At 45.3% G+C, this 72,089-nt stretch overlaps 1 protein-coding gene across 1 annotated transcript; it reads right to left on the minus strand.

The window, feature by feature from the left end:
* Nucleotides 1-7,637: 7,637 nt before the first annotated feature.
* LOC135884761 (transient receptor potential cation channel subfamily V member 6-like) lies at nucleotides 7,638-46,158 on the minus strand. Its single transcript, XM_065412306.1, has 15 exons — nucleotides 46,031-46,158; nucleotides 30,266-30,363; nucleotides 29,301-29,423; nucleotides 26,612-26,752; nucleotides 25,991-26,089; nucleotides 25,571-25,746; nucleotides 23,424-23,570; nucleotides 16,479-16,691; nucleotides 16,110-16,196; nucleotides 15,546-15,622; nucleotides 15,050-15,215; nucleotides 14,641-14,707; nucleotides 12,389-12,657; nucleotides 11,091-11,197; nucleotides 7,638-7,914 (listed from the first exon to the last, which is right to left on the minus strand). Exons 1-15 carry the CDS (start codon nucleotides 46,156-46,158, stop codon nucleotides 7,638-7,640), a joined length of 2,175 nt encoding a protein of 724 aa, XP_065268378.1.
* Between the last annotated feature and the right edge of the window lie 25,931 nt (nucleotides 46,159-72,089).

The following is a 72,089-nucleotide window of genomic DNA, read 5'->3' on the forward strand; positions in this document are numbered from 1 at the left end:
TGGGGCCATAGAAAAAGAAGGTGGCATCTCAAACAGCAGCGAGTGATGCATGGATTACTCTTACTGGTGAGCTGCTCTTTAACACGTGTTTTATATGCGTATCCCCATTTTGAAGTAAGTACATTTCAGATTTGTGAAGATTTTTCGCTTGCCACTCTTGTACTTTGGAATCTGAGATTTACCAGCAGGACTGGTGTGATGCAAGCAATGCCCAGGCAAGCTGCTTCCACCTATATTGCCTGCTGTTAGTGGCCCCAATCAACTCAGTTACACCAGGGACAAGCTTAGCCCAGTGCACCTCAGCCCTGCCCTGGAGACATCAGGCTACAGTTGCCCACAGCTGGAAAGTCATCCCAGGCCAACTCCAGTGAGCCAGAGGGGCAGGCAGATACCAGCTCCCAACTCAGGGGTTGCACATGCTGGTGAGTTTTAGGTTATTTTCTTAAATGAGTGAGTTGAAAAGACAGAGAAAATTGCTTACAATTCACCAGAATACAACAGACGGAGAATAGCACCCCTTGGCAGGCCCCTCACACCATTTGCTGATATTTCCTTAGAGGCAGGCCCAGTGTATTCAGTGCCCATGGAATTTGTCATGAAGTTCACCACTTGCTGCCGAACCGTATTGCACAATCTTCATTTTATTTAAAAAATTATGTATTCTCCTTTGTGGTTGCAGCATGAACCTTGGAAATGTGAGGAGAGAGTAACTGATACAGCGATGGTCTCCTGAGTTTGCAGGGGGCCTGAAACAATAGCATCAAGAAGTGTAAACTGCATGATTCATCTTAGTCAGGGCTCCATGGACTCTGCAATTAAACAGCCAGGGAATTTGCCATCTTTTTCATGATACCATGGAAATTCAGCATCCCTACCATTTTTTTTCATCCAGGCCCTGACACTTTGTTTTCTGTCTCTTCCTACAACTGCCTCTTGTTCTCCAGTTTTCCCCACGAGGGGACATTAATTGGGTTTGAGTGCATGCTCTCTGCACTGTTCTTTGGAGCCAGGCATTTAGGGGTCAGGGAGATGGTTTTGGAGCCCATCTTGCAGCCAAGAAGCGGGACAGCCAGACATGGAGGATGGCGAGCTGGGATTCCGACCTGGAGACCAGAGCAGCCATGATCTGGGAGTTGAATGAGCCACTGAAGCTGCTTACAAACTCCCTCTGTCCTTGGTATGCATAAGGGTGGAAGATGCTTCTAAGCCAAGGCTTACAGACAAATTCTCAGGAACCAGGCCTCAGGCATAGTGAAAAAACCCATCATTAGAAATAATCCCTGTCAAATTTTACGTCAATGAGTATTTTTAACTGAGCTATAGCTGTGTGTGTTTGTGTAGGGTGGGTGGATGGATGGAAATGACAGGTGTTTCTTGGCAATCTAAATTGAAATTAACCAGGTCAGGTTTGCAAAAGCTGGGAGAGCAAGCAGCTATGGAGACATCATCTCTAGAGATGAGAGGAACTTTCATCCTCCAGCAGCCATTTTGTCCTTGGCCTCTGTGCTGAGGAAGATAGCCAGGTGGTTTTTGTGCTGGGATGTTGGTTTCCCTAGGAACTAGGTTTAGACTGTGTGTAAATATTTTATTTCTTACTATTTTAAATAGAAACTCCCCAGCTCAACTGAGCACAGCTCTGAAGAGTTTATAAAATCATTAGCCCTGGTGCTGCAGAACATTGCACAATCACCTCACCCTGCTCTGCTCTCCTAGCAGGCATTCATCTCTTTCACAGCAGAGAAAGTACCAGCCAACAATAGGATTCAATACACAAAGAGGGAGGTGACTCTGCAGGCAGATTTAAATTAGTTCTTCAGCCAGGGAGACAGAATGATGCAGTCACTAAAACAACTAATGGTGGAACACACCCTCCTTGATCAACAAGTCATAAAGTAGAAGCAAGGTCAGATAACTAGTGATTGTCCTACCTCTCCCATATTGTGCCTTTTGTCTACAGTTCTTGCTTGTATCTTGTCTGAACTTGGATTGTAAGCTCTTTGAGACAGGGAATTTGTCTTTGGTATCGAGAAGTATCTTGTGGCCATATGGGTGCTCACTTATAAAATGCCACCCTTCAAAAACAAACAAACAAAAATGCAGCAATGGCCCCAAACACTGCACTAACATTATTGAAGGGTGGAGTGTTCGGGGGCATTACTGGAGTGTTTGGGGCTACTTAAACTCGATTAATGTTTGGAAAACAAGGTTCCAAAAATCAGAAGTTATAAATACATCTTTTTATTGCTTCATGGAATATGGATGAAGTGCTGTTGCTAGCTCTCTCAGCTGTATTGTCTGCATTCTGGCAGATTTTCTCAAAGTGCCTACAGTATCATACTGGTACTTTGTTATTGTTGTACATAAACCTAAATAAATAGTGGAAACAAAAGAACAAGCAAGTATCAGTACAAGGACCCAATTCTGCTTCCATTTAAATCAATAGGAATTTTATTAATAACTTCAGTGAGAGCAAGATCTGGCTCATTTAGGGCTGAGGCCTGCTGAATGTCCTTCAATAGGAAGGGGGGCTGAGCTCCACAAAGATTTGCATGATTAGGATCTAACTTTGCAAGTATTCCCCCAGGATCAATGATTACTCTTCTGAGTAACAGCTGAACAGGAGGGAAGGTACTGTGAAAATTAGCAATTGACAATCAAATCCATAGGTTCATCTTTTTTTTTTTTTTTTTTTTTTTAAAGTCCAATACTGGGAAAGAAAAACACTGTTGTCTGTATCCAGTTTTGCAGATCCACGACCCTTTCTACAAAGCTCAATACCTAAATTTGTGAGAATGCCCCCAAACTCCAATCAGGATAATGATGTCCCTAACCAGTTTGCCAGAAGCTGGGAATGGGGCAACAGGGAATGGATCACTTGATGATTACCTGTTCTGTTCATTGCCTCTGGGGCACCTGGCACTGGCCACTGTCAGAAGACAGGATAGTGGGTTAGATGGACCTTTGGTCTGACCCAGTATGGCCGTTCTTGTGTCCCATTGCGCCACATGCTGCACATGCATGAGCACACACATACATATACACACAGAGACAGAGAGGAAAATATGGTCCAGTCCCCATTCAGTTATTCCAAAATCAAGCAAATAAGGGATCTTGATGTTATCTTCTGGTGACGATTATTTGAATCCTTTACAGTTACAGTTTGAAGCAAGAATTTTCTAAAATGCATTGTAATCAGTTTTTTGATGGGGGAAGAGGGTGGGTTAGGATTGTAAAAACAACCAGAAACATATAAAAGACTCAAGTAAAGTCTAGTACTCCCAGTGGCTGATGAGTGGCTAATGTGGGGACAATCACAAGAACTGTTATAAGTTATTACTCTTATTCAAACAAACAAAAACACACACAAAGCCTACACATGCTTAATCTTCAAATTTTTATTTTGAACAAAATTTTCTTAATCCACAATATCAGATCAAATCAGTTCGTCCATTTCACCTCAGAGACATTTTCTGACCTACTAATTTTCCAGATACAAGAAAAGATCTTAAAACCTTGAAGTTGCTTCAGTAGCAATTAAAGATTGTTTGAGGTCACCAGTTGGCAGAGGTGGGGAAAGAGGAAGGTCTGTTCTGAAATGATAAAAACACTGGAGGAAAACAAACTGAGTATTATAGCAATAATGATCATCTGCTCTAATCAGTACCACATTTCAGAGTCTTGGGGCCGAATTACATCAGTGTAAGTTTTAATCTATGTTTACAGAGGTAGAAGAGAATACAGTACAAATGTGCAGTTTGGGTCCAAAATGTTTTAGTATAAACGAGGCTCCTTCTTACCCAATGTATTTGGCCCTTGATCTGTGTCATATCTGCTGGCTTTCCTGACCCAAACAAGTTTTTACTTCTGCAGAACCAATAAAGCTATGGAAGAGGGAGAGCCTGCCTCACTCATCATCAACAGAGCACTTAGAATTATGATTGTGGAAGCTTTATGAATGATGAATAGGAAAGACATAGAAAAAGCACAGCTGAATTTTCAAAACCCATGTATAGTTTGTAGAGTTGCCAGTTAGAAGAACTTTTTGACTGGAAACTGAATCAGCAACACAGACCATGAAACACAGAATATATCATTGTTACAGAGTCACCATAAAAATCACACGTTAAATGAAAACAAAAGGTAGTTCAGAAAAACAGATCATGGGAACGTTTTTTTTTTTTTTTTTAAATACAGGTATATAAAACCCTTTTTAAGACTCAAATTGGTTAAATAATAATGAGAGGACTTAAAATTGCATTTGAAAAAAAATCATCCTTACTAGATTAGAAACCTGTTTTAGGGCCGATCCAAAGCCAATTAAAATTAATGGGTGTCTTTCCCGTGTAAGATTCTGAGCCTGCCCAGAGACTTGATGTCATTGCAAGAATGTCAGCTTCATTCAACTGAGCACTGAAGTGAACAGAAGTTCAAGGCACTCACCAACCCCTATGAGGAGCTCAGCTTATGGCTGGTCTGGGCCCCTAAAGCAGAGCATTTATACACTCCCGGCCCGGCTATTGGGGCCCAACCTTATTCCTATTGCCATTAATAGCCAAAGTTCCATCAACTTCCATGTAAGTTCTGGTTATCAGGCATTTCTCCTAATACCAAATGCTGAGCCCACAGCTGGACAGGGACTGAGGATATTATTTTACAGTTCTTTTTAAAATTACAAGTATCTTTCATTTTAAATTCTACACATACCTGATGATTGACTGGGATCTTATACTTGCTTACTTAGATATATTGTAAAGATATTTAGGTTCAAAATGTAGGGCTTGTTATTTTAAGAAGTTTCACTAACTCTCAAAATCTAATTTGAGCCAAACCATTTGCATGAAGTGAAAATAATTAGGGGCTTTGGTTTTTTAAATGTGAATGTTCACTTGCTCTGTTGGAAGCCCAAACGCAATAGCATTGCCCAAGTTACAGGAGACAGAATGAAGCTGGCAGGTCTAGCCTTCCCGTTCAATCTGTGTGAACTGCAAATTAAAGTCAATAAAAACAGCAGGAATGGTTAGTTAGATTTTGAAATTCTTAAAAGATTTGTAAGTTGTTATGATTAGTAACATACATAAGGACATTTAAAAAAAAAGATTCTTTGCTCCTTCATAGTATCCTTTGTGTATTTCACAAAAGGTTCTCAGACCTCCATATTATATTTCCCCCTGTCTTGCTTTGCAAGTTTCTGATGCAAGAAAGGAGGAAGGAGATTATGAATTGGAGGATATGATGAGGCAAAGTAGCTCCAGTTCATGTCATAGTGAAAAACAGCAGAGCCAATCACATTGGTCTACATTTCAACCCCATTTTATGTACAGAATTTAAAAGTAACAGGAACAACAATTCATACAGGTTTTACACCTACTGATTTCACTTGTCTTGTCCCTGGGGCACCTGTTTTGGCTAGTGAGTCTGTACGAACACACAGGGCCAACTGGAGTCTACTCTCATTTACACCTGCACAATCCCAATGGCTTTAATGAAATTGTGCAGGCCTAACTGAGGAGAGAGACTGGCACTAAAAGTTTAAAGTGTGATTATGGTGACACCAAAGACAGAAAATGCACAGCTGGATTTTCAGACCCAGTGTGTGTTTTGCTGACACTTAGAACAATCATATTTTGATTTGTAAATAGAGCCAATCACATTAGGGAATTGCTAGGTAAAAATGACCTCATGGTGTTCCATCTTAATTGTGTCTCAGTCAGATTTCCAACTGGTTGAAGAGCACAGGCAGATTTGGAAAGATGAAGGAAAACTCCACCAACACCCTTCCCTTCTCTCCTCCATTGATTAAGGAAATTAAATTACAATCACAGCAGCAATTCACAGTTTTGGTAAATGTGCAAAATCACAGATTTCCCATTTCCATAAACATTTAGTGCAAATTCCTGTGGTTAAACAGGAGGGGCTGGGAGTATAGAGATGAAAAAAAGACCAATTCACACGACTTCAATTAATCACAGTGTATCTAATATAAGTATTCATCTTAACCCAAGGAGAAAAATCCCTTCCTTAGGGCTCAAGCACACATTCAAGTAGGAGAAAAATAGTACATTTAATAAAATGCACATAACCTCAAAGGCCATGCATCTGGATATGGCACTAAAGTCTGCAGCAGTCCCATGCAGGGGATAGTTGCTTTGAAGGGTGGGAATAACACCATTAATAAGAAAGCCACTAGTTTCTGTTCCTTCACTCCTTGGTTCTGGATGCCAAGGAGCAGTAAAGGATGGCCTGTTACAATGGTAGGGTCTAATACAAGCAAGCTACCTTTGGGTCCCCCTTAGACACAGAGATTGTCTCACAGGGCCTGCTAAAGAGGAAATGTCAGGCTACAAGTTGCACTCAAATTAATTCTGCTATTGGGATTACACTGTGAGTTGGTGAAGGCATGAGGCCCTCCAAAAGGGCACCTCATTTCTTCCCTGTAGTCATTTTCGTGAAGGGAGGTCCTGGCAGAGAACTAAAGGAAGAGGTAAAAACGCACTGAATCTGGAGTGGGGGACTGTGTGGATGAATCAGAGTCATTGTGGACCAGGCATCATTGTATGTTGTTAAAAGAGACAAGACTTGTTTCCGAGTTGCCTCGCAATACCTCCCACTGTGTCTCACCCAGCACTTGCTTCCCCTGTTGATTGACAGTGGCCATATAGCTCCCCCTTCCCCTCGTGACATAGGGTGAGTTGCAGCAGATGTGCCTCACCACAGCAGGCCCACCCCTGTCCATGAAGACAGGGACCAAACAGCCTGCAGTCTCAACACAGCAAAGATAACAGATGGCAGGCAGATATCAGACCTGAGCCAGAGACTTCTACTTTTCCATAGGAAACACGGCTCAGGATCAATTCACCTGGAATCTCCTTAGGGAGTCATCTCACCAGCCCCTGCACCCTCTTTAAACAGGATAAAAGTCCCAGCACAGAATGTGTGACATATCCTTAGGAAACCAAGAATCACATTTCTGTAGCAAATACGATTAAAGTGCATTCATATGGCAGAAAAACACTCAGTCCCTCCTAGAGTAGTAGTGTGGAAAATGCCAGTAATAGAGGTTTGTCTTTCTTGAGGGAGGAACATCTGGCAGCCTCTTGAATGCCAGCTGTATGGGGACAGTCCCTTTAATCACTGCAGTGTCAGCAGCTACTAGTTTCCTGAGTTTAAATATTGTTTTCAGTTCTGTACCAAAAAAATCTCCCAAGTCAGCTCGCCTCAATTCAGAAAGCACTGTGGTCTTTGTGGGACCAAGGGAAGGAAGATACCGTGTATCACAGGGCGAGAGAGGAGTTACTGATCAGTTCATAGTTGCACTGTGGTCAGGATCTCCTGTAAATGGATGAAACCCCAGTGCTGGCACATTTTTCTGTCTGTTTCTGTAGAGAGTTACAGAGCTGGACAAACACCAAACTTCTCAACTCAGCTCCTAGCCAACACAGCAACAAGGACACATGGAAGAGGGGAAGAGGAGACTTGGACAGCGTGTCCATCCTGCAGCACGGTGCATTCCTGTTGCATCTGGAGAGCTCTTAATAGCTATGGAGTGTGGTGTCCATACTGGAGTTTCCACTAGCACCTGGAGAAAGTAATTGCTTCAACACAGGGCATCCACATTGTGGAGTCAGGAGAGATGTGTCTCAGACATGGTAGACCTCCTCCTCTTCCATGGCATGGTTGACTTCCCCTTGAAGTTGTCTGAAGGTGGTACGCCTCAGGATCTCCCAGCCACGGTGGGAACTGCTCTGGGATGTGCTCCGGGACACTGAAGGAGCAACTGGTGCTAGGTCCTTCTTGTAGGGGAACTCCCCATCCAGCTTCTCTGAGCGTTTGTCAAAGTCCTCCTTATCCTGGGTCTTAAACGCTTCTGTGTAACGATGCATCTTTTGCTTGTTGGGATCGACCCTGTCTTCTACCCTGTAGAAAGGTGAGAAGAAGTTGAATACACCAGAAACATCCCAGCTTCTCAACAATCACTAGCAACTCCACCAAGCAGCGCTCTCCCAGCACCACATCCAGCACAAGGCTTAGCACATCCATGGGGGAACTAGTCACAAGTAGAGCTCCTTTAGCTTCCTCCTGTTTATACACACACACTATTGAAGGAGACCCACCACCTCCACTGTCTTCTATCCATTCTCCCCACTGTCCCAAAACCTTCACTGGCATTGTTTCCTTCCCGCTCTCCAGTTCTCTATCCCCTTCACTGATTTCCTAACCACACCTTCCCCTTCCCCTTTGACCAACTGCAAATTCTTGGTGGACTTGCTCCACTTGACCCCACATCTACTTCCTCTTCCCAATTGCTAGTTCGTCTCTTCTGATCTTAATAATCTGCCCTTCCCTGTGATTCTCCAAGTTGAGTCCCTGGGAAAGACACTCTTCCCATTGTGCTGCACTTTGCACCTGAAGCTCACCCCTTCTGATCCACTTCCCCTCTTTTGTTCCACCCAGGAACCTTCCTTCTCTGCTTAGCTCGCTGCTGTCTCTCTGAGGGTAGTGCTCTGCCATGCTGTGTGTTGGTAACAGGTACACGGTAGGACTGCACACATGATTGGAGTGTGTCAGCACCATTCTCCCCTTGAGGGGACCACCTGGGAGGTGTGGTGTACACGTGTGTGCATGTGCAGGGGAAGGGATGGGGGGGTGGGCTACACAGCACTCTCAGCTGTAAGCTGTTGCCCATCAGTGACACTGTATAGCTAAGCTGCTCATTGTCTCCAGCAGGCTTGACATCCACAAGCATCCATCTGCTGAAACCTGCTGAGAGCCCCATTGTATAGTGCAATGGCTCCCCCTTGGGGCCTGATCCACAAAACACAGACGTGTGAAAGGATAAATCCAGACATTGGTCTTATTCTCCTCTCACAGTGGTAAGAATCAGGAATAAAACCAGAGAAGTGAGAGGAGAATCAGGCCTGATGTTATCCAAATCAGAAGAAACAAGTTATATTGAAACCCTAGTACAGGACTTAAACCAAAATTCTGGATCAAAACAACTTCAAACTTTGAGGGTGGTTGTTGGAAATTGGTCCAAATTTTGTGTCTTGGGTCCACTCCCTGCTGAATACATTCTACTTTGGAAACACACGACATAGAATCATAGAATATTAGGGCTGGAAGAGACCTCAGAAGATCATCTAGTCCAATCCCCTGCTCAAAGCAGGACCAATTCCCAACTAAATCATCCCAGCCACGGCTTTGTCAAGCCAGACCTTAAAAACCTCTAAGGATGGAGATTTAACAACCTCCCTAGGTAACCCATTCCAGTGCTTCACCACCCTTCTACTGAAATAGTGTTTCCTAATATCCAACTTAGACCTCCCCCACTTCAACTTGAGACCATTGCTTCTTGTTCTGTCATCTGTCACCACTCAGAACAGCCTAGCTCCATCCTCTTCAGAACCCCCCTTCAAGTAGTTGAAGGCTGCTATCAGATCCCCCCTCACTCTTCTCTTCTTCAGACTAAATAACCCCAGTTCCCTCATCCTCTCCTCGTAAGCTAACTCATATCCAGCTTCTCGTCCACTGTAATCCCCAGGTCTTTTTCTGCAGAACTGCTGCTTAGCCAGTCCAATATAGTAACTTGACACTGTGGGGATCATGTTAGACCCCAGGGTCCTGTCCAAATGCCCCTTTCTATTATTCTTGTCTTGTTTTGGAAATATTTGAGTGCATTTCAGTGCTGGTGAAAGCTACTAGGCTGACAGGCCCAGAGACTGAAGCCTTCTGCTTATCTAATGCAGGGGTTCTCAACCTTTTTCTTTTTGAGGCCTCCCCAAACATGCTATAAAAACTCCACATCCCACCTGTGCCACAATAACTGGTTTTCCGCATATAAAATCCAGGGCCAGCATTAAGGGGTAGCAAGCAGGGCAATTGCCCTGGTCCCCACGCCGCAGGGGGCATTCTGAAGCTAAGTTGCTCAGGCTTCTGCTTCAGCCCCAGATGGCGGGGCTCAGTGCCCCAGGCTTCAGCCCCATGCAGTGGGACTTCGGCTTTTTTTGCCCTGGGCCCCAGCAAGTCTAACACTGGTCTTGCTTGGTGGACCCCCTGAAACCTGCTCGCGGCCCCCCAGAAGCCCCGGACCTCTGATTGAGAACCACTGATCTAATGCACAGGGAAAAGCTTCCCCAGCCACACAACAACCCAACAAATGCTCTGCATACTTGGTGGTATGTGAGAGAAAAAGAAGAATTAAGACTCTGTAGCCCACTCAGGGCCTTGTTGAGACTGCCAGGTAGGAAGTGGCTTCTGGGATATGAGCATCTATCTATGAAGAGCTGGACTGAACATATCAACTCATTTCACATTGAGTGGCACTTGAAGTACCTCTAATGGGATCAATGCTTAGCCAGCTGTGTCCTAAGCCAGGTTGGAATCTGTATGGCGGAATGGCTTCATGGACCATTCCCTGAGCCACTGGAGCCAGCTAGTCCCAGTCTCATTCCTTGCATTGTTACGCTGTCCCCTTCTCTTTCTCTGTGCCGCACACTTACATGCAATTCTCTCACAGGTGGGTGTATCCTAGAATCATAGAAGATTAGGGTTGGAAGAGACCTCAGGAGGTCATCTAGTCCAATCCCCTGCTACAGCTGGTCAGAACATTTTAGTCAAACCACCTTTTCACCGAAAAATGCTGTTTTGATTAAAATGATTTTTTTTTTTGCAAAGTCCTATTGATTTCAACAACACATCATTTTTGGGGGAAAAAATGGAAATCTGTTTTTGTGAACATGTCCAAGTGTACCATTTTGAGATTCCAGGGATGAAAACTTTCAATTTTTCATGTTAAAATTACTTTTTGTTTTTAAATTTACTGTATTTTATATCAAAAATAATAAAGGGGTCAACATTTAAGCAAAACACTTCAAATTTATCAAAACAAATTGTTTCAATTGATCTAAAATGAATGTTTTTTGAAATTTCATTTAGTGAAAAATGTCAAAATTTTGGGGTTTGGTTCTGATTCAGTTTGAACATTTTTTTGAAATCTTGAAACTTTTCAGAGGATGGAAGATCCATTTTCTGACCATCTCTAGTGTGTACACACATCCACATCCACAAAGAACATATCGTAGAGGGAGACTCACCTAAGGTACCACCGGTCCCCCAGTCCATACTCCCGTCCACAGATCCCAGAGCGAGGCCAGAGGCATCGTGGAAGTTTCCGTTCCAGCATGACAGTAGTGGCAACAACCTTCCCAAATAAAAATGAGAGAGAGGAAAGTAAAAAAAAACAAACCCAAAGCACTATTTGAAAAACCTCACTTTGAAAATCATTAACAACACCTCCATGAGCAGAGTTTAGAGGTACTGAAGGAAAGAGAGGCAGCACCTCTATCCTGTCTACTGAAGGGTTGCTCACTATTTTTGCTTTAATTTCACCAAGGGTTGAGCAAACCATGGACCATCTTCAAACAACAGAAAACAGAATGTTCTTCCTCCTTAAACATGGTGGCAGGGAATAAGCCAGTCAGTGAACAGTCTATAGGAGATGCCACTGTGGTTATGCAAATATTACAGCCATGAGCAGGGTGAGTGTCCAGTTACCATCAGGAACCCAATACCCTGCAACATCAGGAAAGTCAACCATTAAACTTCCTGGTCTGTCTTGGAAAGTCAGGAGGTAGCAGAGAAAGGTATAACATGATCCAATGGCTGGAAATTTAAGTGAAACAAATTCAGACTGGAAATAAGATGTACATTTTTAATAGGGAGAGTAATTAACCATTGTAACAATTTATCAAGGGTCGTGGTGAATTCTCCATCACTCACAATTTTTAAATCAAGATTGGATTTTTTTTCCCCTAAAGGATCTGCTCTAGGAATTATTTAGGGGAAGTTCTATGGCCTGTGTTCTACAGGAGGTCAGACTAGAGGATCACAATGTCCCTTCTAGCCTTGGAATCTGTGAACCTATGAGGAGTGTCAGTGAGTGAGGAATATAAAGGGGTTGGGATGGACAAGAGAGGACAAACAGGTTTCTGAATGGTGGTTTGAAATGATATGGAGGTGTGGATAGAGCACAAAGAGACAGAAAGGCTGGTCCAGATGTCAAGAGCTGCAGAGGAGAAGGCTCTCACACCGAGAGTACCCATACTATGTGAAGGGAATGGAAAAGATGGTGCTTGATACGCAGAGGGAATGAGACAGGAGACAGATAGGCTGGAGCAGACCTATCAAGGTGGAGGTGAGTTAAACTGGATCTTGAAATAAATGAGAGGCCAAGCCCATGGAGCTGTGTAAGGATGAGGGTGATGTGGCCATGCTTCTTTGCACTGCAGGAGCGATTAGCTGCACCTATCAGCACTTCTACCAGGGACAACTCTCTTCATTCTGTACTGGAAAGATTTCTCCATTGCCTGGCCTAACACGACAGAGCCCTCACCTGTGCTCTCCAAAGTTCATCCCGCTCGTGGGCCACGCGCCAGTGGGTGTCGCCCATCATGGCGATGAGCAGGTTGAGCATGAGGAGGGTGGCGATGACGGCAAAGGCAAAGTACACTACACTGTACATGAAGGGCAGGTCCACGCTGTAGTTGGCAGGCCCATCAATGATGGTGAGGAAGAGCTCAAAGGTGGTGAACAGAGACATGGGATAGCTGTAGAACTGGCCCAGCTCTGTGGGGTTCTCTGTCTGGAAGATTATGTAAAAGGCTGGAGGGGCACAAGGAAAGGAAGAGAGAGAATGTTACAATAGGAATAATGCCCTGTGGTCAGCAACAGAGAATCTGAGGGGTGGGATCAGAATGGGGATTATTGGAGTGTAAGATCTTCTGGACAGGGACTATGTCTATCTGTGTGTGCAACTCCCCTCATGATGGGAGCTAATTCCTGACTGGGGCCTTTGGGCTTTACAATAATATAAGCAATTAATAATAAACAAGCTGTGACATAGCAGAAGGCCATGCTGGGGAAAGTTCTAGCATCATTTCCACAGAAATATACTCCTGAGGAAATCCTGCACCAAAAAAAATTAAAAATTCTGTGCCAAAAAAATAAAAACTCTGTGCACAATATTTTAAAAGTCTGCAAATTGTATTTGTCCACAAATAAATGTGGAGGCTCCAGCATGGCAGTGGGGAGGACAGACCACTGGCTGCACAGAGGTGGGAGATCACCCTGCAACTCCCACCACCCCCAGGACATGGACTTGGTGCTGAGGCTGCACCGGACCCTGATACAGCGCAAGGGACGGACCTGCCCTAGAAACACCACGGGGCCCTGCCCCTCCACACCAGGCGCATCAGATGGGGGCAGGCAGGCTCAGCCCACCACGATCCAAGTGTGGAGGGGCTTAGTGTGGAGGAATTCAGGTGCAGGGTGGGAGGGTTCTGTGTGGGGCAACCTGGATGTAGGGGGATCTGGATGCACAGGAGCTCGTGCAGGGGAGCGGGGGGGGGGATGTTCTGGGTGCAGGGGGGGATCCAGGTAAAGTTGGTTGGAGCTTGAGAGGGGGATTGGGTGCTGGGGGAGTGCGGCTTGGTGGGGTGGGGGTCTGGGTGCAGCTTGGAGCTCAGTGGGATGGGGGTCCAGGTGTGTGTAGGGGGGCTCATCGGGGTGGTCCAAGTGCATGGGGGGTGAGGCTCATTGGGGAGGGGGTTTAAGTGCGGGGGGACTCAGCAGGGGGTGGTCTGGGTGCACGGGTGGGAGTCTGGATGCAGGGGGGTGGGGCTCAGCAGGGAGGGTCCAGATGCAGGCAGGTGGGGCTTGGCAGGGGGGATCCAGGTGTGGGGCTTGGTGAGGCGTGGTTTTGGTGTGGGGGTGGGGGTCCGTTTGCAAGGAGGAGGTGTCCAGATGCAGGGGGAGCTAGGTTCCGGGGGTGAGGCTCAGCAAGGGGGTCTGAGTTTGGGGGCCCCCAAATGCACAGGTGTTGGGCAGACGGGGAGCAGCTCTCCGTAGTGACCCCTCCCCTGTTGGTTGAGGAGTGATGGAGGCAGGAAGCGGGGGGTGGGGGAGGCAGAGCTGTGGGAGGTTTCTTGGGGTGGGTCTTACCCCGCTCTGGCCCCGGTTGCTCCATGGAGGGGAAATACGCTCCTCCCCCACCCTCAGCCCAGCTGGGACTAGCAGCTGATCCTAGTGCAGGATAGGAATCCCTGGTTGGGGTGTCCCTAGAGCTAGGTGTGGGAGGGTGGGGCATGATGGGAATGGGGGGGTCCAGGTGCTGGGGGGCTTCAGATGCACAAGGTGAGGCTCAGCAGAGGGTCTGGATATAGGGAGTCTCACTATAGAAGCACGGGGGTTGGGCGGATGGGGGGTGGGTCTGACCTGGCACCAGCTGGGGTGTCCCTAGCCCCGACCCCCCACAGTGATTTACCTCTCTGCTGGTTGCTCCAGGCACATGAAACAATGTGCCTGTGCTGCTAGGGAGGGGCGCACGGCCACGCTTGCATTTTCTCTTTGCTTCCCCATCAGAAAGTCATTTTTCTGCCGGAAAGCAAAGAAATCTATGGCAGATATTAATTCTGCATGCGAGCAGTGGTGCAGAATTCCCCCAGGAGTAGAAATAGAAGCCATGTGTTGTCACAGCCCTAGCTGGCTCTCTCACAGACAGCAAGGTGATGCTAGGCTGAATTACCCAGATAAGACATGGCGAGACAGCAGAGGGAACACAGCCTGGTTTACAAATTATGGTCTCACCTGATGAAAAGCCAAGTATCACCACCGCCATGAGCCAACAGAAGCGCATGAGGTCTCCAAATATCATCTGCAGAGCAAGGAGACAGGTATAGTTGCCATGAGACCCGACTCTCCCACCAAGCCAAGGACCTTTCCCCCTTCTCACTGTGTGATACTAAATATATCTGATGTTACAGGTATGTTGAAGAAAGGATCATCAGAAAGCCCTTATGGCTAACACCTGTGTCCAGTGGAAAAGGCATGCATCTTTCCCCTATGGGCAAGACCTGAGTTCTTCCTGTCACAGAAAAGACCCCATTCCCATGTTCTAATATAAATCCTGTTGGAGGAAGTCTGCTCTTCTGGTTTCCCCTGTCTGGATTTGTGTACTGGGATCAGTCTCTGTGTAACAAGGCTGTGTTGTCCTTACCTTCTGAATCATGATGGTGAAGGGTCCCAGCATCTGAAATCCTCGTGCGAAGTACATGACGTTGCACCAGCCCAGCACCAGGGCGAAGGACATGGGGACCACCTCTCCAGTGGTGCTGGTGAGACGCATCACCATGGTCACCAGGATCATACAGGCATAGGTGATGCTGAAGAGGAAGAGGGAGAGCCAGGAGGATCAGCATGGGAATCACATCATCCTTCTTTCTTTTGTGTTCACACACAGGTACACTCTATCCCACATGTAGATGAAAACGGGCTAAAACTTACACTCATCTGTGCTTGCTCACTTGCCTGCTCACAGGCATCTCTCTCTCTCTGTCTCTCTGATGCACATAAACTGATACAGAAGGAGAAAGATGCAAAGAAAAGCAACACCCAGAAGAGGAGAGAGAGCAGGTCTAATGACAAGGTAAAGGACAGCTGGATAGCAAATGAGAGACAAGCTACTTATGAGATTTGGAGATGTGGAACCTCACATGATGACGTGGAATGGTCCTCCCAGGATGGTTTGTCCGAAGTACTTGGTGGCTCCAACTCTAAGGATATCTGGAATCTAAGAGGAACACTCTGTTAAGTTTGGAGATCAGATGGGTTATGCCCAAGGAGATGATCAGAACGATAATTCCCAAACTACATAGAGTTCTGTTCATCCATTGATCTTACAGCTAGTTGTCCTGGATATTCAGGAAATGCAGTCACATATGGGGAGGAACATGGAAGCCGTTTAAGAGCACAGAGCATTACACAAACATCCTAGATCCAGATGGAGCTACATTTTGCCAAAACAGTGGGGACAACACCCTAACTCTTCTCTGAAGTTCCTGAAATCCTTACTGCCAAGTGGCCACAACCTCAGTTTCAGGTCTTATCTGATAGATGGCTCTTCCAGTAGCATAGTGCTCCATAGTACCCTGCCGAGGCACTAGGGTTCAAAGAATGGCCCCTACTGAGTCACCAACACAGGCCAGTCTCTGTTTAGCTTAAGTAAGAGCTCTCTTGATTAGAATCCAGGGCTGTATTACTCACACTGTTGCTCTTACCTCCAGGATCAATATCACTACAGCTCCAATTACTGTGATCAGCTCCCCGACCAGCCTGAGTTCATCCTCATATGTCACATAGGATTCCTGAAAGGAGAAAAAGAGGGGCTACTGGTTGGTATGGGGGAACACTATAGTTTCTGGAGAGGCCACAAGAGCCATCCAGGTCCAGGCTGAGCACCTGAGACATCAGGACACAGAGAATTTCCCCAACTGTATTCCCTCCCTGAAAAAGAGTATGGGGTGAGTAAATGAAAGAAGGCATAGCTGCAGCCACTGAGGTCAGGAGACAGTAGGATTTCCCCGATAGGTTGGACTGATGCCCCCAACCCTACCCGTGTGGCCCTCCAATCCCCATACACAATGCACCTGCAGCATTTTCTGGACGTAGATGGTGTTGTCTCTGTCATTCGTTTTGTTTTCTGATCGAGCTTTCAGAGGTCGGTAAACACAGCACATGGTGAAGCAAATCATGTACAGCACGTAGAACAAGGCCAGGAAACAGAAATAGGGATGTCCATACATATTCCACTTCAGGCTCACCAGCTCCTTCACAGGTGTCAGGTCTAAAATCTGACGGGCCTGAGAGAGAGAGAGAGAGAGAGAGAGAGAGAGAGAGAGAGATCAGTTATTAGCTGTGAGAGACATTGGTTTATAGGCACTCTCTACACTAGTTCCTGGGAGGACATTAACACAAGCTAATTTCTCCAAAGGCATCTCAGCATGAGGACACTACATTCATCTCATACACAAGCGAATTCTCAGGTCAAGTTGCATTAGCCCAGCTGCCCATAAGACTGTTGGACAAAGTGCTAAGAAAATAGGGAACACCCTTGCACTCTGGTTTTATTCATTAAGAGGGAGAGAGAGAGGGAGGAAGGGAGGGAGGGAGAGTGTGTATGTGTGTGTGTTGGAGACGATGGAAACATGGGGACATTGACTTAACTACTCTGCAACTGCACTTCCTATCCTGATGTGTTGCTCCGTACTGCTAACTTAATACTGGGTTCTAGTCCAGAGGTGGATATATTTCTGCAGTGATTGAATGACCCCTATAAAATCTGTGGGGGTGTAAGGCACTGCAAAAAAGAAACTGTATTCTTGAAAATGGTAATAAATCTAATTTTTATGATCTCCTCCATCTAGAAAGATCTCTACCTCTTTTATGAGTCATTTTACACACTGTATGATGTGTATACAATAGGGATGGGCTAACCTCACGATGTCAGTGGTTTTTGAACCTTGTGAACAGTTCTGGAGGTTCATAGGGTGCACAAAACTAGTTCAAGTTTGTGAATCTTCTTTTCCTGTGATTGGAAGTTGTTTTGAAGACTGACTCAATTAAAGCTAAAGGTAACCTGTGTTATATAAGAGATAAGACACCTTTCACTGTGAAAAACATAATCTAGCCATTAAAGGAAAGGACTGGAAGTCAGAACATTGGGTTCTATTTCCAGTAGTGGCACAGATTTCTCAAGTGATCTTGTGTAAGTCACTTAAGTCAGTTTTCAGACAGTGCCTAAACTTAGGCACCTAAATAAATGGTATGTTTTCCAAAGGTGCTTCTCTTGATGTCACTTGGAGTTGTGTGCAGTGTAATTGCAACTGTGTCAGTCACAGGATATCAGAGAGAAAAGGGTGGTGAAGTAATATCTTTTCTCTCTCACTAAGAGAAGTTGGTCCAACAAAAGATATTACATCACCCACCTTGTCTCTTGGAGTTCTGGGAATTCTGCATCTGTGGAAAACTTGTCACCAAGGCTGAAAAATTCTGCCCTCAATGTCTCTGCCTCTTTTTCTCCTCTGTAAAGTGGGTAGATACTTCTCTTAACTTATTGGGTGTTGGTGGTTTGAGAGGCTTGTGGCCAGAGCTTCAAAATTGCTTAACTCCCCTTTAAGCCCCTAAATGAAGAGGTCAAATTTTCAAATCTGCTAATCACCCAACAGCTACCATTGAGAACACTGCAGTGCATCTCCTCAGCAGCACAGGTTACTGTGAGCATATGAGGCCTGTTCTCCACACTGGCTTCCCATAGAATCATGAATAAAATTCAAGGTCTTGGTCCTTCTCTTCAGGTCACTCATCCTTAGAAGCTTGACTACCGTTCCAGGATGAAGACCATGCTCAACAGCCCTGCTCTTCAGGCACAATGGAACTTTCTACTATCAAGGTAAAGCTCATCTGCACAGGAGACAGAACTTTCCTGGGGTTTGATCCCAGACTGTGGAATGAACTTCCACAAGAACCAAGGACCATCACAACCTCACCATCATCTTCTCCAAGTGCAAGGTGCACTTCTTTAACCTGCCTTCTCTGACACAAACAGAACATTGTACACATTGTAAAAAACAAAACTCTACCACAACTAAACACTCCACTGCACACACACTTCTCTACCTCTCAGGGGATTGAGAGAGAATGAACCAAATGTGACAAATATTAGTCCCCTTGATTAATGCATTATTGACAGGCATTCACATATAACAATGATGAAGGTAGTATAAGAACTTAAATTACACAGAGTACATAGGAACTGTTAGCTGCTGAGCTCTTTTGAATACCTGGCCCTTAATTCTCTAATATTTGCAAAGTGTGCAGAGCTCCTCAGATGGGAAGTGTTCTAGAAGGGTCAAACATTGTTTTTATTACTATAAATGGGGTGATGTTGCTAATGGGGAAGGGTCCATCAACACGTAGGATAGTTGACTCCAGGAAATGATGGCATCCCTGTCTATCTGAGCCATTTGAAATAGCACTTGAAAAAAGCATTTCTGCAATGGCTATGAAGGATGTATTAGGAATGGGGGCATGGAGAAATGGAAATAAGAATATATTGTGATCATATTCTCTCCCTCTGGCCACCTTTACATTTTTAGGATTTCACAAACAGAATTTCCAGTAGCTCCCACTGGATGAAGGTCCTCCTGCAAAGGAGCAGGTTTGAGTCTTGCCTTAGTAGATTTCTAAAGTCCTCACATCAAAGATTTTGTTGGCATTAAACCAACTATCTCGTTTAGGAGAAGAAAGGGAGAGGGCTGGAAGACAGCTGACTGGGAAACACAGCAAAAGAAAAACAGTCCAGAGAAAACAAGAGAAACAAATGATAACTATACAAAGGGTTTGGCTTGTTTGTTCACCAGCCAAGGAGTTCATAGATATAAAATAATCCTATAAGTGTATGGCAATTTTTTTATGGAGGTTTTAACTGCAAGAATAAAAATAACACTGCACTGTTTATTTAGTTTTCATATGTGAGTTTTTTTCCACAACAATAATAATGCACCTCCAGGCTATTACAAAACTGAAATCAAGCCTGTAACTACAGAATGAAAAGAAGAAAAAAGTTTCATAGATCTGGCATAGGATCAGACTGAGAAAATCAATTACAGCTTTTCAGTAATCAATACTTAACACGTCCTTTTGAAAAGATTCTGAATTATAGATAGTTCTTTCATAGGAACATTCTGGTATATACTCTTATGGGAAAAACCCATAGAATTTAAAAGGCATGAGACAATAGGATTCTATAGAAATGTCTTTAAATGTCCTGTCCAATGTAACAGAGAATGAGACATGTTCTATAGAATTTCTTTACCAATATATAATATTTGTTAGAGAATTGTGTCCCTGCTCTAGCATTGTACAGTTTGGTTAAAAGTTTTTAAAGGAAGATACAGACAGACTGTCTGACTTCATAGACATGGCCCATAGAAAGGAGATATTTTATATATTTGAACTGAAAACCAAAGCCAAACCCCATTCTCTTCAATAACATCACTGTAATGATGTAGGTCCTGATCCTAAGCGGGTATAAATCAGTATAGCTCAACTGAAGAAAATGGAATTATGCTGGTTTATTCCAGATGGGCCTTGGGGCTCAGTTTTGCGCTCCCATATGTGAATGTAACTCCCACTGACTTCAGTAGAAAGTACACCCATATATTCAAAGGCAGAATTAGGTACGTAGCTGATTGTTTATGGTGGATCAAAGTCTCCTTCAGAGGTCAAGAGAAACAGTTTTTACAGACGTCAGTCATAACATGCTAAGGCAAGAGTCAAAGCCATCTGCATATTGCTTCAGCAGAAGTCAGCATATGATGTTATTTCACTTGAAAGTTATCCACATATAAAAAAATGAACCTCAGAGAATTTATTTGTTTGCTCTCAAAGATTGTTGGCCAGGTTAACAAGCTCCTCGCTGGCAAATAATTTATATTTCCAAGAGTTCACAGTAGGTTTACCATTGAAGGTAAATGAGTTCTTTCTCCAAAAAGGAAGATGGATGGGAGATTTCTAACTCATTTAGAATTAGTCTGAGTTATGACAGTTCCTTGCAGAGACAGCAAGAGAATGACATCATTGTTCTAGGAAGGACTTTAAGTAATCCTATGATTCTCAAAGATTTAGGATCATGATACATTCCTATACACCCTGAAATACAGGAGTCCCTGGCACCAGATATTTTTAGGGGCAAGAAGCAGGTAAATCTTTTCAGATTTGATTAGCAATGGACAGCAAGTAAGATTCTCAGGCCAATAAAATATTATATTTGCATATTTTAAACAATCTGTACATTTGTTGCCCATTCGTTGCCGATACCCATTTGCCTCAGCTGTACGAAGTCCTAGGTGTCTGCTCTAAGCCTGAGATTTTTGTATGAGATACTTGGAGACGTATGGAGCCAAATTCAGAAGTATAAGGTAGATACCCTTACACCCAGTTCAGACTGCCCGAAATCTATTTACAGGTGCACAGGGGAGTCCAAGTTTGGGCAGCTTATGTACCCGGAAGCAGGAAAAAGGTGTAAATTAAATTAAGGGCTGAGAGGATACTTTAAACTACACATTCTTACAATACCCTAGTTTTGTTTCTCCTGCTAGACTCCTCTTCGAAGCCCTTACATCACTCTAGCTTAGACTCGCTTAGACCTGGTGGGTGCTGTGTGTGGGGTGTGCATAGCTAAGTTACATGCTGGTAAGTAGGTGTGAATCTAAGTACTTGTCTAGATGATGAGTTAAGTGTGTGGGAAGCTGGGCTGTAAATCTACAGCGCACTAACTGGGTATAAATAACAGGAGTACTTGTGGCACCTTAGAGACTAACAAATTTATTAGAGCATAAGCTTTCGTGGGCTACAACCCACTTCTTCGGATGCATATGCATCCGAAGAAGTGGGTTGTAGCCCACGAAAGCTTATGCTCTAATAAATTTGTTAGTCTCTAAGGTGCCACAAGTACTCCTGTTATTTAAATGAATATAAGGGAGTCTAAGGGTAGGTCTACACTTACCTGGTAGTTCGGCGGCAAGCAAATCGAACTTCTGGGTTCGACTTATCACGTCTTGTCTGGACGCGATAAGTCGAACCTGGAAGTGCTCGCCGTCGACTGCGGTACTCCAGCTCGGCGAGAGGAGTACGCGAAGTCGACGGGGGAGCCTGCCTGCCGCGTCTGGACTGAGGTAAGTTCGAACTAAGGTACTTCGAACTTCAGCTACGTTATTCACGTAGCTGAAGTTGCGTACCTTAGTTCGAATTGGGGGGTTAGTGTAGACCTGCCCTAAGATGAGGAGACTTAGCTTCTCCTGACCCTCCTATCCCTTGCCCAGGGCCTGATTCTCCTCTCACATCAATGTAAACCAAAAGTAACTCAACTGATGTCTATATCCCACTGAACTGAGTGTAAGTGCAGGTTCTGCTACTGACTTCCTCTGCAACCTTGGGCAATGCATTTAGTGCAAAATTGTCAAAAGCACCTAAGTGATTTAAGAGCCTAAGGCCCATTTTCAAATGGGATTTAAGTGTTTTTTTAAATTTTACCTGTAATCTCTCTGTGCCTTAGCTCCCAGACATAAACATTTCTCCCATTCTTGTCCTTTTAAACTGTGAAAGGACAAGGATTATCTCTCACTATGTATTTGTACAGTGCCTAGCACAATAGGGTCCTGATCTCAGTTGGAGCCTCGAGATACTACTGCAGTGCAAATAACTTATAATAATGGAGTTACAGCAGAGCAAAAGTGGGTGCGTAAGTTACAGAAGGGTGTGAATGGGAAATAGTACTTTAACAGTATGATCCATATATGTATGGGATAGAAAAAGAAGGGCTAGTCTGTTAGTGCAGATTCTGACAAAAAAATGTAATTTTCATTGTTTGAGAGAGTTATTGCCTAGTATGAGCCCATCATGTTTTCCTCTATTTGGGAAAATAGCTTTCTCGACATTATTTAGCTCATGACATCAAGAATTGTGGATCTGCAAATGCATGCATGTCTTTGGAAGAGAGGGAGTCATCAGAATGTATTTTAACTGTTTGAATTAGTCTCCTGGACTGGTTCTCAGGTAGTTTTTATAGATCTATTTCATAATGTATACTGTCCTCTAAATGCTCACAGATACCAACACATGCAGGGATTTAAGGGATTCTGAATATATTTAAAAAACATAGTGAGGTCAGCATATTTTCCCAGGGCTTCTAGTAGCTGGAAAAGTCATCAATAATTTTGATCTAGGACTATCTATTTCATAAGTGTTTCTAGACTTTTGCTGTATGGAAATTACATAACATAACTAACAATGTGCTGGATTTGTTTCCCCTTCTTATAATTTCAGTATCTATTGATATTTTCCATATATTAGGAGGTCTAGCTCATTGTTTGTTGATGTCATTACAATTAATGCTTTAGGACACTAATTGAGCCTTGAAGATGTTTGTGTTTTCTCTGTAAGGAAACCTGTTGTTGGCGGGTATCTTTTTTTCCCCAACATCAAACCTGGATGGGTCTTACCCATTTTGGTTTCTGAAGATAATTTGGAATGTTAGTTAATGAGGGACCGAATAATCAAACTTTGCATTTCTAAAGCACCTTCCATCCCAGGATCTCAAAGCACCTCAATAATCGGAAAAGCTCACAACACCCCATGATATAGGCAAGGAGTATTGCAGCTGCACAGAATACTTCTTATTTATGTCTTTGAGACTACAGAATCAGAGAGCACCTTCTGCTGAATCAGCGACATCGCCTCCTGTAGCATTAGCATCCTTGGGCATATTGAACATGGCACAGGGCCTAAGGCAACATTCTTTAAACCATCCTCTCAAACTGCAAGTCTATGGTGTAACTGCTGTGTAGAATCATATTTGCTGTGTCACAAAGGGTTTGCTGCATTTCACTTGTTCCCTGTCTCAAATGGGCAAGAAGTGCCAGACCTTGTGGACTATATAGAATAGCTGCACAGCTGGAACTTTCAGTGTCCAGTTGGATTTCTCTTTTCATAACAAACACTTTCTGTACAGAGACTCTGACCCCCCAGTGTACCTCTCTCTTCTTGGTTGAGACAACGAGCTCCAGGAAGGACTGATCTTCACCCCAGGAGTCAATTTCTGTGAGGTCATAGAGGACAGAAGTCATGGGGCCAAAAGTCCACAGAGTGTGCTTTCGCTTCTGCATGAGGTGCTGAAACATCTGAGGAGCAAGGAAAGGGATGGTGTGGAATCAGTCAATGCCCAAGAATTCATGCAACTCATAGTACACATATGCCAAATTGGTTAAAACAAGTTCTGCACTAAAATTTGGCACTGGGTCTTTTTGCAGTTTTCACATCTTTCAAAGGTTTGCTTCTCTGTGACATTGACAAAATGGTTGTTGCTGCATTAACAAACTCTACCTCCAACCATCTGCCCCACACACAGTATTGAAGCCTCCCCTCGCTCAGAAGGTGTCATTTTTAGCACCTTCAAGCAAAAATAAAATCACAAAAAAGGCAATTTTGGGGATGAAACGTGGGGATGGATCCGGGCCGTCAGGGCTTTGGATCTGGCCCACAGGATTGCCCCCCGTGGTGCCGTGGGCCCCGCGCCGTTCTCAGAAGCGGCAGGCACGTCCCTGCAGCTCCTGGGCAGGGGGGCAGAGGACTCCGTGCATTTCCCTTGTCTCCAGGCCCTGCCCCCCACAGCTCCCATTGGCCGGGAACGGAGAACCGCGGCCTAGGGAGCTTCGGGGGAGGTACCTGTTTCTTATTTACAATGTCACCTGAAAGTGAGAACAAGCATTTGCATGGCACTTTTGTAGCAAGGTATTTACATGCCAGATATGCTATGTATGCTTTGTATGCCCCTTCATGCTTTGTCCACCATTCCAGAGGACATGCTTCCATGCTGATGATGCTCATTAAAAAAATGTGTTAATTAAATTTGTGACTGAACTTCTTGGGGGAGTATTGTATATCTCCTGGTCTGTTTTACCTGCATTCTGCCATATATTTCATGTTATAGCAGTCTCGGATGATGACCCAGCACATGTTCATTTTAAGACCACTTTCACAGCAGATTTGACAAAATGCAAAGAAGATAGCAATGTGACATTTCTAAAGATAGAAACCACTCGACCCAAGGTTTAAGAATCTGAAGTACTGTCCAAAATCTGAGAGGGACAAGGTGTGGGACATGCTTTCAGAAGTCTTAAAAGAGCAACACTCAGATGCAGAAACTACAGAACCTGAACCACCAGAAAAGAAAATCAACCTTCTGCTGACTCAGATGTGAAAATGAACGTGTCGGTCCACTCTGCTTTGGATCATTATCGAGCAGAACCCATCATCAGCATGGACGCATGTCCTCTGGAATGGTGGTCAAAGCATGAAGGGACATATGAATCATTAGCGCATCATAAATATCTTGCGACGCCGGCTACAACAATGCCATGTGAATGCCTGTTCTCACTTTCAGGTGACTGAACCAGAAGCAGGCAGCATTATCGCCTGCAAATTGTAACCAAACTTGTTTGTCTGAGCGATTGGCTGAAGTAAGAGTGAGTGGGCTTGTAGGCTCTAAAGTTTTACATTGTTTTATTTTTGAATGCAGGTTTTTTTTGTACATATAATTCTACATTTGTAAGTTCAATATTCACGATAAAGAGATTGCACTACAGTACTTGTATTAAGTGAATTGAAAAATACTATTTCTTTTGTTTTTTACAGTGCACATATTTATAATAAAAAATCATAATATAAAGTGAGCACCGTACACTTTGTATTCTGTGTTATAATTGAAATCGATATATTTAAAAATGAAGAAAACATCCAAAAATATTTAAATAAATATTTAAATATTATTGTTTAACAGCGCTGATTTTTTTAATCGCTTGACAGCCCTAGTTTTTATATTAGAAATTCAGTTCTTGTCTACACTGTTTTTCTTGGAAGACTGTGGCTGACTGTAGAACTACTAAATGTATGACATCAAGAGTAATGAAGGCTAGGTAATGGAGAGAAGGGAGAGAAGTTCCCTGGTCCTCCATGTCTGTGAAGAAACCCAGCAAAGGAAGGAAGACAAGACTTGATATTCCTTTTCTACACAATTAATAGGCTACCTGGATGCCAGTCGGCTTAGACAGAGAACACTTGAGCTACCCATTTCTGAAAGCCTTCTCCTGTGAAGAGCTAACAGTCTTGTGCATGAACTCACCACGGTGTTGCCTTCCACTCCAGCCAGTTTGAATGGAGTGAGCCCCTCATTGTTTGGAATTGAGTCCAGGGTTCCCAGACTCCCATCGCTCTTGTCATAGGAGAGAAGCAGGTTGTACATCTGACAGGCAAAAGTCTTGTTGGGCTGGAGAACCAGGATGTGGAGAATAGTGTTCCCTATGGAGGAAGCAATGTAGGGATCACAAGACATGATACAGACTAGAACAGCTGATGTGCATTAAAAATAATTCTTGATTAACAAAACTAAGGAGCATATTATTGATTGATAACATTAACATCTTCTTACATTTCCCTAGCACCCTCCCAGGAACTGCATGTGGAGTAAAGTAACTGCTCAGTGTGTGTAAGGGTGGCAGAACCTGGCCATATGCAAGTCACTTGGCCCGTGCAGAACTCTTACCCAGATAATCTTGTGCTCTGATGTCAGCTCCATTTTCAATGAGCAACCGGACGATCTCCTCACTCCCCATGCAGGCAGCAAATGATAGAACATGCTCCCCTGAAGAGGAAGAATCAGAGGGAAAATAAGATTCAGACCACGAGGAAATAAGCACACAAGCCAGATGGAGACATGTATGGGAATCTATGCATGCCGATCAGTCTGAGCTTAGGAAGGGAAGAGAGTTACCCAGAAGTTCAATAAATCCCATACCTCAAAAAAGTCATACTACTGAGTGAAACACATCCCCCCCCGCCCCCCCCCCCACACACAAAATGTCAAGATGACAGAATGGGTCACAGCTAGGGGAGACCTAGGCTCTTAGAAGGGACACCGTTTAGCTAGTTGACAGGTGAGAGAATTGCTGCTAGGATGATTTGTGTTTAACATGAATTGGAGTGCCTGGTAAAAAGTGTGTAACTGACAGTCCTAGAGAGCAGAGCCCTGTATTTATCTAGAGTGGGTATAGCATGGGCAGCATCAGTGCAAGCTTTCCCCACACTCCCTCCATCACCCAATCCTCTAGTAAGAGAGGAGCAGAAGAAACCCAGTCTGTCCTGGGAGCTGCAGACAGGGACGTACCAAAGTAGATAAGGTTATGGGCGCTGCGCCTGAAGAAGAGTCCAGTGGCCCGTGGGCTGGAGACATAGGCCCCCTTCTTGAGCAAAGCCTTCACCAGATTAATGTTCTGATTCACTGCGGCAATATGGAGAGCTGTCTGCCCTGCAACACACGTGCACCCAAATAAAACACATCCTCTGGGAAATCCACCTCCAGCCATTAAAGCAGAGATCAGTAATCTGCGCCCAGGTTTATTGTGTGTATGTTGTGAAGTTTAATGGGCATGTGCCAGAAAGAGTTCTGCCACTTGCCAAGAAGATGCACAGGCTGCACATTTGAGATGTTTTCCTGGTGGAGACCGAAGAGACACTTGGGCAGCTTGAACGATGGCTTTCAGTGGGGCAGAGACGTGCCAGGCTCATCTGGCAAGTGGACTAAGAGCCCAAATGCTCAGATGAAGACTCTGGTATCTCTCACAGGGAATGAATAGCAGGTTAAGCTGTGACTAGATAGGGACACCATCTTTAATTCTCAAGATGGAGATTGGGGTAAAAACCCCTCTTTTTAAAAAAAAAAACTATTTTGGAGAGGAACATTGTTGTTTTGAATCCTAGCTTGGCATTCCTGTTTCTGCAATTGCACTTATTCTTTCCTTCCCTATTTTTGAATCTGGCCCTTTAGCACCTTTCAAACCTTTTAAAAAATTTCAGCTGTATATGCTTACCCTCACTATCTGCCTATCTCTTGATGGTTTAGAGCAGGGGTGGGCAAACTTTTTGGCCCTAGGGCCACATCGGATACAGAAATTGTATGGAGGGCTGGGTAGGGAAGGCTGGGGGAGGCTATGCCTCTCCAAACAGTGAGGCATGGCCTGACCCCCTATCCAGCCCCCCAGCCCCCCCCAACCCCTCCTGCTCCCCACCCCTGACTCCCCCCCGGGACTCCCGCATCCTATCCAGACACCGCTGCTCTCTGCTCCCTGACCATCCCCCATCCCCTATCCAATCCCCCCTGCTCCCCCTCCCTGACCACCCCCATGGGGCCCCCTATCCAACCCTCCCTGCTCTCCCCGCCCCACGTTACCTGTGAGGTGGGGGAAAGGGGGGCTCAGTCCTTTCCCTGTGTGTTTCCCCTGCTTGTTTGGCTGCTCTTCCTAGAAATCAGGCAGGTCTCGCTCCCTGTCTGGGCTTGGCTGCTGGGGACAGGGGCCAAGCATGCTTCAGGTGGAGGGGGGCCCTGGCTTGCTCTGCCCCTGTCCCCGGCAGCAGGACCCTTGACCACTCCCCGCCCAGAACTCCCCCTGCTCCCCTCCCCCTGACTGCGCTAGCCTGGAGCACCAGGTCTGGCGGCGCTATAGCCGTGCCACCTGGCCGGAGCTGCAGCCACGCTGCCCAGGTGCTGGGGGCAGGGCCGGCTTTAGGCCAATTCAGCCGATTCGGCTGAATTGGGCCCCGCGCTAAGAGGGCCCCGCGCCATAGCTCTCCACCCTGCCCCCAGCTCACTTCCCCCTCCACCCCTCCCCTGAACGCTCCACCCCCTGCTCCTCCCCCTCCCCTGCTTCCCGCGAATCAGCGGTTCGCGGGAAGTCTGAAAAGAAGCAGAGGCGGGCAGGCAGCACCAGGTAAGCTGGGGCAGCGGGGGGCGCGAGAAGGGCTCCGGGGAGGCGCGGCCCAGTCCAGCCCCGGTTCCGGCCGAGCACGCCGGCCCCAACGGCATGGCTCGGGTCCGGTCCAGCCCCCTCGGCTCGGGCCTGGCCCCCGCGGCTCGGCTCGGGCCTGGCCCCCGCGGCTCGGGTCCAGCCCGGCCCCCGCGGCGCGGCTTGGCTCGGGTCCGGCCCGACCCCCGCGGCGCGGCATGGCTTGGCTCGGGTCCGGCCTGGCCCCCGCGGCGCGGTGCGGCTCGGGTCCAGCCTGGCCCGGCCCCCGCGGCGCGGCTCCAGCCCCCCGGCCCGGCCCCCACAGCTCGGCTCGGCTCCGGCCGCCAAGCGGCTCCGGGCCGGACCCAAGCCCGGCAACCCTGGCCGGAGCGCGGCTCGATTCCTGGGGGCGGGGCTTACGGCAAGCCCTGCCCCCAGGAATCGTGCCCCGCTCTTGCTAAAGCCAGCCCTGGCTGGGGGAACTGTGACTGTGAGGGAGGCAGGGAGGGAGGCGAGCAGAAGGGGAGGGGACAGGGACTAGCCTCTGCCCCGCTCACCGCGCTGCCGGGGAGTTGGGCTGGCTCCTCCGTAAGCCTGTCCCGACCCTGCTCCCTGGCAGGAGCTCAGGGGCCAGAAGAAAGGGTCCTGCAGGCCAGATGTGGCCTGCAGGCCATAGTTTGCCCCCTGCTGGTTTAGAGCCCTTTCCCTGAGTAGTTGAGCAAGGGGAGGGAGGAGTTAACCCTGGGATCACTGAGGACCAGATAATTGCACATCAAAAATCTAATTTAGTATACATAGCATGATAATTATTTTTTCCACATTCCATTGCACAGCCAGCTGATCCAACAGGGATCAGAGCCTGTCCTTTGTGTATCTGCCTGAGTGTTCCTGTGCAGAGTTCAACCCAAGGTTACACCAAGCAAACAGGAAACATTTGTGGACCTGTTTCACAATGCTGTAGTTAAGCAATACAGCAAAGTAGGAGATCTCTAACCAATTGTCCTCACTGGGTAATATTTATTTCCTGACCCTCCAGAGGGATCCCAGTTCAGTCTCATGTCTTGGTGATGGTACCTTCATATAGCTCCGATGTCATCCTCTCATTAACGAGTTCTGGAGCTGCCTCCATCAGAGCCTGAGCAGCCTCCATATTATCATACAAGGCAGCCACATGAAGAGCTGTTTCTCCCACTGCGCCTGGAGAGAGTGGGAGAAGCATACAAGTCATCTAGTCATTCATATGTATAAGACAAAGCTGAGCAGAGATTTCATATTAATAGTGGGAGCTTTTTGAGTGGGAGTGAAGTCTAGCGAATAGGGTGACTCAGGAAACCTGGGCTCTATTTTTGACTGCCACTGGCCTGCTGTGTGACCTTGACTTTCCCTCTCCATGCTTCTGTTTCCCATCCCATCCTTTGTCCTTCTCGTCTTGTAAGTTCTTTGGGGCAAGGACTACTTCTTACTATGTCGGTGCAGCGACTAACACAATGGGCCTCTGATTTCAGTTGTGGACTCTAGGCACCACTGTAATACAATAATATTCCAGTGTGGAAGAGAGTTTCTCAAAGGTGATGAAGGAAGCATGGCTGGAGATATTTATTGCAGGGAACAGTTCTACGGCAGGCTGGGTACGGGAAGGGAGACTAGAGGTCTAGACAAACTATTACCCAATAAGTCTTTTCCACCTCTAAGTTTCACAATTAATCACAAAGAGCTGAATAGTTCTTTGATAGAATAATTGGTACTGAACTAGGAATTTTACTTTGCTGCAGTACTTAGGCCATTGGGTTCCTCCTTTCCTCCTGCTCCAAAAGCCCAGGCCTTGGCCACTCTCCTTCAGCTGTTAGCAGTAAAAGGGCTAAGGATACACAGTCAGGCAGTTCTGATACCACCTACGGGAAGGTAGTGGTGCATACATACACTGCAGTAGTGTCTTGGCCTCCCCAGGAAGAAACTAAGGACAAATAACCACAGACTCACACTGGCAGGCCCTGCATGTCTGTCATGGGTAGGGAGCAGGAAAGTAGGGGACAATTTACCTCTTTGATAGACATCGCAGGTGCCATCAGAGATCAGTTTCTTGATGGCCCGGAGATTGTTTTCCTTGGCAGCCTGGAGAAGTGGAGACTCCCAGATTCTGCAACCAAGAAAAAACAAACAAATGTTAAAAACCACAATTGCACCCACTTCTCTCTGACCTAGAATTTAATTCTTCAGGATCAACATGGCTTTCCGGAGCCAATAGCAACCCTCAAGCTTAGCACCTTTCCACCCTGATAGGTAAGTCATGTGCTTGTTATGCATTGGTGCTACTCTTTGAATTCCCTCCCCTGTACAAAAAAGAAAAACAACAACACCACGACAGAGATAGAGCTCAATAAAAGAATAACAAGAACTGGGAAATCATCAACTCTTACTGCATTGACATGAGACCACATGGTGGCAGCAGAGGGAAAGAGATGAGAAAGGGTCATTTATGCTTTGGAATAAGTGACTCCCAAACTGTTTCAATTTCTAGACTGTTACCCACATTTATAACATATAGTTTCTTTGTTTGAAAGTGTGTCAGTGAAAGAGGCTAAGAGACTGCATTGACAGTCATTAGAGACCTTAGCTATCAGTAGTCCAGGTAGCTTGGGAGCAAAAAAGCCAGCAACTACATCCCTTTATTTCAGGGATCACTATACAAAGTGTCTCTTCACTTGGAAATAAAAGGGAAAAACCCCTCTTCAACTCCCCAGAGCTCCAGAGGCACAATTAATGGACTAGGACAGGGGTCGGCAACCTTTCAGAAGTGGTGTGCCGAGTTTTCATTTATTCACTCTAATTTAAGGTTTCGCGTGCCAGTAATACATTTTAATGTTTTTAGAAGGTCTCTTTCTATAAGTCTATAATATATAACTAAACTATTGTTGTATGTAAAGTAAATAAGGTTTTTAAAATGTTTAAGAAGCTTCATTTAAAATGAAATTAAAATGCAGAGCCCCCCGGATCAGTGGCCAGGACCCGGGCAGTGTGAGTGCCACTGAAAATCAGCTCGCGTGCTGCCTTCGGCACGCGTGCCATAGGTTACCTACCCCTGGACTAGGAGCTAAACTGTATCTCGTGCTGTGTGGGAGCTAAAGACCCAAATGTTAATATAAACAATCGTTTCCCTATTGCTGAAGGGAATTATGGAAGTTATGGAGCACTGAAATTGTGCAGCCTGGGTTTATGCCACTACGGGAAACTGAGCCAGTAAAGCACATGCCATCAAACAAGCTCATAAGAACAGCCATACTGGGTCAGACCAAAGGTCCATCCAGCCCAATATCCTGTCTACTGACAGTGACCAGTGCCAGGTGTCCCAGAGGGAGTGAACCTAACAGGTAATGATCAAGTGATCTCTCTCCTGCTATCCATCTCCATCCTCTGACAAACAGAGGCTAGGGACTCCATTCCTTACCATCCTGGCTAATAGCCATTAATGGACTTAACCTCAATGAATTTATCTAATTCTCTTTTAAACCCTGTTATAGTCCTAGCCTTCATAACCTCCTCAGGCAAGGAGTTCCACAGGTTGACTGTGCACTGTGTGAAGAAGAACTTCATGGATGTTAAATCCATTAATTTCATTTGGTGGCCCCTAGTTCTTATATTATGGGAACAAGTAAATAACTTTTCCTTATTCACTTTCTCTACACCACTCATGATTTTATATACCTCTGTCATATCCCCCCTTAGTCTCCTCTTTTCCAAGCTGAAAAGTCCTAGCCTCTTTAATCTCTCCTCATATGGGACCCGTTCCAAACCCCTAATCATTTTAGTTGCCCTTCTCTGAACCTTTTCTAATGCCAATATATCTTTTTTGAGATGAGGAGACCACATCTGTATGCAGTATTCAAGATGTGGGTGTACCATGGATTTATATAAGGGCAATAAGATATTCTCCGTCTTATTCTCTCTCTCTTTTTGAATGATTCCTAACATCCTGTTTGCTTTTTTGACTGCCACTGCACACTTCGTGTACGTCTTCAGAGAACTATCCATGATGACTCCAAGATCTCTTTCCTGATTAGTTATAGCTAAATTAGCCCCCATCATATTGTATGTATAGTTGGGGTTATTTTTTCCAATGTGCATTACTTTACATTTATCCACATTACACTTCATTTGCTATTTTGTTGCCCAATCACTTAGTTTTGTGAGATCTTTTTGAAGTTCTTCACAGTCTGCTTTGGTCTTAACTATCTTGAGCAGTTTAGTATCGTCTGCAAACTTTGCCACCTCACTGTTTACCCTGTTCTCCAGATCATTTATGAATAAGTTGAATAGGATTGGTCCTAGGACTGACCCTTGGGGAACACCACTAGTTACCCTCTCCATTCTGAAAATTTACCATTTATTCCTACCCTTTGTTCCCTGTCTTTTAACCAGTTCTCAATCCATGAAAGGATCTTCCCTCTTATCCCATGACAACTTAAAATAAAACAAGCTCAAAATAAAATGGAACAATTGTAGGAGAAGAATGTCCTTGGCTGGTTTTACCCACACCCCAGGTTCTTGATTATTTCATCAGATTTGTTTGGGTTGACTAAGAACCTGCATCCGCACAGTGCCCTGGGTTTCACCTATGGCAGGATCCCATGATGAGATCAATCTCCTGAACTTCACAGAGCCTTGCCAAGAGAGTGCAGCCAACTCCCACAATTTTATCACCAGTCTTGCAATATTTGGTTCTTTTCTCTAGCCCCAGCTCTGCAAGGCACATGATGATGTGAAATTCTCAGTATTTGATTTTAAAACAGCAAGTTTCTAGCCCTCATGGTTGCAGGGAAGAGTTTAAAACATGACCCAAGTGTCCCCTAAAGATTCAAAAGCCAGGAGGCAAAGAAAAAGAACCCCAAATGTATTATTTTAAAACATCTCATAATTTTTAAGCTGATCTCAGGATTTTTGAACTGGTGGGGGGATGCTGCAGGCCCAGTCTGCCAACTGCTATTGCCGTTTTCAAGTACAGTAGCTCACTGCTGATTCAAGACGAGGAGGACCATCAATCTGATCCAGTACAGCAGGAGGTGGGATGCTGGCCTAGATGGACCAATGGTCTTAGGTCTTATGGCAACATCTACATTCAGTAATTAGCAAACATGATAAGAAACATTCTGAGAAATAAGCAAAAGGGGAAATATGCTCAGTGAGTTAGCCAGTAGTAACTGAAAGCCCCACCAGCCCCAAGCATGAATGGCTGCCAAGCCAGCATTCTTCCCAAGGCAGAACTGCTGCACTCATTGGGAGCTGCGGGGAGAGTGTGAGGAATGAGTCATAGAGCAGCCCCTCCACCTCTCTAGAGCAGTGGTCTCCAAAGTGGGGTGCATGCTCCACTGGGGGTGCGCAAGAGGATCTTTGGGGTGCGCTTTTTTTTTTTTTTTTGCTCCCTGGGCGGGAGTCTGAGTAGCTTTTTTTTTTTTTTTTTTTTTTGCTCTGGCAAAAATGGTAGAGCCGGTGCGGCAGGGGGTGCATGCTCAAAAAATTTTTACTGATAGGGGTGCACGATCAAAAAAGTTTGGAGACCACTGCTTTAGAGGGCTGGGGAAATTCCACAGGCCACCCCTTGAAGATCTTATCCTGCCCTGTGTCCCTCCAACCTGAGGGTAAGAAGCGGCTGGCTCTATCCAGCTTTGGGAATCTCAGTAGAAAGGGGTCAAGGATAGTCAACAGGAGTGTTACTTTAATCCTACAATGTGGGCTTCAGTCTCTGAAGGAGGGGGCAGGAAAAGGTTTACCTTGTGACAGAGAAAGGCTAGAGCTCAGGCCCATTTGTAAGGAAGAAGTATCCGGTTTCCCAGGGGGATTAAGGAGCCCTGAGACTGAAGGGTTAATGATCACAGTTTTCTGGATAATGAATGAAAGAAGCACACACAGAGAAATACAAATGCATACAGAGGACTAGAAGGAGCTGGTCTCCCCTCACCTAGTCACTTCCCAAGCCCTTTGCAAGCTCCCTTCTCTACCCCACTCCTCCCCACCCCACATGCAGAGTTTTAAATTTAACTTTTCACTAGATGGGACTGAAGATTCCCCATTATACCAAATTATTACATTGTCAGATGTCTCCTGGGTCTAAAAAAAAATAACCAGACCCAAACCGTTCACACTGTGATGAAGTTTGGATCAGAACTGAAACTTTCATGCCTCCATATAGCAGGCCCAAACAAGAACCTAGTATTGGCAAACCCCAAGTGTTCAAAAATCATGCATCAGACATCCAGAAAATCGTGATTTTTTTAAAGACTAATTTTGGAATTTTTTTTTGCTTCCTGGTATCTGAGCCTTTGAGGTGCACTCAGAACATGTTTTTTTATTTCCTCAACCACAAGGCCTAGAAACTTACTTAAAAAAAAAAGAAAAGAAATCCAAGTTTGTCAGAGTCACTTGACTCCAAGAGCTGGAGCTTTAAGACAAAAGAGTATCACTAAACTCATGATGACATTGTGAGATCTGGCAACACTGGTAATGAAATCCTCATTGGGTAAGTTCCAATTTAGATCTGAGTCTGGATACAAACTCTGTAACTTTGTCAGATCTCTACACTTGTGTAATATATTCATTACACTTATTCTGATTTACCTAAAAGAAGCCTTAGGCCATATTGTATCTTGTTTACACTGGTGTACTAGTGAGAGTAAGTGCCACTGATGACTGTGGAGTTACTCCAGAGTCATGCTGATGTGAGAGCAGAATCCAGCCTCTTTTGTCTCTTATATGGCACTGGCTCCTCTTTTTCTCTTCTCTTAATCTAACCACTGTTGGTGGAGATCCTTGTAGCCTGAAATTCAAAATGAAAGTAAGATGGCACAAACCCCTGTAAATCAAAATCATAGAGTTTGGGACAATTTTAATGTTACCTCCCAAGTTTATTACTCTTAGATTTCCTCCATCTCCCATGGTTTACTATTTAGCTCTAAGGTTTCTGTGGGTTCAGGGCTCTGTTTGTATGAAAGTTGCTGCACAAAACAAAAGGTGCTTCGTATTGTTAATAGAACTGGTGGAATTTGTCAGAACACATTATCCAATGAGTTTACCCGTTTTCTGTTTGTGAATCATACAATATCCAGTCCTGGTTTCTGCGAATGTATTCAGTCAGTGGTTTATGGGAACAAATTTCAGCCTATGCAGTGTTTGCATACAGTTTTCTTCAACTCTTCACTATTCATGAGGAGCCTCTAGTGGGTAGTCCACACAGGATAACCAACTACTAATGTTAGCATCTAGCAAAACTTCTCCTTTAGTTTAAGTAGTTCTATCACTCCTGATGACCCATGGTGGGGCATTACAAAGTGGCCAATGCGTTACATACTGTTAAGTCTTATGGTATCATTTCCACGCCCTGATGGGATGACCAAACCATTTTAAATACAGAAATAGCTGATAATGAACTATGCACTCTGCGGGATGAATTTCTGGATTCTAAAATTCTAGAAACATTTGGGACTCAAGAACATATTCACCAATACACCCGTGGTCAGTCACCAGACTACTTATGAATAATACAGCCCGTCGAATCATAATGGAAGGAAGTAGCCTTGTTTGTTCACAAAAATCACCTTGCAACCCGCTCTGATTATTAGAATGGGCAGTCCCAGAGATGAGAAGTAGCACACAGCCGGGGTCTCTCAACAACCCGTTGAATGGAGAACTGACATGAAAATCCACACCACACCATTAACAGGGAACTTGCAAGGAAACTAATGTTTTAAGTTGGAGACATTGTGAAGTGTAAAAATCAGATTTCTTTTCTTGATGCAATTTTTTTATTTCAGTCTCTCTGTTGGTAGTACCACCTTAGAGCCCTGAAACTAAAAGCTCTTTTGAAATCCACTTTTTCATTCTCTTGTCTAGTCACACCTGGAATGTGACATTGAATTTTGGGTATCTCTGTGCCAGAAGGATGTTGACAAACTGGAGGGAATTCAGAGAAGAAAGAAAAATCAGGAAACATTAGAAGAATAAGTGGAAAAAATGAATAGTTTGATTTAGTCATGTGTGTGTGTGTGTGTGTGTGTGTAACTACCTACGCATATTTGATGGCTGCAAACAGCAGGGAGGGGAGGAATTGAGTACAGATAGGACTTGGAATAAAGTGGTGAAAATGAACAAAGAGGTGTGTTTCCTACTGAATATCAGGAAATATTTCCTGTCACCGAGGAAGCAGTGTGAGCCTCATTGCCTGAGTTATTGAAAACAAGGATGAACAAAGCCCTGGAGAACAGACTATGGGGAACAATCCTGAATAAGCCAGGGAGTGGTTAAAGTGTGATCTTGTACGTGTCTTTCTGACCCCTAGCACATATTCAGTTACAAGAATGCTTTGTTTAGCCTACCTGTATATGTTGTTGCTTAAAGCAGGTGGACTTGATGACATTATGGCTAGGACCAGACAAGGGGGGGAGGAAATCACACTCCAGGAACATAACCTGCAGGACTCAACACAAGTGAAGCAAGGTTGCAAGATGTAGTGCTGTCAGGATTTTGGCCCAGGAAGATCCTGTGCTCCTGGAAAAGTCTAACCCCCCCAAAGCAGGACACGGCTAAGAAGGTATTTGGACTGCTAGAATGAACTGCAGGAGAAGGGAGGATTGGGCAACAGACTGTTCTGGGAAGGCATGGACGCAGATGAGCTTTTGTGGCACCTTTCATATTAGGATCTGTATACCCCTTGCAAACTACTAATGAAGCATCTGAGATACAGCCAAGTATTAATTATTATCCTCATTTTATAGAGATTAGACCAATTTTTTTCAAAAATACCCTCTAATTTTAGGGGTCTTGAGTTGGGCACCCAGATCAGTGGCCATTTTTTGAAAATGTGGACTTAGTTTTGTTTTTTTTTAAATTAATGGAGATATCCTATCTCCTAGAACTGGAAGGGACATTGAAAAATCATTGAGTCCAGCCCCCTGCCTTAACTAGCAGGACCAAGTACTGATTTTGCCCCAGATCCCTAAGTGGCCCGCCCCCTCAAGAATTGAACTCACAACCCTGGGTTTAGCAGGCCAATGCTCAAACCACTGAGTTATCCCTCTTGTGACTTACCTACAGGAAAATCAGTAGCTCAGCCAGGACTAGAACCTTGCCATCTAGTTCCCTTCTGTAATCATTGAATTATACTACCTCAACTTCACCTACCTCCTAAAGCCATGGTCTACATACTTGCTCCACATGCATCCTCATTTAATTTTCTGGCACCGAACAGGGGAAATTGGCTGTCATCCAAACCATATAATTATAACTATGAACCAGACTTTTATAAGCTACAGCAGTGCTCCAAGTGTGTAAATATCAGGAAGGGGGTGAACCAGTTCAGATAATGTGAAAAACAAACCAAAAAAAGTCACCAATCCTTGGGCCAGTTGAAAATATTAATTATTTTTGGAATATTTTAAATGCTAACTAATTTTTACTCTCTGTTTCACTAAGCTGCCTCCTCTGGCTCCACTTTACATGATTGGAAGACAGGAAGGCTGTTTATGCGTATTTCTGGTCTGACCAGTGGCAAGAGCAGGGAATTTCACAAAGGGAAACCAGTTCCCGCCCAGGATTTCTAGCCTGCTTGCCCAGACTCCAGAGGTTTGGAAAAGCCGAGGAAATTGAGGATGCCTCCTGGGAGCTGCTGAGACTTGTCCTTCATTAGTGAACACCCCTTTATAAGACCGCATTGGGATTGTCCCATAAGCTATAAGGAAGCACAACCCCACCACACCACAGTGTAGTGTGGGCAATGAGGAAGATCTTGAAACTTAAACTGGATTCCTTGTAGGGAGGGAAGGAATGTGTAGGGTGACCAGATGTCCTGATTTTATAGGGACAGTCCTGATATTTGGGGCTTTTTCTTATATAGGTGCCAATTACCCCCCACCCCCATCCCAATTTTTCATACTTGCTGTCTGTTCACCCTAGGAATGTGGCTGTTTGCAGGTGCTCCTCGAGTCTGTGTGTCCTGTGTATCAAGGCTATGCAGTATTTATTAAATACAATTATTAATAAATGACTCAGTAATAAATTGCAGAAGTCACACTTTGTTTTTCATCAGCTGGATGGGGGTGAAGTAAGGAGCAGGGGAAAACCCAACAGGAAATAGCAAGGATGGGAGCATGTGGGTCAACTACTGACTGGGAGAGTCACTATATCCTCCTAATAGAAATGGTTCCAAACACGGGATTTCACAAACATCTTCTGCTAAGGCGCAAGAGGGGGTGTCTTCCATTTGTACTGACAGCTTCTTCGCCAGTTCTTTAAAGAGTTTTCAAGCTGAACCCTGGCTGACAAGATAAGGAGGGAAGGAATATGAGCCCAAACCATCCCTAAGATAACCCCATAGAATTCAGTGCAGTTTACCCCAGGGGAATTTGGCTTTATGGGGTTTTTTGAAAATAAAGAATTTATATTTGCAAAGCCAGTGTATTGATTGAAATGAAACAAACCAGCTAGTGTGTAGTCAAGGGTTTTACACCTGAGACTGGGCTCACCAGGGGGAAAAGACTAGTCCAAAGGATGAGATCTGAAAAGAGGAGCAGCAGGAGGAGAGAGAGGTCCCTGATGCTGGATCCACCCCACACTCCTGCTGCACCTCTGACAGCTGCAGAAAAAGCATCAGACAGAATCTTGAAACCTACCAGCCTTTACTCCCTGCTCCTGTGGTAGCATGTAATACCATGCACAGCTCTAACGTAAACAGGGCTAACACACAGATTCAGAAGTAGCCCACTGGCCTAAGCTTCACTCCTCTGCACCCATGGTCCTCAGCACAGCCATGAGAGCAGAAGCAGCTCATCACGATGAAATCACCAACAGACACCCCTCCCCCTCCTCCCACCAAACTCCCTCCTCCACTTGTCCAGCAGCATGTAGCCTTCAGGTGAGTTAGAGAATGATGAGAAAGGCAAAAAAATATGAAAAGGAGCAAAACTACTTTTCAATTAGAAAGCCAAGATGAGAAGGGAAAGAACGGAGAGTAGATGAATGGGTAACCATTTGGGGCATGGAGACATGGGACTAAGGGACGGGGAACCCAAACTTCAATGCTTTGGAACAGAGGCTTCAAGGAAAAAGATTGGGAACTGCATGTGAGTGAGAGAGAAAGAGAGAGAGATGGAGAACAGCCCAACTGCATGTCAAACCCCATTCTGATGCAAACAGAGATTCTCCTGTAGTTCAAGTGTTGGGGCTTGTGCTTTTGGGCAGGAGGCTAAGAATCCATGTTTTATTCCCGTTGTCACTTGTAAGCACCAAAAAGCCATAGTGTTCCAGCACAGTGACAAATTTGAAATCTTAGGTGGCCTCAGGTTTGTTACAATAAGTATGTTAGGTATTTCTAAGGTGCCTATCAGCCTGAATATGTGAAAACAAAGTGTAGCAATAAAACTCAGAATAAATAAAACTCATTGTGTTGCTGAGTTACTAATTACAAATACTTACAGACAAGAAGTTGCAAACCAAGGCTTCCCCCCTTTGAAGGTTAAACTACCCACCCTGCTTGCAAACAGAAACTCCTCCCCAGGGATAATATCCAGTCAGGAACCACATCCCAGGACTCCTCCACTAGGGGACCTAAAGTGTGTACTGAGAGACTAAAGCTGGGCCAGCAATTCATCATGGATCCTTTATATATTCACCAAGACAATAGTAAGTTTAAATTGTTCTCTGAAACTTATCTCCCATCCTTCAACACAAATCTTAACCCCCTCAGTAAGAACCAGCTAGATCTGAATCACAGGACCCACACAGCTTCCTTGCAGGTCTTCTTCATTAATCTTACCACCCAGTCCTAGAACAGCCCCACTTCCCTGACAGCTGCTTGTGGTGGAGAAGCACTTCCACTCCTTTCCCAGAGAAAACATGAAGGCCAAGATTTAAAAAAATTGGCTGCATAGAACTAAGCTCCTAAGTCCATATTTAGATTAAAAAAAAAAAAAAGAGGACTAATGTTCACAGGTGTGGAGCACATAACTCCCACTGACTTCAGCGAGGGCTGCTTGCTCAGCAACTTTGAAAATCAGGTCACTTATTTACTACTTCTGAAAACCTTGGCCTAATGTTTTCATTGGGGTGCAGACACAGGAGATGTAAGAAGAGAGGTGCCTATCACACAGCCTGTAGGTTGAGTGACAGGCCATTTGTTTGTGTTCTGTAAACACTGTGACTGACTCCAGGGGAATGTAGCTATAGCTCATTGGCATATTTAGGCCTTAAGTCACTGATCATTTCACTTATGCCAATGAAAAGCCAAGGGCTGATACTAACTTTCAGACACTGTGAACTAGTGGCTAGAGTACTGGAGTGGTACTCAGAAAACCTGGGTTCAGTTTCTGGCTTTGTTGGTGACCTTAGGCCAGTCATGTGCCTCAGTTTCTCAATCTCTAAAACATTACCAACTTCCTTTGTAAATTGCATTGAGATCTACAGATGAAAAATGCTATTGCTATTGTTGCCACCGGCGTAGGGCAGATTGGATCCATTGATTTAGGGGCAAAAGACGCTGTGTATCCCGTCACAAATCCTGAGCCATCCAATCTCATGGCATAAAGCTGAGCTTATTTCATATAGCTATGACACTGAGTACATAGTAATTAAAGTACTTCAAATGGAAAAAAACTGCATGGATGAGACTAAAGAGTCACACAATTTCCCCCCCCCCCCCCCAATAAACCAAGCAAGGTAAATATGTGGCATTACCAAGATGCGTTGATGGTGGGAGGGGTATAAACTTTTTATTGGCACTACTTCAGAATGACCTGCATAGCTCTCTGCAACTTAGGTAGGTTGTCCCAAAACTCATGGCAAGAGAATCTTTATAACACCCCATGCTATTTACATGTAATTATAATAATGCCTTTAATTCCTTTGTGCCTTTTAACAGATGATCTCAAAGACCTTTTACACACATTAATTAATTAAGCCTCACAATATTCCATGAGGTACAATAGGCATTACTGTTCCTATGGCACAGATGGGGCAAATGGGAAGCGTACAGAGGTGAAATGATTTTCCCAGCCAAAGTCATGTAGTGAGTCAGTAGAAGAAATGGAAAGAAACCCAGTTGTCCTGGTTCCCAGTCACCCGCTTGCTCTAACTCCTCGCCTGCACTGTATACCCAAGTTTTATGTATTGGAATTTTTTTTGGTGTTCGGTGGAATTCTCTTATGGCAGGGGTTCTCAAACTGGGGGTCGGAACCCTTCAGGGGGTCGCGACGTTATTCCATGTTGGGTCGCGAGCTGTTAGCCTCCACCCCAAACCCTGCTTTCCATCCAGCATTTATAATGGTGTTAAATATATAAAAAAGTGTTTTTAATTTATAAGGGGGGGGTCACACTCAGAGGCTTGCTATTTGAAAGGGGTCACCAGTATAGAAGTTTGAGAACCACTGTCTCATGGCGTAGTTTCTATAAGCAGATTCCAGAGATTTTGTATAAATTTATTACTTATCCTGGAGAAAGCCAGCTAAGATCAAATAAATACTGCTGCTATTCTTGAGATATTGTACCAAGTTCCTGTAGGTGTGTGATTCCCCTTAGATTGCCACCCCCTTTGAATTATCTGAGACTAAAGAGCCACACAACAACCCTCCCCAGTAAACTAAGGCAAATATGTACATTACCAAGATACGTGGTGGTGTAGAGGGGTATAAACTTCTTATTGCGACTACTTCAGAATGACCTGCATATCTCTCTGCAAGTTATGCAGGTTGTCCCAAACTCATGGCAATAGAATCTTTATAACACCCCATGCCATTTACATGTAATTATAATTATACCTTTAATATCTAGTGTGCTTTTTAACTGATGATCTCAAAGTCTTTTCACACGCATAAATTAATTACGGTAAGCCTCACAATGTCCCATGAGGTAAAATAGGTATTATTTTAATCTGAATTATTTTTAGCTCCTAGCTCGCTAAAATCCCAGGCTAAATGTTGCTTTTTTATCAGTTCTCCTTTTTCGCCTTTACCATGTCCCATCAGTTGGGGTTGGAGACTTTTGTTCTTTATCTCCAAGCATTCTTGTCAAGTGCTTCTTCCAAGCTGACACCAACCTTCTTCATGTCCTCCTTCAGCATCTTGAACCACCTTTTTCTAGGTCTTCACATGACCCAACCATCTCAGTTGATACTCCCTCAGCTATTCCATGATGGGGCCTATCTGCATTATGGCTCATACTGTTTTGTTGCATAGACGATCAGCTCTCATCTTGTCCGGTGTCCACCTGAGCATTGCCATTTTGGGAGTGTGAAGTAGTTTTTTTCTCTCTTCATCATTGGCCAGCACTCTGACCAGTACATACAGAACAATTTTCTAGGAACACTGTCATAAGCCTTCTCTAAATCCACAAACACTCAGTGCAGCTCCATGCATTTCTCCCTGTATGCCTCTTACACTATTTGGGCTGAAAACACTGCATCCATTATTAACTTTCTTGGCATAAACCCAAATTGTTTGTTTCATACCTGATGCTACAGTCCACCCCCCCCCCACCACCACCTTCTCCATAATTATTTTCAGCCATTTCACAGTGTGACTCATTAACGTGATGGGATGGTAATTGCTGCATTCTTGCACATCTCCTTTATACTGGCTTTTTATAAGGTAATACACCTAAATCCTATGCAAATTTCAGAGTTCACCTCCACAGATAACCTCACAAAGCAGACACATGGATGTGAGCTGCCAAGTTCCCAGCATCCCATGCCCAGTTGCATGCTGTGCAGGGGAGGAAATGCTGTTTAGCAGTAAAGGAATGTCAGGGGAGAGGAAAAGTGAACTCAAAGACCCTTCTTTCTCAGTGTGAAATGCTGTCACGTTTGCTACACTCTGTCACCCCTGTGGGCACTGTTATATAATGCAAGATTAAACTGTGGAAATAGCTCAATAAGATTCAAAGAAGGATGGACACACATGAGTAATTTTTTCACTTCAAGGTCCCAGAAACAAAGGCAAGGTTTTCATCTCGAGGCCAAAAGACCAAAACATCAAGACACTTGATCACGGCCTTGGATAGACCAAGAGACTACCTACACTTGACCAGAGCTCAAAGAACTGGAAGAGATCAGGAAGAAATTCTGTTATTGTCCCATCATACAAATATTACACAACAAGGCAAATTATAAAATCAGCTGCTATCCGAGATAGAATTGTGGACTAGACAGACAAAGAGAGCCAAATTCTGCATTAGTTTCAGCACTGATTATAATGGGATAGTTTGGAGTGCAAGGAAAAGGAGAATATTACTGTCTATCCAGTATGTGTTTTCTATTGTAGTGGTAGAACAAGTTAATCAAGAATGGTCCGGGATAGTATCTGACCACCAAGACTGCAAAAACAAAATTACCCAAATGCAGTGCAAGCCTCACTGGCTTACACTAGTTTTTTTCCAAAAACTTGGAGCAGTGAAGGATTTCTAGGGACAGTTCAATAAGTAAGTCACCAAATTGGAAGATTTCTGGTTTCCCTTCATTTCTGCCTATACATGGATTACAAAACTCAAATCCACAAAGCAGCCTCCTTGTAAAACATTCCCTCCCTTTCCCCAAAGGAAGGGGCTAGATATATTTGGGGAGAAAAAGATCATAGAAATACACCTTATAAGCTGCACTGGACAGAGCTTTTATTGAAAGGAATGGGTAGGTTTATATATTGGCCCTATTTCTGAGAGATAATTTCCACAGGCTAGTATGACTTAAAACTTTTCTACCTTTAAAAGCATTTTCTCTCTCTTCTGTAATATTACCTCTCCGTAACATTTTGTATTAAAGGCTTGATCAAATTCAGTGGCACCTTATTCAGCAGCTAGGAGGTTAAGCTCTAAGGGCCATCTTTTTGTTCTCTGATTGTACAGTGCTTAGCACAGTGGGGTCTTGCTATTTTAATACAAATAATAATAACAATAATAATAAAGTGAGAGAATAAAGGTTTAAAGATGAGACTCAGGGCTTCTCTCCATGGGGAAAGTGACTGGCAGAACTCTAGTGGTAAAAACATAGTGCGTCTGCTATAGCTATGCAGGTATAACTCCCTGTGGGGACTTCACTGTATGCCAGTGTTGCTTATAGAAGTGACATAAGCTGTACAGAAGGGGTATTGGAAAGGAAGGAATGTTCACATCCCCCCACAACTATCAAGTGTGTGCATTTGGAAGGGATAAGCCAAAGGGCTGTTTGGATCTCTATGAACATTCAGAAATTATGTATGAAGAGGGCTTTCACAGGCAACTATGAAAAACAAGCTCTCAGAAGCTCTTAGAGATCTCTAAGTGAACGTGTGCAACACATCAGCCTAAAGACTGTCATCTCTGTAAAGGCCTGTTATAGAAAGATCCCACAGCTCCACAAACTGAGCATGCACAGAGTACACTTCATCCTCATTGCTGAAATGCAGCTGCATCTCCTGCATCTCTTCATACAACAAGAGAAAGGCACCATCAGCAGCAAAGAGCTTGATCTAACACTTATTAAGGTGATGGGCAATATAGTTCATACAGACACGCTCTGAGCACCTATAACTCCCCTTGGAGAAGAAGATTAAGCCCATTGCTGCTCTGCACCTTGGGTAGTCACCTACGCCTGTGCCAAGTGGGTGCAAAACATCAGTCTGATCCAGCAGCATTTTATACCCACTTGGCACAAGTGGCTGTGCAGGGTGCAGGATAACAATGCTTTGGACAGGGCCGGCTACAGGCAGCAGGTGCTTGGGGCGGCCACTCCAGAGAGGGGCGGCAGGTCCAGCTATTCCGCGGCAATTCGGCGGACGGTCCCTCACTCCCGCTCTGAGCGAAGGACCTCCCGCCGAATTGCCGCTGCAGATCGCGATCGCGGCTTTTTTTTTTTTTTTTTTTTTTAAGCAGCCAAAACCCTGGAGCCGGCCCTGGCTTTGGACCCGCTGTGCTCAGGGAGAAAAGAAAGGCAAAGGGTTTCAGGGAGGTAAGACGCAATTCCTCTGAAACAAGCCATCATTTTTTCAAAGCAAGCAGTTATGGCAGCACTAACACACACACAATTAGCAAGTACATGAATTTCATGCTGATGCTTCATAAGATGTTTTGCACAAAAACACTTTCACATTGACATGACCTTTCTGAATGGCAGCTGGAGAGAGAGCATAAATGACATATTTTTAAGGGAGTGAAATCAGTACTTGTGAAAGCAAGGAGCAGATACTACTAGTCACAGGCAGGCATAATGCAGACATATGCTGTGTGTTTCCCCACATACAGTTCTTGAACATGCAACTCAATATTGATCTCCAGCAATCCAACTGCTAATCTCTACCTGGGCTCCCCACACAGATGTGTCAGTGGATCCCACACCTATCCTGCAGCCCCTTGTTATTCCAGCCTTGGGAACTACAACCAGTTGTCCCGATTCCCTTCAATACTGCCCTACAGAGCTCCCCCTGGCAATTCCAGTCCTGGGAACTTCACACAGTTCGGCAGATGCCTCTCTATCCTAACACACCCCCTGCTATTCTAGCGCTGCATCCCTCTTGAGTAGAAACTGCATATTGTGCCCAGCTATGCAGTAGGCTTACACAATGCATTCATGGGGACGAAACTGAGACCTACTAAACTCATTTCACCGATGAGCAGAGATAACATTTGAAGTCCAGAGATATTCCTCCTTAAAAAAATCTGAAAGAGAGACAGATAGAAAAGTGCTGCAAGCACTCGCTGACTTTATCTACCGTCAGAAAGTCCTGGGCAAAGAGAAATACAAGCTTTAACAAAGAAAGCAGCATGTGGAGGAGAAAAGGCAAGAACGCTGAGCGACACTGTACCTTTTCTGCTGCAGCAGGTGGATTTCATCCAGACGCCGAGTCCAGTATTTTTTGCCTTGTAACTTATGTCTGAGCCTGTTCCAGAGCTGGATGAAAGGTTTGCTATTCCCAGGCAGAGGCAACCCCATTGTCTTTTTCCTTTCTCCTCCTTTTCTTCAGCTGGAGCAGCCTTCTATACCAACGCAGAAGCCAGCAACCCTCACCCAGAAAGATTTACGGCAGTCTCACTGAATGGCCCTGGGCTGACTCTCCTCTCCCAACTACGGCTTATTAACTCTGCCCAGAATCGCCTATACGCAGCTAGCTCAGATGTATCAGTTCAAAAAGAAAAATGTAAAAAAATAAGCTCTCTAACAGTAACCACCTCTGGCTAGCAGATCATCCTGAGCCACGCCGACCATGAGAATGAAACGAAACAGAGAGAGCAGCGAGTTGATCTCCAAAATAACCCACCCCAAAGTGTGTCTGATTTGGAGACAGCCACTTGGGATCCTATGCTTCAGGTACTCTGACCCTGCCCAGCTGCTGAGGAATATCTAAGGCTTCAGCTCCTAATATGCCTTTTCCATTTCTAAAGTCTAGGATTTAGAGAAGTTTCTTCCTTATCCACCCCTGGCTACCTCTGGGAAGGTGCATCTGAGCGGTGGGACCTGGAAATAGACAGAGGGCTGCGCAGATCAGGCAGAGCAGCATCTAACTCTGTGAGCATATGAGAGTGTGTCCTGAAAGATACTATCTACTGGGAAGGCACCAAAGCACAGTACAAAGGAGGCCACGCCTCCCAATTCGCCTCTCCGCAAATCACATCAGAGACACAGCTTGTGTTTAAGGAGCTGGCCTGCCTGCCCCATCCCCACCTCTCTCTCTCTCTCACACACACACACACACAAACCCGCGCGCACGCATACAAAATAATTTCCAATCTCCAAATCTTTTAGGAGGTGGGAGAAGAGTTTAAAGATATTTGTATAGAAAGACTTGAGCCTCCGGAGGCCTCCCTTTCCTCTTCCTTTCCCCCCCCTGCATTCTCTCTTACTTTCTCTCTCTACCTTGTTTCGTCTGTACAATGTATTTAGAAGGAGAGTGAAATTTACCATTTGTCTGTACTATTATTTCATTGTTGGAAAAAAGCACAAAATGATTCCATGGGCTTGGGGTATTGATAAGCAGGAGCAAAGACAGTAGGGGATATTACCTGAGAGCAAAGAAACTATGGGCCAAACCCCGCAACAAGGCCCTGATCCACAAAGACAATGGGAGTTTTGCCATGATTCAGTGGGAGCAGGATTAGGCCCTTAGTCTTTACTCAGGCTACATTCCCATTGTAGTCAGTAGGGATTTTGTCTGAGTAAGGTCTGAAGGACTTGGCATTGGACATTAAGCAGAATCAGCATTTATGAGCATAAATCTGAGGGGGGGGGGGGGGGTTGGGGAAGAAAGGTGAGTAAAACACCAAAATAATCAGGGGAAGGAGGAATAAAGATTAATCTGCAGGGGCTGATGCAGGTGACCTAACAGGTCTTTCTGATCTCTAACTCCTAGGATTCTCTGAATCATGCAGTCTAAGTGTAAGTGTCAAACTGAACAGACCTGGAATAAAACATAAAATCATCACTGATAAAGTTGCAGATGACACAAAAATTGGGGGAGTAGTAAATATTGATGGGGATAGGTCCCTGATGCAGAGCAATCTGGATTGCTTGATAAACTGGGTACAAGCAGGGGCAGCTCCAGGCACCAGCGCAGCAAGCGCGTGCCTGCGGCGGCAAGCTGCGGGGGGCAGCAGTCAGGCTGCCTTCGGCGGCATGCCTGCGGGAGGTCTGCCGGTCCCGCGGCTTTGGCGGTAATTCGGCGGCGGGTATGCCGAAGGTGCGGGATCGGCGGACCTCCCGCAGGCATGCCACCGAAGGCTGCCTGACAGCCATGCTTGGGGCTGCAAAATACATAGAGCCTGGGTACAAGCAAACAATATGTGTTGTAATACTGCTAAATGTAAATTCCTATACATAGGAACAAAGAATGTAAGCCATACTTACACAGTGGGGGACTCTATTCTGGGAAGCAGTGACTCTGAAAAAGATTTGGGGGTCATGGTGGATAATCAGCTGAACACGAGCTCCCAATGTGACACTGTGTCCAAAAGGGCTGATGTGATCCTTGGATCCATAAACACAGGAATCTTGAATTGGAGCAGAGACAGAGAGGTTATTTTACCTCTGTATTTGGTACAAGTGCAACCACTGCTGGAATACTGTGTCCAGCTCTGGTGTCCACAGTTCAAGAAGGATGTTGGTAACTTGGAGAGGGTTCAGAGAAGAAACCTGAGAATGATTAAAGGATTAAAAAACCTGCCTTATATTTATAGACTCACAGAGCTCAATCTATTTAGCTTAACAAAGAGAAGGTTAAGAGGTGACTTGATTACAGTCTATAAGCATCTACATGGGGAACAAATATTTAATAGTGGACTCTTCAATCTGACAAAGAAAGATATAACATGATCCAATGGCTGGAAGTTGAAGCTAGACAAATTCAGACTGGAACTAAGGTGTAAATTTTTAACAGTGAGCATAATTAACCATTGGAACAATTTACCAAAGGAAGTGGTGGATTCATCATCACTGACCATTTTAAAATCAAAATTGGATGCTTTTCTAAACGATACTGTAGAATTATTTTGGGTAAAGTTCTATGGACTGGGTAATAAAGGAGGTCAGACTAGATGATCACAATGATCTCTTCTGGTCTTGGAACTTATGAATCTCTGAACTCGGGGGGGGGGGGGTGCATTCCTCACTGCAATCAGTGACGGCTCAGAGATTAATGCCAGCCAGGAGAGACAGCTGGTGGTGGGAGGGATGCAGCCTTTGGATAATTAAATCAACACACACAGCCCTCCTGCTTTTCCTGGAGAGTGGGAGGGGTAGGCAAGCCAGGGTTGAAGTTAGATAAGGCTCTTAGATACCAAGATGATAGGCACCTTACAAATACCTAAGGTAGATAGACAGATAAGTCCCCATTTAGTTGAGCTGCTCTCCCCACCCCCGCTGTTGGGTTACTGGCTCTTGGTGCATAGTTGGCATTCTCTCTCTGGGGGGTGGGGTGGGGGCATTGTCATACCTGCAGGCTAAGGCTAACAATCAGAAGGACTCTAGTGTGTAAATGTTACACCTCCAATTTAAATAGATTAAACCCAGTGCTGATTGTACAGCCACTACAGGCCAGCAGTGGGAAAGGGTTCTCTCTCTCTCTTCCCCCATCCCGATGTTGTGTAGGGAAAATGTGTCAATTTGCACTGATGCAGGGAAAATAAATGTAATTTTGTAACTAGTGTCATCGTGCAGCCCCAAGGGCATAGAGAAGGGTGGGCAGTGCAGTGTGAGTGATGTGTCTCAAGGAGACAAGGGGCTGGTCACTTTAAAAGGTGATGTGGCTAGGTGAAAGGGAATGGATAGCGATACACATTCCTTCCCAAAGCTGTTCCAAGCAGCTCTAAGTGCTGTCCCTTTGCAGTGGTACCACAATGTAGCCATGGATGAAAGAGGATACAAGGATACACAGCGTCTGCAGACTAGAAACACAGTTACTAGCTCAGCCACACACAAATACACACACATGCATACTTGGGGAGCTGGTCCTTCAGCTTCAAACACACTTGAGCTAAAGAAGAATTCCAACAATAATTGTAGGTCTCTTACCCTTTCTGTGGCACAGCCACTGGAGGGCGTCATGACACAACACACATACGCACACAGCACCCAGACATTGCAAGAGGGCATTTTCTCTGCTTACAGCAGTGTATGTGGTCAAGGTGAATTGCCAGCATGGACAACAGATGGAAGCTGGCTACACCATGGGAGAACATTCCAAGGCTGGTTGTCAGACAAAACATTGTAAAGGTCTTTGTGGGTGAAGGAAGGCTGCAGAGCATGTGTAATAGTGATCTCATGGAAAGATGACACACAACACAATGGTCAGAGCAAGTGGTAATGACAAGGGGGGGGTTAATGGTTCTGTGGTGGCACACATTCAGGTATCTTTTGGGGGAAGTTCAATCAGCATTGTGTACATCACAGCCAGCACAGGCCTGGCCTTGAGAGCAAGTGAAACAGCACAGATAAGTCAGTAGATGGTACTATTTGGTGGAGAGACAAATGAAAAACAGAGATATACTCACAAGGCCAGAGAATGGCCATTTGTACATGTCTACTACAAGTTATGGGGAACTGCAAAACCACATTGACCACTGAGAACATGCTGTTTGGTCATATGGTCTTGCCATGGTTATAACACAGTCCTTCTGCTCTCTTCTGGACATGGTGTACTTCTGTCACCACCACCAATTGCTAGCTATCCATAAGCCATGTAGAGCACTAACTGAGCAGATATGTGATGTTTCCCATTCTTGTTTTCATGCATCAAATCTTGCTGTGTGTGGATTTGCACTAGATGGCCTAATCAGTCCCCAGTATTTCCCATTCCAGTGCAAGGAAATGTTGTTTTAAATCAGTGGACTGGGAGTCAAGAGTTTTACGTTCTACTTTTAGCTCTGACACTGACTCACTGCAAGACCTTGGGCAAGTCACTTCCCCTCTCTGTGCCTGAGTTTTCTCATCAGCAAAATGAAAATAACAATACTTCCCTAACTCTTAGTGGTATTGTGAGGCTTAAAGGGCCTAATCTATACCCAAAGTTACATTACGCAACAGCCAGCATGAATTCCAGGTATTAGCCTAGAGCAAACTGGACCCTTGTCTTTTAAAGTCTATTTCAATGATGGTCGAGTCAGAAGAAAACATCAGGATCATGTCTGCTTGCAGCGTGATATAGGAACACTAGAGCCTTTGCCCTTGGGTGTTGACCATCTGGAGGAGCTGAGGCCAATGGAGGAGGCAGTTTTATTGTCTTGACTGTAATCAAAATCGTTGATACCAGCATATGCAAATTAAATTATAGTCACAAATGATTCATTCACTATAGGGTATGGATTCCTTTAGTCTAAATGGCTCTGACCCTTGCATTCCTTGTTCTCACAAAACTCCTGTTGACTTCAGTGGGAATTTTGAGTGCCCAAGGAATGTAGAATTGGATCCAATATATTTAACTTGTGACAAGTCAGAATGAGCTCTCTCTCTCTCTCTCTCTCTCTCTCTCTCTCTCTCTCTCTCTCTCTCTCTCTCTCTCAAGGTCCAAACATCTCCTTAGGAGTAGAAAAAAATACAAGGGAGAAGAGATGCTTCAAATATTACTCCAAAGAGGAAATGGTAAAGTGCACCTTATTCTGCCACAATATCTGCAATGTGAAGAGTAGCTAATGGGTGTGATGGAGGATATTACAAGAGTGAGGGCGGATGTTCCATCTAAGGAAGAAGCTATGTGTATCTACATGCTGCAAGAGCCCCTCACGAGACTTAGATCTCTGTTAAACAGAGAACAGACAATGTGGCAGCTGATGGTATTAGCAGAACTTGCTCATGATGAGAGCATAGAGGAGATTCTAGTTTTGGTAAACTTATGTTCTTTTGTGGTTGTACTTGGGTGTAACTTTAACTTTTCTCCCCAATCCATGCCACTCACCTGATGGACACATGAGGCTCTTTGCCTCAATAACAATACCTAGCACTTAGAACAGGTTTTACATCTTCAAAGCACTGAGCAGCCATTAACTAACCAATATTCACATCATCTTTGTGGGCTAGAAGTATAGTCACACCCATTCTACACTTGCAGAAACTGGGGCGGAGTGAGGTCAAGTGACTTGCCCAAGGCCAGGCTGAGAGTAAGTAGCAGACCATGATTAGGGCTCCAGTATTGCCTCCCAGTCCTGTGCTCCATCCACTCCCTAAAGCCCTCCTTCTTTTGCTTACTCTTTCACTTTCTTTTGTTCCCCTCCTCTCTGAATCTCTCCTTCATGTTCAACCTGCTTGAAATAAGATTACAGGATCTCGTTTGTGATCCAAATCACAAACGGATTCCACCTCACACCTCAACGTTTCCTCTTAGATGGCCCCTATTTCACAAATCATGAGAGAGATACAGCCATTCCAGAGCAAGGGAATGGTTCATACAGTCAGGGATATGCTGCCATCTTCAGACAAAGAGTATAAGTGCATCCAACAAGCTATTTACATTACCTCTTTAGATTTTGAATTACACTACAAGTCCTACCGTGTTAGAGGATAGTGTTACAACACAATAGTTCCTCAACCAAGTTATAGTAGCTTACATATGCGGACAGCACCAAGCCACATTATGCTTCTGTAAAGATAATATGTAAATGCATAAAAATACGTATTGAAGTAAAACAAAACTAAGCAGTAGTGAAATACAGTACAATGCCTAGGGATTCTAGGAAGAGCATGCTAATAATACTATCTCACAGCTCTTTACAAAATTTTATCTTGAGGGGTCCCCTCGGGAGGGGGTCATCAGGGGACAAGGAGCGGGGGGGTTGATGGGTTGCAGGTTCTGAGGGGGGCAGTCGGGGGCAGGATGTGGGTTGGGATCGGATGGGTGGTGGTGGGGGGGGGGAGACAGGCACGTGGTTCCTTTCCGGGTCTTCGGCGGCACTTCGGCGGCTGGGGTGTGTGTGTCTTCACTCACTCTGGGTGAAGTACCTGCCACTGAAATGCCGCCGAAAACCCGGAGCAAGTGAAGACACCACCACCCCCCGCCGCCGAAGTGCCGCTGAGGACCCGGTAGGGAACCGGTTCTTAGGATTTTGGGAGCTCATCACTGACCCACTCTTGAAAAAGACCCCTAACCTCTGGCTGAGTTATTGAAGTGCTCAAATCATGGTTTATAAACTTCAAGTTACAGAGAATCCACCATTTACACCAGGGCTGCCCCGCGGGGGGGGGGGGGGAGGGGGGCAAGTGGGGCAATTTGCCCCAGGCCCTGGGCCCCGCAGGGCCCCCCATGAGAATATAGTATTCTATAGTATTGCAACTTTTTTTATGGAAAGGGCCCCTAAAATTGCTTTGCCCCAGGCCCCCTGAATCCTCTGGGCGGCCCTGATTTACACTAGTTTAAACCTGCAAGTGACCCATGCCCCATGCTGCAGAGGAAGACGAAAACCCCCATAGTCCAGCTGCAGTTAAGCCAGTAGTCTTAAAGTATGTTGGGAGTTTTAAAAAAAATCCACTTTGTAGCAAAAACTTTGAACTATCACCCCAGCTGCAAAGTTAGGAACATGATAAAAGGGTAAAAGTCTTGCAAAAAAAACAAAAAACAAAAAACAAAACCCATCTCTCCCAGGTCTGACATTCATTGCAGTCAAATTTAAGAGTCTGTGCTTTCCCATTCAAGTAGGAGATTGTTTTTATCTGTGGGGGTTTAATTTCAGAGATCAGGTCTTTGGGAAATTCACAGGCTGCAAAGGTGTTTAATTTCCCTGACGCTGTTAAAAGTAAGAGCTTTTCAAGCTCATTTTCTAGCAATTATATACACTAATCTCTGAATTCTCCTAAATTAGCTGGGGCCTGGGCCATCCTTACCCATACACAAGGTATGCAGCTGCATAGGGCACTCCCTCTGGGAGCGAAGGACCTGCCGCTGAATTGCCGCCGATCGCGATCGCTGCTTTTTTTGTGTGTGTGTGTGTGTGCTTGGGGCGGCAAAAACGCTAGCGCCGGCCCTGGCTCCCGCCCCACCCCAGCCCGCCCCCACTCCCCTGAGGACTCCAGAAGCGGTCGGGCCTGCACTCACTGGTAAGTAGAGCAACCTGGCCCCAGCCTGCTCTGCTCCCCTGGCTCCCAGCCGCACCGCCGGCGAGTGCTGGGGGGCGGTTCCCCCCTCCCCCCAAGCCTGGGAGCCAGGGGAGCAGAGCAGGCTGGGGCCGGGTCACTCCACTTCCCGCAGAAAGTGGCCAGCCCCCCTCCCCCTGTCCCACACGAAGGCCTGGGGCCAGCCCCCCCCCGTGGAGGCCTGGGGCGGGGCCTCACACAGCCCCCCCCCCCACGGGTGGGGCTGCGTAGGGCACCAAAATAGCTAGGGACGGCCCTGGCTGGGGCGACCTCCATTACTTAAATTATTTAAAACTAGACTGGACGAAGTGCTGGAAAATAGACTGTAAGGAAAAATCTTCCATTGGCTGGGAGCTTGGGGGTATAGGGTTTGAGATAAGAGATTACCTAATAGGTTGTTTCCTCCCTTCATAGCTATGACTCAAGAAATTCTCCAGGCACTTAGCCCCCTGCAGCCTCCAGTAAGCCTGAGATTATCATATTGCTGTGGTGCAAATTATTTTTATTCACTATATTTCAGTACTTTAGTTTCTTTTGTAGTTTGGGGATGCTGCAGACGGTAGTGCTGGTGAGTGATGCAGTAGAGGGCACCCATCTCATAGAGTCAGCACTGAAGTTAATAACATAGCTTAAAACTAGGGAGTGCTATGTTGGAAGGTGACTTGGTAGGGGGGCTTACTTCTCCCTGATTCAGTACTGATCTCAATGCTCCACCATAGTGGTAGGGAGCACCGCATAGTCTAGCATTCCACAACACTAGTTCAGGCTGACTCAGAGGGTACAGGCACCCACTACAGAATCATCAACACAGCTTCCTACTGCACTGAGGTTATTTCTGGGTCTCCAGTCCAAGTGTCCTAATCTGACTTTACTTAAATACGAGACCCGATGAGATCACAGCTCAGGGGTGGCATGATTGCAATATGGTGTAACAATGCATACCAGTACATATTCCTCACAACCCTTCTCTTCGCTGCACCAAGAAGTGAGTTACTGCCCTCTAGTGGTGTGATGAGAATATCAGGTCAAGGTTTTACCAATTTTCTCTGTTTTTAACAAACTTCTTCAAAGTGCAGTTAAGGTCTGAAAAATGACAGCTGTGTAAAAATGGCACTTTGTTACTCAACACATCTCCTACCACTGTGCCTGAATCATACCTGTCCCTACTTCACTGACTCAAATACATTTTTTCTCCTGTTAGAACCATAGAGCCACCAAAACTCAAGAGCTTGAATTAGGGTTGTCAATTTTGGTTGGACTTATTCCTGGAAGCTTCCTCATATGACATAATCTTTCATTAAAGATTAATCTTTAATTCCTGGAGACTCCAGGACAATATTGGAGGGTTAGCAACCTCTAGATGGAGTCTATTCTTCATGCACCATCATCCTAAGTTTCTGCTGGAACTCAGTGAATTATTCACTGCAAAAAAAAGGCATCCAACAAATTTGGCCATTGTTTCTGCTCATGAATTATTTGAGAACCTACCAAAATGTCTATGAATCTCTTCAGCATTTGCAAATATTTACTGAATAGTTTTTACAAACAAATGTCAGTTTATGGGATGTTCACAAACTAGCAATTTCATTGATGTCTTTGGCTCTTTGCTGTTTGTGGGTCCAGTTGGTTGTATGTTACATCTACTGTTTCTAGTCCTTAGGTGAACAATTGAAACTTTTAAAACAGAAGAATAATGATTGCTGAGAAAGAGAAGCAATTAACTTTCTTGTCTGAATTTGTGGATGAATGACTATTTGTATTAAAATTCATGAACATTTTGGGATTTATGAACTTCTTCACAAATAAATTGGCAACCATCTAAATCTTTGTAAATAATGAGTAGTATCTCCTGAAATACCAGCAAAAAAGCTGCCACACCTATAGCTTTTTTGTATTAATACCTGTCCGCTGAATTTTGATGATGGAAAATTTATCATTGTTGAAAGGTGGGGCACACAGGAGTGCTGAAGGCTGCTCTTTATTTCCTGGTTAACAAAATGTTTTAATGTATAACCCCTGTCACATGGCAGGAGTGAATATCCACTTATTCCAGGGGCTCCTTTTACAACCATGACCAATGATTTCAGAAGAAGAAAGTGTCCAACCAGACACCAAGACAATCACTGCCCTGGACACCTTACAGTGTAGGAGGCAAACCTTTCCTGATCTGTCCTACCTAGGACGTAATTCTCATGTGACCTTCTACCCAATGCCAGAAACTGTTGCCAATCCTCCTAAACTCCAGCTTCACCCATGATTCACTCAGAAACCCTCCTAACTTTGCCAAGACCCAACAACACCATGTGATCCATCTATTTTCTAATCTGATGCCTCCTGGGTTAGGATGCAGCAGCAGGGTGGGGATTCAGCCTAGAGTAGAAGTTTGAGGGAAAGGCTTGGTGGTGAGAGTGAGGGAAGCAGCAGGGAGGACACAGGATTGAGTTGGGGGCCATCTGGGGTGATGGGAGAGTTGAAAGAATCATATAAAGGTGGGGCTGGAAGAGATCTCAAGAGATCGTCTAGTCCATCCCCCCATGCTGAGGCAGGATCAAGTATACCTAGAGGGAAAGGAAACTGGGAATAGATGCTTGATTAAAAGTTATTCTTGCATATGTGACCGTCATGTCTGTTGTTGGGAAGGAGTCACTCCCCACTCCCCAACCTATGGGATACAGTTTTAGGAACTTGGGATTCATCTTTCTGTAGTGCATTGAACATCCCATGTGCTTGATTCCTCATGAGAGCAAGAGGGTTACTGACTGACATTGTGGGCCCTCATTACTTCCCAGCTTCTTCTAGTTTCAAGGTCCTGGGGTACAGGGCAGGTCTCCTGGGCTGGCCCAAACATACTGTAGGTCAGTGATTTATAGCCTGTTCAGTGTGACCTTCATCCAGACCCTGTGTCCAGAGCGTTTTTCCATCTGAGCATCCTCCATCCACCCAAGGGCATTTTTCCACACTACATTCTTTGGAGTCACTGAGTTTATCGAGAGACATGCTTAGCAAATACACTCTCCTAACTCACATCCTCCTCTCTGTGAAATTAATCATGAGGCTAGAGTCGATAGCTCGGGAGGCAAGAGTAATTCTAATAACAACTTTCGCTCTTTAAATCCCTATTTCCTGCGATTGATTGGTCAATTATAAAAATTAACTCCTGGTCAATGCTCATTTAATATTCATCTAATCTGCTATCCCAATCCCCACCATTAACAGATCAGCATTTTGCTTCCTGTCATAACAGATCTCTGTAATGTCATTTTCTGTTTTTTTCCCCTCCAAACTATACAATAGACTATTCATATGGAAACCTTCCTTCCTCCTATGGCTATAACCTTTCCAATTTTGCTGCTTTTCTCTGAAACTTTTTAATCTATGTCCTTTTTGAGATGATGTGACCAAAACTGAATATAATATTTGAGGTATGATTATGAACTGATTTATGCTACTTACTGGCATTATATAGACTTTAGTTATCTGTGTGGAAAAGAAAGTGTGGCAATCTTTTCTTTCCCTCTTTCTCTTTTTTTACAGAGAGAACTGTATTTTGGCCACATAGAATTCCAAAATGACTGAAGAGATTTTCCTCAAGCTACCTACATAATGGAAAATTTCAGCCCAAATGGATCTTTTTCACCTTGTCCCATTAGTTGGGGTCAGCTACTTTTATTCTTTGTCTCCAAGAGTTCTTGTTAAGTGCATCTTCCAAGCTGATGCCAACCTTCTTCATGTTCTCCTTCTGTGTCTTAAACCACTATTTTCTGGATCTGCCTCGTGGTCTTTGTTCTATGACTAGTAGATCTTGTACTCTTAAAAATAGCAATAATGATCATAATAAATAAATAAAAATGTTGGGGGTCCATTCAAAAGCATTTTGTAGTTCAGATTTGACCCTCGATCTGCTTATTGACTACCCCGGCATAGCCTATCAGCTCTCGACTTACCCAACCTCCACCTGAGCATTCTCATTTTGACAGTGTGAAGTAGTTGTACTTTTCTCTTCATCATTGGCCAGCATTCTGATGCATACATCATGGCTGGCCTAATCATGGTTGTATACACTTTGTTCTTTAGTTTACTTGTCATATTCTTATTACAGAGAATTCCTGTCAGTTCCCTCTTCCTGTAACTCCTAACATTCCCATCCACCTTCCCATCATGGCTTAATGATGAACCGAAGTATTTAAATTGTTGCATAGACTTTAACTCTATACCATCTAGCTTTACTGGCTTCTCATTGTCCCTCTCAACAAAGCACTTCATGTTTTCCATCTTGTGTTGGCTGATTCATAAACCATTTTCTTCTAATGCAGCCCTTCGTCATTCTAGATCCCTTTCCAGTTCGTATTAATCTTCACAGCACAACATGTCATTGGTGAAAACCATGCTACATGGAGCCTCTCCCCTAATACCCTGAATCAAGGTGCCCATTACAACAACAAATAGCAATGGACTTAAGACTAATCCTTGATGACCTACCCTCACAGTGAATGGTTCACTGTAGCCACAGTTTCTTCTCATGAGTGTTCTGCTACCCTTGTACTTGTTCATGATAGTCTGAACATATATCCTTGCAGATTGTGCAACTACAGGCACCACCATATCAGTTCTCTAGGAACTCTGTCATAAGCCTTCTCTAAACCCACAAACACTAAATGCAATTCCTTGCAATCTCCCTGTACTTCTGTGATATTCGGGTTTCAAACACTACATCCATCCATTGTTGACCTTCCAGGCATAAACCCGAACTGGTTGTCACCTACTTGGTGCTCCACTTTTTTACAAAGTCTTTTCTCAATAATTCTAATAATTTCATCATATGAACCATGAATTTGGTGGATTGGTAATTACTATATTCTTGAACATCTCCTTTGCACTTGAAGATAGAGACTAGTATGCTCTTCCTCCAAGAGGAAACCCAAATGGATAATTTCTTAAAAAGTTATCAGCAAATAAAAACATGGGGAAACCATTTTCCAGTGTTAACTATGGCTTACACTACCAATCAAATATTATAATTATTTCTATTATTATCTGTTAGCTAATCTTAACTCTACTATGTAGGCAATTTCTGTAACACTTTTACTAAATCTGTAAAGCCTTTTAAGATCCATTGGTATGAAGGCCGTTATATAAAATAAAGGTTTTCTTTTAATAATAGCATGTTTAGATCATACATACTTGACAACCCTTAAAAGCTATAAATAAAGGTTCTAGTGGAAAAATACCAGGGACACACTTTTTAACAACAGTGAATATGGAGAGTTTGGGGGTCAGTTGTCATATAACATGATAAAAAGCTCTCAGGGCAATAGTGTAATGTTACTACATGCAGTGAATTTGAACTTAGTCACCTTTGAGATCCAACTCAGCCTTAACATCTATGATTCTGTGATCTCTGGAATGAATGACCAACCCCACAACCAGAAAAAAACAACCACCCCCCCAAAAAAAACCAGAAACAAAACAAAACCCCATGCTATTTGTTTCCTGGGGCAAGACTATGAGGCAAACACACACAAACTCATCATATATCTGAGCACAGGTATCACAGTAATGAGCATAGTACAAATTCCAAGACAGATAGATTAGATTAGATATTTGGAGGTCACACTGTCAAAAACACTGTGGGAAGAATGCATATTCCAGAATGATGCTCTACCATACTGCTGTGAGACCAGCAAAGATAGGCCATGGTACCGGAGAATATTTGGGCCAAACATAAAAAGATATTTTAAAAGTTCAGCATATGGTGCACACTTTATATTAAGTTTGTCTTCTAACAGGGAAATATTAACTGTTGGCTATTATTTTATGATTATTGAACAGGAAATATTTCTGAGAGGAGATGAGAGAGCTCCAGGCATGAAAGAGAAGGAGATACAGATAGGGACACACACATGTAGAGAAACTCACACACTATATGTCCCAGCAGTGCCAGTATTTGGGAAGGTCAGTTCTTTATTGTTGTAGCAATCATTTGCCCCATCTGCCTTTTCAAACGATGTTGAAAATGCATCTTTTTCTCCAAATACCTTCATCTGCACAATTAAAATGGTTATTATATTTCCCATACACAAATAGCAAAACATTCCCATTCAGTCGGGCTGACTTTTGTTTCCTGGTAAGGAGTAAGAAAAGCAACTAAATAAAGTAAAAACAAATATAAGGTGTCTATGGGAGAGCACAGCATCAAACTCTCTGTACCAGCCATTTTGAAATGACTCAGAATCCTGAGTATTTTACCAACTTCAATAGAGCCAGGATTTCACCATTTATATTTAAAGGTACAACACCTGGAAAAGATAATTTTTTTCATCACCTCAACATTTACATAGCTACATGAGTATGGCAGATATGGGAAATACAGAGATAGAAACAGGGAGAGAGACTGGGAAAGAGGAACTTCTCCAAGTAGAAGGAAACTGGAGTGATTTCAATTTTGTTACTAATTCGGAAGTTAACATTGTATGGGTTAAATTATAATATTCAGTGGCTATTTGGAGAATGTGATTAGAATAATGAGAATTAAATAAGAATAATCTCTCCGATAATCAGGATTTAAATTTTAAACACAGAGTTATTTGTTTACTTAGTTCTTTTCAACCTTGGACATTATGTCTTGTTGGAAAGGGATATCTAAATGTGTCAGTGATGGAGCTCACTAATATAGAGGCAGTTTATGGTAGCAGCCAAGATAGCAAAGTGAACCCCCGCACCTCCAGTTCCACAAACGCCAGGTTCCCTTGGCACCCAGAGCCTAACATTCTACTGCCCTCATTCATCCTACCCTAATTGCAGCCTGGAAGGAGATTGCAACAGTGATTCGCATGTTTTAGCAAATGAAAACTTAAATCATGTGCTCTACTTCGGAACAGGCTCAAGGGAAATGAAGACAGAATCCAGCAGAACTGCCCATTCATAAAGAAAACATGTCAGAAAAATGTCAGTGATTCTCTGCCCGGGGAGGAATGAACGCAGTGGCCTGCCAGAGCACTAAGTGACTCCATGCAGCAGCCCCATGTGCCCTTGTTGCCAAGAAGGCTAACGGCATTTTGGGGGATTTGATAGCTGCTTTCAACTACCTGAAAGGGGGTTCCAAAGAGGATGGATCTAGACTGTTCTCAATGGTAGCAGATGACAGAACAAGGAGTAATGGTCTCAAGTTGCAGTTGGGGAGGTTTAGGTTGGATATTAGGAAAAACTTTTTCACTAGGAGGGTGGTGAAGCACTGGAATGGGTTACCTAGGGAGGTGGTGGAATCTCCTTCCTTAGAGGTTTCATAGAATCATAGAATATCAGGGTTGGAAGGGACCTCGGGAGGTCATCTAGTCCAACCCCCTGCTCAAAGCAGGACCTAATCCCAATTAAATCATCCCAGCCAGGGCTTTGTCAAGCCTGACCTTAAAAACCTCTAAGGAAGGAGATTCCACCACCTCCCTAGGCAGCTATCAAATCCCCCCGCATTCTTCTCTTCTGGAGACTAAACAATCCCAGTTCCCTCAGCCTCTCCTCATCATTCATGTGCTCCAGCCCCCTAATCATTTTTGTTCCCTCCGCTGGACTCTTTCCAATTTTTCCACATCCTTCTTGTAGTGTGGGGCCCAAAACTGGACACAGTACTCCAGATGAGGCCTCACCAATGCTGAATAGAGGGGAAAGATCACGTCCCTCGATCTGCTGGCAATGCCCCTACTTATACAGCCCAAAATGCTGTTAGCCTTCTTGGCAACAAGGGCACACTGTTGACTCATATCCAGCTTCTCATCCACTGTAACCCCTAGGTCCTTTTCTGCAGAACTGCTGCCTAGCCACTCGGTCCCTAGTCTGTAGCAGTGCATGGGATTCTTCCATCCTAAGTGCAGGACTCTGTTCTTGTCCTTGTTGAACCTCATCAGATTTCTTTTGGCCCAATCCTCTAGTTTGTCTAGGTCCCTCTGTATCCTATCCCTACCCTCCAGTGTACTACCACTCCTCCCAGTTTAGTGTCATCTGCAAACTTGCTGAGGGTGCAGTCCACGCCATCCTCCAGATCATTAATGAATATGAACAAAACCGGCCCCAGTACCGACCCTTGGGGCACTCCGCTTGAAACCGGCTGACAACTAGACATGGAGCCGTTGATCACTACCCGTTGAGCCCGACAATCTAGCCAGCTTTCTATCCACCTTATAGTCCATTCATCCAGCCCATACTTCTTTAACTTGCTGGCAAGAATACTGTGGGAGACCGTATCAAAAGCTTTGCTAAAGTCAAGGAATAACACATCCACTGCTTTCCCCTCATCCACAGACCCAGTTATCTCCTCATAGAAGGCAATTAGGTTAGTCAGGCATGACTTGCCCTTGGTGAATCCATGCTCACTGTTCCTGATCACTTTCCTCTCCTCTAAGTGCTTCAGAATTGATTCCTTGAGGACCTGCTCCATGATTTTTCCAGGGACTGAGGTGAGGCTGACTGACCTGTAGTTCCCCGGATCCTCCTTCTTCCCTTTTTTAAAGATGGGCACTACATTAGCCTTTTTCCAGTCATCCGGGACCTCCCCCGATCGCCATGAGTTTTCAAAGATAATGGCCAATGGCTCTGCAATCATATCCGCCAACTCCTTTAGCACCCTCGGATGCAGCGCATCTGGCCCCATGGACTTGTGCTCATCCAGTTTTTCTAAATAGTCCCGAACCACTTCTTTCTCCACATCGGGCTGGTCACCTTCTCCCCATACTGTGCTGCCCAGTGCAGCAGTCTGGGAGCTGACCTTGTTCGTGAAGACTGATACAAAAAAATCATTGAGTACATTAGCTTTTTCCACATCCTCTGTCACTAGGTTGCCTCCCTCATTCAGTAAGGGGCCCACACTTTCCTTGACTTTCTTCTTGTTGCTAACATACCTGAAGAAACCCTTCTTGTTACTCTTAACATCTCTTGCTAGCTGCAACTCCAAGTGTGATTTGGCCTTCCTGATTTCACTCCTGCATGCCTGAGCAATATTTTTATACTCCTCCCTGGTCATTTGTACAATCTTCCACTTCTTTTTAAGGTCAGGTTTGACAAAGCCCTGGCTGGGATGATTTAGTTGGGATTAGGTCCTGCTTTGAGCAGGGGGTTGGACTAGATGACCTCCTGAGGTCCCTTCCAACCCTGATATTCTATGATTCTATGATTCTCTACGCCAATCTCCTACCATTGTTTTCTGTAAGCACATGCATTGAGGCATGGCACCCCAGTCCCAAAGGAGCCCAAGTAGACAGCCTGCACTCCCTTTCCAGTGGCACCCAATAATAGTAATTACTATTGTTAGCAGTAAGAACACCTAGCTCTTACGTGGTGCTTTTATCCGTATATCTCAGAGCACTTTACAAAGGAGGAGAAGCAGCATTATGCCCACATCTCACAGAGGGTGAATCCAAGCTACATAAGGTAGCAGTGATATGCACAGATTCCACAGCAAGTCAGGTAGGTATAGACCCCTGGCCTTACCGCCCATGTCACGCCCCCTCCCGCCCCCTTTGCAACAGACACCAAATCAAGGCCTTGCATGCCTATTGCATGCCTATTGCATCTCACAGGGAGATTGAACACTCAAATGGAAAAGAGATCTAGAAGTGAAAAGACTTATCATTAGTGGAATACGTCTGCTGGGTCTCACTGTGGAGATGGTTTTATTTCAGTGCTGCATGTGAGAGATCCTTATGTAGCTTGTATATCGGTTTGCAAAGTATTTCGGGATGGGAGAAATGCAAGGTATTATCTAGACCCCCACTCTTAGTTTATAAATGTCTCACTTTAGGGCAGGAGTGCAACAGTGTTTGGATGGGTCCCCAAATACAATTCTGAGTGCCCCAGTGTCAGGAGTATGGCCAAATGAGCTAGCGAGGCTGCCTGACACACCACCCTGCCTGATTGGCTGAGCAAGCCAGAACGCTGGTTCTTAGGCCCAACAGCAGCAGGAGCTTGCTGGTTGCTCAATGCCCATGCCTTCTGATGCTCATCTTGCTTCTAGCCCTGCTCCTGCCTAGATCATGACCTGCATACAACCTTGCTCCTGCCTAGACCCTGCCCTGCAACCAGCCTTGTTCCAGTCCTGTCCCAACCTGCTCCTGCCTCCTCAGACTACAGGTACTTCGGTTCTGACCCTCGGCTCTGATCCCTGGCTCTGACTCTGCCTTGTCCCTGGGCTCTTCCATTCAAACTCTGACTCTGGTTCTGGCCCTTACTCTGCCCACTAGGTCTGACTCCTGTTCCGTCCACTAGGCCAAACTGACACCCTCCCTACCCTACATAACCTGGAAGTTTACATGGCCATCATGTACCCCAGCCTCCCCAATCCCTAATGGATCTTGACGTTGCCAGTTCTCATGATTTCACCTTAAATCTTGATATATTTGGTGTTCTCTGAAAGCAACAGCTCCTGGAACCATTTGAGTACATCAGAATCTCTATGAGCAGTAGCACTACTGGTAATGTCATAAAACTGTGCTACGGGTACGCTCCTTCCTCCATCTCACTCCCCGCCTCCTCCCACTCCCTCCACCCCTGGCATGCCCACTACCTCGGCTTGTGCAGTATCCTTCAGAGAACTACGCTGGGTGCTTTATGCAGTACCTGTGCTGAGGGAATTCTCTCTTTCTCCCTACCAGCTACAGAGTGTTACTGGTCTTTTAATGTTGGTACAGGGGGCAGGCCGTGCTGGGCTGAGCTGGGGGAAGAGAATCCTTCCCTGGTCCTGTGCTTGAGCCACTCCATCAAGCTGCCTCATGTTCAATGGAAAGAAGATACATTTTAGTGGAGATTTGAAAATGGATGGCAAGCTAATGAGGTTGAAAAATAGAGGCTGTCTTCTGCAGAGGCTTCCACTGTGAGAGTAACAATGAAGTGTCAGGAGACAGAGGAGAGATTGTTGCCAGACAAACAAAGGGAGCAAGGGAAGAGAGTAGAGAGAAACAAGAGAGGTTGCCCAGTCTTGTGATTTTAGCATGCATTTCACACTATTTGGTGTTTTTCTTCAAGCTCCAGATCCTGGAGTCAAGAGATTACACAAAAGTCTTTGCTTTCTTTTATTTTAAAAAATAAGTTGCTAACCAGAGAAAAACCTGAAAATGTGAACCAAGTGTACTCAGAAACCAGAACCTTGGAACTCTGGAACTTAAGTTCCATTGACTTTCAATGAGATTAAGGTTCCTAAGTCCCTAAGTCACTTTTAAAAATGGGACTTAGGCTCCTGTATCACTTAGGTGCTTTTGAAAATGTTACTGCTAGTCTCCTGATCCTCAGAGCATGCTGCAAGTCCCATCTATTCATGTGGACTGCTGGGGAGGGGGAGCTGTGTGGGGAGAGGGGAGTTTGGTGTTCTGTGGGGGATCTAGTTTTGTTTGGTAATTTATGGCAGGTGGCCCCTATAGGCTTTTTGTTATATTTTTTAAACTGTTGTAATGCTAATTGAGGCAAGAGGAGAAGATGGAAGCCGGGATGAGAGAGGCAGAGGGCAAGGTAAGGAAGTGGCATTCATGCACAATGCTGAAGAGGAAAATAAGTTTGCAAAGGAAACATATATCTGACACAGTCTGTGCAAAGGTTCTAAAATGACCTTCCTATAGCTCACAAATCACCATAACTTCCATCTTATTGCTACAGCCAGGTAGGGAGAGAGAAGCAAGCCATACACTGGGATAACAGGGTCCAGACTTGTTATTTGCACAGGAAGGCATCAGTGAACTGCTGGCACCTGCAGTAACAGAGGCAGCAGGATGTTTTTCTGTGTCAGAGCTGGAAAGGGGTTATTTGCTGAAGCCCCATGTCAGGTTTCTGTACTACTTTGCCCTTTCCCCCAAGCCCTCCTTACAGGCCATGAATACTGCATGAGAAAACAAAGAGCTAAGAGGGCATGCCTAGAGGTGGAATGCATATGAGAAACATGAAAAACAGATTCTGGCAGAACCACTTAATACCCTGATAATAAGCAGGACAGAGAGCTGTAATGGATTATCTGCCCCAGGAGGAATGGCCGCTCAGACCTTGCAGTGTACTCACTGACTCCCAGCACAGATACCATGCTGTTCCTATCACAGTCTGTAATCACTGTGCCAGTCTTACTGTGGTCTCTGGACTTCATTGACAATTCCCCTGGAGCCTGGTACGAACTCCTTCACCTCCATAGGTTTACATTCTGATCTGCAGCACCCACTGCTATTCCAGCCCTGGCCCCACTTTCCCCCACAGCTCTGCCAATGCCACTTAGTCCATACCAGCAGCATTCCCTACTAGTCCAGTCGTGGGGCTCCCATAGAGCTTTCCTAATGTACCTGTCTCTGACCTGCAGCACCCCCTAGTACTGCCAACAACACACCTGTGACAATGCACTGCATTGCTGACCTGCAGCTCAGTCTGCCTGATTTCCTGTCCCTATATAACTCCACAAATGCACCTCAATCCAAATTAACTGCACTCCTTGCTGATCCAGTCCTCCACCCCTTCCCTCCTTCCCCCACAGCTCTGCCAGTGTCCCTCAGTCCTGCCCTGCAGTTCTCCTGTTATTCCAGTTCTGGGCTTTCCACACAGCTCTGCCAACAGGGCTGGTTCCAGGCACCAGCTTAACAAGCAGGTGCTTGGGGCGACCAAGGGAGAGGGGCGGCACCTGCGGCAATTCGGGGGCGGCAGGTCCCTCACTCCCTCTAGGAGCGAAGGACCTGCCGCTGAACTGCCGCCGCCAATCGCGGCTTTTTTTTTTTTTCCCATTGCCGCCGCCGATCGCGGCTTTTTTTGTTTTTTGTTTTGCTTGGGGCAGCAGAAATGCTGGAGCCGGCCCTGTCTGCCAATGCCCCTCAGTCCTGCCCTGCAACCTCCAAGCTATTCCAGCCCTGGGCCCCCATAGTCCCCTAGTTCTGCCAGTGACCCAGTCTGCTGCACCTAGTGCTCACAGACAGGTTGTGGGAGTCTTTGTGTAGCTTAACTCCCTCCTGTCCTTTGAGGAGCAGCGCCTGGGGGGAGGATGCAGAAACCTCACTGATATGATCTCTTAATCCATTTCTTTTCTTCCCTCCACTGGCTCCTTTTTGCCTCGAGGCCTTCACTCCCCCATCTTGGGAATGACTTTGCAGCCTCCTCCACCTCCCTCCTGCAAACGTATTGGAGTTTGGCCTCAAAAGAGGAGAGTCATCGGATGTGGAGAGCAATAATCCCCCTGGTGCGGCTGATGGCTCTGTGCTCCACTGGACCGGAGAGCTGCTTGACTGGATTTCATGTGCCAGCTCACTCACCTTGGCGGGGAAGAGGGTACATTAACCCTTCTGTCCTAACCCTCTCCCCCTGCTGAGCCATATGCAGTGGCTGGACCTGCCTCTGTTGGAGAATGGCTGGGAGATATGGCCTTTGTTTCTCCCTCCCTTTAGATCATGTCGGAGAGACTTGCTAGGTAGAGGTGGGAGCCCTGAAAGATGTAGTCACCTGCAAGCCTCCTGAATGCCCTTATCCTGGTTTCCTCCTACTTCATTGCTACATTCCTACATTGCTACTTCATTGCTTCATTCCTCCTCTCCCTTCTAAGCAGCTTATCCCAGAATCCATTTAGGGGGCACAGGAATCCAGTTAAGGTTGCCAAATTTCTAATTGCACAAAACCAAACACCCCTTCCCCGCCCCTTCCCCGAGGCCCCGCTCCCACTCGCTCCATCCCCCCTCCCTCCGTCGCTCGCTCTCTCCCACCCTCACTCACTTTCACTGGGCTGGGGCAGGGGGTTGGGGTGCGGGAGAGGGCTCCGAGCTGGGGAAGGGGGGTGAGTATGGGCTCTGGGCTGGGGGTGCAGGCTCTGGGTGGGGCCAGAAATGAGTGGTTCAGGTGCAGGAGAGGGCTCCGGGCTGGGGCAGGGGATTGGGATGCAGGGGGGGGGGTAAGGACTCTGGCTGGGGGGGCAGGTTCTGCTGTGGGGCCCAGATGAGGGGTTTGGGGTAAAGGAGGGGGCTCTGGGCTGGAGCAGGGGTTGGGGTGTGGTGGGAGTGAGGGCTCTGGCTGGGGGTGTCGGCTCTGGGGTGGGGCCGGGAATGAGGGGTTTGGGGTGCGGGAGGGGACTCCAGGCTGGGGCAGCAGGTTGGGGTGTGGGAGGGGATTCAGAGTACAGGGTCCCTGCAGTGCTTACTGCAGCTCCCAGGAAGCGGCTGCCAGATCCCTGCAGTGCGGTCCCTAGGTGCATGGACGGCCGGGGGGCTCCGCGCACTTCCCTCACACCTGCAGGCGCCACCCCCGCAGCTCCCATTGGTTGTGGTTCCTGGCGCAGCCTCCCTGGCTGCCCATGTATCTAGGGGCTTCAGGGACCTGGCGGCTGCTTCCAGGAGCTGCGTGGAACTAGGGCAGGCAGGGAGCTGCCTTAGCCCCGGGCCCCCGCTGCACCGCCGACCGGACTTTTAATGGCCCAGTTGGTGGTGCCAACCAGAGCCGCCAGGATCCCTTTTCGACTGGGCGTTCCAGTCGAAAACTGGACGACTGGCAATCCTAAATCCAGTCCAGGCTATTCTCTCGCGACTGGAGCTGCCTTCTGCAAGGGCTATAGGAAAGTAGGACCAGTCTCCAAGGAGTTGCACCTAGACTCCATTGCAAGGGGCACAGAAATTCAGTTGTTTCTGGATTTGGATGGTGAAGAGCGGGGGTGGGCTGGGGTTGGTAGCTTGTAGGAGTTAGGGTTGATGTTAACAGAATGGGGGTAGGCCACAGCAGGAGGGGGAGGCGTGCAGTGAGGTTTCCAGGGGCACAGGGGAAGCCAACCTAGTTCAGAAATCGTAAGTGGTGTTTAATCTGCCTTGTGATCTGTCAGCACACAGGCTGGGGGAGTCCAAGCATGAGGAGACTCCGAGTACAAAGAACAATTAGCTCAGACAGGGAAGCCAGCAATGCAGAACAGCCATTCACACTGCAATGTCAGAGCCAGGGGGCTTTCACCCCCTCCCTGCCCACTCCAACACACACCTGCTCACCTCGCTCCCTTTACTTAAGAACATAAGAACGGCCATACTGGGGCAAACAAATGATCCATCTAGCCCAGTATCCTGTCCTCTGAGTGTGGCCGGTGCCAGATGCTTCAGAGGGAATGAACAAAGAACAGGGAAATTATTGAGTGATCCATCCTCTGTCATTCAGTCCATGTTTCTGGCAGTCATAGAATCATAGAATATCAGGGTTGGAAGGGACCTCAGGAGGTCATCTAGTCCAACCCCCTGCTCAAAGCAGGACCAATTCCCAACTAAATCATCCCAGCCAGGGCTTTGTCAAGCCTGACCTCAAAAACCTCTGAGGAAGGAGATTCCACCACCTCCCTAGGTAACCCATTCCAGTGCTTCACTACCCTCCTAGTGAAAAAGTTTTTCCTAATATCCAACCTAAACCTCCCCAACTGCAACTTGAGACCATTACTCCCTGTTCTGTCATCAGGTACCACTGAGAACAGTCTAGATCCATCCTCTTTGGAACCCCCTTTCAGGTAGTTGAAAGCAGCTATCAAATCCCCCCTCATTCTTCTCTTCTGCAGACTAAACAATCCCAGTTCCCTCAGCCTCTCCTCATAAGTCATGTGCTCCAGCCCCCTAATCATTTTTTTGCCCTCCGCTGGACTCTTTCCAATTTTTCCACATCCTTCTTGTAGTGTGGGGCCAAAAACTGGACACAGTACTCCAGATGAGGCCTCACCAATGTCGAATAGAGGGGAATGATCACGTCCCTCGATCTGCTGGCAATGCCCCTACTTATACAGCCCAAAATGCCGTTAGCCTTCTTGGCAACAAGGGCACACTCATATTCAGCTTCTCGTCCACTGTAAGCCCTAGGTCCTTTTCTGCAGAACTGCTTCCTAGCCATTCGGTCCCTCGTCTGTAACAGTGAATGGGATTCTTCTGTCCTAAGTGCAGGACTCTGCACTTGTCCTTGTTGAACCTCATCAGGTTTCTTTTGGCCCAATCCTCTAATTTGTCTAGGTCCCTCTCTATCCTATCCCTACCCTCCAGCGTATCTACCACTCCTCCCAGTTTAGTGTCATCTGCAAACTTGCTGAGAGTGCAGTCCATGCCATCCTCCAGATCATTTATGAAGATATTGAACAAAACCAGCCCCAGGACCAACCCTTGGGGCACTCCGCTTGAAACCGGCTGAGGGTCAGGGACATCCAAAGCATGGCGTTGCATCCCTGACCATCTTGGCTAATTGCCATTGATGGATCTGTCCTCAATGAACTTATCTAATTCTTTTTTGAACCCACTTATACTTTTGGCCCTCTCAACACCCCATGGCAACAAGTTCCACAGGTTGACTGTGTGTTGTGTGAATAAATACTTGCTTTTGTTTGGTTTAAACCTGCTGCCTATTAATTTCATTGGGTAAATAAGACTTCCGTATTCACTTTCTCCACACCTTGTCTCTCTCTTTCTCCTTTCTCTCCTGCCCCCCTTCCTCCTCTCATTCACACCCTGTCTCCTGGTCTCATTCTCTCAGGCCTGGACTACACTGAAAAGTGCTATTGGTCTAATTAGTTTGATTAGAGGTGTGATTTTTTTAAACCAAACTAGTTGTATCAATAAAAGCCCCTATTGTGGACACAATTATTTCAGTAACAAGGGGCCTTATACTGGTACAGCTTATTCCCGTAACTGAACCAGAATAAGGCCAAGTCTAGATTACAGACTTCTGCTGGCACAGCTCGGTGAGTCAGGGAGTGTGAAGAGGTGTGATCCCTGACCCACTGAGCTGTGCTGGCAAAAGCCCTGAGCACAGGCATAGTTATAGAAGCAGAGCTGCACTTTTACAGGTATAGCTTATTTCACTTGGAAGTGGGGGTAGAAGAAGCTATGCTAGCAAATGTGCAGCTTTTCTGACATAAGCTGCAATCCCAATAGGAACACTTGGCTAGTATAGTGCACTGGTATTCTTATATTGGTAAAGCCTTCCTAGTGCATACATGGTCTCAGCTATACTAGTATAAGCACCTTTAGACCAATATAACTATATCTATACTTTGGGGTGAGGTGGAGTGCATTTCATTGTACTGGCACAGTTAAAGTGGTAAAACTTCCTAGTGTAGTCAAGCCCCCACTCTCACTCTTCCCTTTTCCCCTTTTTACTCTGGCTATGCCTACACTTGTTATAGTGGCACAGCTGTACTGATGCAGCTGTGCTCTCATGTAGCTGCTCTATGCCGGTGGGAGACAGCTCTCCCATCGACATAATTCATCTATCCCCCACTAGTGCTTATGCCAGCATAATTTATGTTACTCAGGAGGGTGGAATATTCACACTCCTGAACAACATAAATTTTGCCAACTTAAGTGGTATTGTGTACATAGCTAAAGTCTCTTTGATACTTATTTTCATTAGGGTTTTATTAGGGACACAAACCAAAATCCCTCCTCTGAACAACCTGATGTTCAATTCAGATCCCAGCTTCAGAGCTGACCCATATCCCTTTCACTGAAAAAAATATGTAAAAGTTTAAACATTCAATTGGCCTGGTGTCATACACAGACAAGCAGTGAAAACGTCTACACTGTGCTGTCTGTACAGGAGAAAATATAAGGGCCTAAGCTAAAGTTGTGCATTTGAGCACTTGGTTGGCCTTGAACTATTGCTACAAATCTCTGGAGAAGATTACAGGTGCGAGGGATAACTTAACCCTCCACAGCAGGTGGCTTGGCTAGTGAACTTGCTAAAGCCTGCCAGACAGGGGCCCTATGGTGAAACAAGGGAGATTTGCCAAAGGAGACTGCTGTTCATCACAGCATGTAGGAAAGACTAGGAAGAATCATATTACTATGGTGGAAGAGGAACAAAGGACTAGCTGACCAGAGCAGAAGATGGGCAGGCCTTTAGCAACAGGCCGTGATTGGGGTTGTTTTCCTGAAGGGGGAAGAGGGGGTCAGCTTTCAAAATGTGGGAAAACATTGGGAGGCTTGGGAGCCTTATGAAATTACCAGGCTCCTCCACTGTGTGTATTGCCTCACTCATAATTTCCCTGTGCTGAGTGCTTTATTAGCTTGATGGCCTAGGCAAAAACATCCCACTGCCACAATGCCTCCCAGTTCCTTACAGACCCTGAGCTCCCTCTGACCTGAGCACCTGCTAGTATCTGGGGGTGGGAGCATAGAGTCAGATCAACATGCACTCGAGTGCTGGAAGGGTGGTGCCTGAGCACCTCCTTCTGATGGGGCTGTTCAGGCAACCTGCTTCATCCTCACCACTCGGTACCCCCCAGTTCCACCCTGCACAGAGTCTCTATTTTTAGGAATTTTACTTCCTGATTTTTTTGCTCGGCCAAGAATCATAGAATATCAGGGTTGGAAGGGACC

The sequence above is a fragment of the Emys orbicularis genome, chromosome 1, assembly GCF_028017835.1.
Source record: "Emys orbicularis isolate rEmyOrb1 chromosome 1, rEmyOrb1.hap1, whole genome shotgun sequence".
In the NCBI taxonomy this organism is placed as follows: domain Eukaryota; kingdom Metazoa; phylum Chordata; order Testudines; family Emydidae; genus Emys; species Emys orbicularis.

What these genes read in the sequence shown, in the direction of transcription:
- LOC135884761 (XM_065412306.1), bottom strand. Translation starts at nt 46,158, where the DNA reads ATGGGGTTGCCTCTGCCTGGGAATAGCAAACCTTTCATCCAGCTCTGG. An exon ending in CTGCGATGTCTATCAAAGAG is followed by an intron (nt 29,424 to 30,265) that starts GTAAATTGTCCC and finishes CACTCTCTCCAG; the next exon opens with GCGCAGTGGGAGAAACAGCT. An exon ending in ACGTCCAGAAAATGCTGCAG is followed by an intron (nt 16,197 to 16,478) that starts GTGCATTGTGTA and finishes TTCTCCTTTCAG; the next exon opens with GAATCCTATGTGACATATGA.